The sequence below is a fragment of the Carcharodon carcharias genome, chromosome 12, assembly GCF_017639515.1.
Source record: "Carcharodon carcharias isolate sCarCar2 chromosome 12, sCarCar2.pri, whole genome shotgun sequence".
Classification (NCBI taxonomy): Eukaryota; Metazoa; Chordata; class Chondrichthyes; order Lamniformes; family Lamnidae; genus Carcharodon; species Carcharodon carcharias.
The window spans coordinates 55,221,136-55,293,224 of NC_054478.1; the positions used below are offsets into that span (position 1 = coordinate 55,221,136).

Below are 72,089 nucleotides of genomic sequence, written 5' to 3' on the forward strand. Positions count from 1 at the left end.
GGCTTTGCATTTTTTATCAAACCTCATCCAAAGATGGGATGAGATTCCCAATGCGAAATAAAATAAAAATAAAAATCTGTGGACAGCATTTTTATCAGTTATATTTTCATGTGCTTGAGTGTGATGTGTGGACATTTTTTTCAGCTTTCTAAATATTTATTTAATCATTTGCAGGTCTGCAGCTCCCAAAGCTATCTGCCTTCAGGGAGCTCTCTCACAGCGCTCAACCGTGCCCATGTTGATGTCATACCCGCCCTCTTGCTACCCCCACCCTGGCAATGCTGAGCTCTCCAGCACAGGGGCCAATCGGTGTCAGCAGTCCATTTTCCGACCGTTCCCAAGCCCACCAATCCCGCCCGCCCGCCAAAGGTAAAATTCAGGCCCAAGTTTCATAAAATTCGCAAATTTTGAATTGTGCAAGGTCTAGGTCATTAAGATACATCAGGAAAACCATTGGTCCTAACACTGACCCCTGTGAAACTTGACTGCAAACCTCCCACCAGTCCAAAAAATATCCATTAACTGTGCTCTGTTTCCTGTCAATGGGTCAATTTCATAAGCAGTTGCTACTGTCCTTTTTATTCCATGAGCTATAAGCTTCCTCACAAGGCTGTTGTGTGGCACTGTCTCAAGTGGCTATTGGAAGTCCATGGACACCACACCAACCCTCTCTGTTACTTCATCAAAAAAACTCCTGCAAGTTAGTTAAACACAATTTTCCCTTAAGAAATCCATGCTGGTTTTCCTTAATTGACCTATTTTTGCCCAAGTGACAATTAATTTGCATTATTGTTTCGAGAAGTTTCCCCATCTCTGAAGTTAAACTGAGTTTAAACTGTAGTTGCTGGGCTTATCTTTTAACATTTGAAATTTTCCAGTCTTCTGGCACTATCTGAGAGTCTAAGAAAGACTGGACAATTATGGCCAGTGCCTCCACAATTTCTTCTCACTTTCCCCAGTATCCTCGGATGCATCTCATCAGGTCCTGGTACCTTATCAACTTTAAGTATAGACAACCTGTCCAATACTTCCTTCTTATCAATTTTGAACCTTTCAAATTACCTCCTCTTTCACCAAGACCTGACCAGCATCTTCTTCCTTGGTAAAGACAGATACAAAGCATTCATTTAATACCACAGCCATGCCCTTGCCTCCATGCATAAATCCCCTTTATGGTCCCTAATCAGTCCCAAACCTCTGCTTAGCGCTTGAGATGAGACTTTGGGACTCCCCTTTATGTCAGCTGCAGTCTCTTTTCATACTCTCTCTTAGTTTCTATTACTTGCTTTCTCACTTTCCCTCTGAATCTTCTATATTCAGTCTGGTTCTCATTGTATTATCCATCTGACATCTGTCATAAGCACACTTTTTCTAAATCATCTTAATCATTATCTCTTTCATCAGCCCAAGAGCTCTGGATTTGTTTGCCCTACATTTCCCCATTCATTGGAATATACCTTGATTTTGCCTGAACAATCTCTTCTTTAAAGGTAGCCCCTTGTTCAGTCATCACTCTTCCTGCTAATCTTGGATTCCAATCTAACTGGCCCAGATCCATTCTCATCTTATTGAAATTGGCTTTCCCTCAGTTACCTATTCTTACTCTGGATTGCTCCTTGTCCTTTTCCATAGCTAAACTGTTTTCATTGCCCCCTAAATGTTCACCCACTGACACTTAATCCATTTGGCCTGCCTCATTGCCAAGAGCCAGGTCTAGCAGTGCCTCCTTTCATGTTGGACTGGAAACATACTGCTGTAGAAAATTTTGCTGAACACACCAGGAAACCTTGGCCCTCACTGCCCTTTTCACTACTACTATCCCAGTCTATCTTCAGATAATTGAAGTCCCTCTTAGTAACTACTCTATAATTCCTGCACCTGTCTGTAATTTCTTTACAAATTCGTTTCTCTAGATCTTTCCCACTGGTTGGTGGTCTATAGGCTACACTGAGCAATGTAATTACACCATTTTTGTTCCTTAGCGCTAGCCAAATAGATCCTGTCTTTGGCCCCTCTGGAACATCCTCTCTCTCCAGCACTGCAATCAATACTGCCACCCTTCCCCTTTTCCTTCCTTTTCTATCTTTCCTGAACACCCTGTTTCCAGGAATATTTAATACCTAATTCTGCCCTTCATTGAGCCAGGTCTCTGTTACAGCAACAACATTGTATTTCCACATGGCAAATTGTGCCTGTAACTGACCAATCTTATTTACTACACTTTGTGCATTCACATTCATGCACAGTAACCCTGATTTAGACTTTATTACTTTCTTCCTTACTCTGAACCCACCTAATAACTTATTATTTCCTAAGCTAGAGTTTTCTATCTCTCCCAATATATTGTGCACCTTGGTATTCTTCTTCTGGTTCTCAAACCCCTACCAAGTTAGTTTAAACCCTCCCCAGTAACATTAACAAATCATCCCACAAGGAACTCAGTCCCGACTCTGGAAATTTTAAAAATACATCCTTTCATGGAATGTGAGTGTTGCTGGCAAGGCCATATTTTGTTGGTCACCCTAATAGCCCTTGAGAAGATGGTGAAGAGCCTTGTTCTTGAACCGTTGCTTTGTCTGAAGTTGAACCAGGCTGCCTGCAATGCTAGTGTCATATATGACCCAAGATTAACTTTTGACCACATATCTGCGCATTCACATGTTAGGGGAAAATTAAAAATGCTAAAAGAGAACACCAAGAATTTACTGAAAAACCATAAATTCTCCAGGTAGACATGGATGCTGAACATATTGACTGCTGAGGGTAACCAGATGGACATTGCACACAAAGGAACTGTGATTTACAAAGTTTCAAGAGATGAGCTAATATCTAGGCACAGACGGAACCATTCAAGTGGTGCAATGGTGCGTTCAAGCCTTGAGAGCTGGACTGGAGATAAAACATAACATAAAGTTAGTTCAGATATACTCCTTTCTCAGGTAGGGAAAGGGCAGATGGTTTTAGCTTAGATATGGGAAAACATACAATGGAGAGAGGGGTCTTTGATGAAACACCAGCAGTCTTGAGTTGTGAGAACCAAGGCCTTGCATTGGTGCTTTAATTCTGATTGGATAATATAATTATGTATTTACCCTTTAGAATAATTGGTTAGCAGAATCACATGTTTATGCACTCAATAGGATAGTTTTAACATGGCACCTGTGTGTCGGTTACCAAATGGATATATTCAGATGTATTCAAATGTATTGTGATAAGAAAAAGTATATAGTTACGAATCTTTGTAATTACGGCAGTGTGCTCCTTGATGGATGAAGAGGCTGCTCTCCCTGCATATGCTTGTACAAGCTTGAATAAACCGTCTTGTTCAAGAACCCAAACAACGGACGTCCTGTGTTATTTGTCCCGACCTGAGACCTGGTCTGAGCCGTACCTAAGACGGCAGCTGCCCCATGCTAAAGCCAGATCAACCCAGGGTCTCGGGGAAGGAGGTTGAATCCTGCCTACACACTAAAACTGCCTATCTCCACCTCTATAACATTCCCCTACTCTGTCCTGCCACAGTTCTTCAGCGACTGACACCATCATCCATGCTTTTGTTACCTCTAGATTTGACAATTCCAATATACTCTTGGTCACCTCCTACATTCCAACCTCCATAATTTTGAGGTCATCCAAAAATCTGCTGCCTATGGCCTAACTCATAATAGGTCATCCCTCCCCTCACTGCCCTACATTGGCTCACAGTTAAGCAGCATATTAATTAGTTATAAAATTCTCATTCTTGTTTTCAAATTCCTCCATGGCCTTGCCCCTCTGTGTCTTTTAATCTCCTCCAGTCCCACAGCCCTCTGAGGTATTTGTGCTCCTCTAATTCTGGTCTCTTGAGCATTTGTGATTTTAATTACTCCACTACAGGTCAAGAATCCTTTATCCGTAGGGCAGAATTTTCTGCCTGTCGGGCGTGTCGGTTGGGAGTGGGCAGGCACAGGTGGGCGCAGAGCCGATCGCCGCCTGCAATTAGCTGTGCGCAGCCATTTTATGTGGGTGTGCCAACTAAGGCCTGCCCAGTGTGATGATCAATTGGTAGTGCTCAGCGCTACCTATGCAGGCAGTAAGAGGAGGGACAGTCATGCATGCGCTCGAAAGAGCGCGGAAATCTCCCTGAGGCATGAAGCTGCCTCTGGGAGATCAAGTACATTAGAGTTCAGAAATAATAAAGTTAAAAATTATTTAGACATGTCCCCTCATGTGACAGTGTCACATGAGTTGGGACATGTTAATGAATTGTGCAAAAAATATTTATTTATTTAATAAAACCTTCAGGAAACATCATCCCGCCCACGGATGAGGTTTCCTGAAAAACGCAAAGGCCACTTGGGCTCTTTGCCTGCCAGCCAGCCTTAAGGCAGCCCTGTTAATTATCTAAATGAGTTTTCTAATGGCCTTAACAGGCCTTTGACAGTTCAGCGGGTGTGCAGCCACTTCCAGCACCCGCCCACTGAACGAAAGATCTAAATGACGCATGGTGACGTCGGGATGCACGCCCAACGTAAACGAGTCCACCCCTGCACGCCGACGTCAAAATTTTGGCCATAGATCAGAGGACCAAAGACATTTAAAAACTGCACTTTTTTTAACCTCATCAACTTTTAGTGCGGGAAGTCTGTGACCTGAGCCGTCATGACCCAAGCTGACATGAGTCTCACCAACTGCACCCTGTATTTATTATTTAGTGGTATGTCTTATTTTTCTAGCCATTTTATTTACTTCAGATTAGATAGCCTATGCTTCAGCCATTGTAATGTAAGTAGGTCTAGACCTATATACAGTATCCAAAAATCAAAATTATCTGAAATCTGAAACGCAAATGGCCCTGAGGGTTTCAGGTAAAGGATACATGGCCTGTATTGGTGGCCATGCCTTCAACAACCAAGGCCCTAAGCTCTAGAATTTAAGGTTTCTCCACCCCTCCACCTCTCTACCTCCTTTATGATGGCTCCTTAAAACCTACCTTTTTGACCAAACTCTGGGCCATCTGCCCTAATATCTCCTTCTGTGGCCCAGTGTCAAATTTTGTTTTATAATACTCCTGTGAGCATCTTGGGATGTTACGTTATATTAAAAGTGCTATATAAATATAAGTTGTTGCTAAGTAATTCTTGGTTCACCTTCTTAGGTTTGCTGTTATCAGGTTGGGTGGGCTATGATTGCTGCATATTGCAGGAATTAGCTGGCAGTTTTAGGGGTAGGGGGATGCAGGGCATTGAAAACCGGAAAGTCCTTAGTCAGCATGTAGAGCCAAGAAACGTACAACATTCAGAAAGAAATGCCCTTATCCAGAAGGTTGTCATCAAAGGTCGTGCAGCTCTGTACCAGTGTATATAAAACAGAAGTGTTAAAGCTATAATGCCATAATACCTGATGCTCACATAAAATTCTGACAGTCGTAGCATTTCAGTAAGTCATGTTCATTTCTTTTCATCCGTAATTTGAAGGTTTGACATTCTCAGAAATAACACATAATCCAACATCCAGGTCAATGAGCACATTTTAGCTGTCTTGAACTCTAGCTGTTTGTTAAAGTGACATTTTCAGTGCATATTTATATTCTCTTTCAATTTGGCAATATACCCTCGAGGTAATGTATCTTCATTCTTCTAGAAGACATACTGGTCACTTAGCAACATGAAATAATCATTATTACAACATCTAACATTGGACATATATTGTTTTAATTAGAACTATTGTTTAAGTGAACATGTGCTTGTTTTATTAAGATTCTGACCCATTGTATGATATTTAAAATTAGTTATTTTTCTTTTATTCCTTTATAAAAATAACTGCAATAGAGGAAATAGTTCTGTAATGTTCTAACATTGCTAGCAGAATGCTTCATTGATATCTTAATGCAAAAACAGGAATATAGTTGTTAATCAGAATACTAATTAACGGATTTTAAATTTATGATGCTGTAATTGCATAACATGACCGATGTATTTATGAAGTAACCAAAGGTCTAGGAGTTAAATTTTCCTCCATTTTTTTCATTTTTGGGAAAAAGATAGATAAAAAAGAGTCACAATGAGGTTGATTTTATTCTGTTTAATACCCAACAAACACTTGGGGCAGAAGTTTGACCTTGATGGTCGAGTGGGCCCCAAAGGCTCGGTGGCGGGCGGGCAGCCGATTGCTGCTGCCGACCAGGCCCCGCTGCCATTTTGAATGGGTGGGCCACCTAACAGGAAGCACTATGCACTTGCTGTTTAGGGGGAGAGGGATTCCCCAACTGTCAAAGTGCGCTCTTTCACACATGCGCGCAAAAGAGCGCACATTTCCCTGAGACAGTGTCACATGAGATGGGACATGTTAATAAATATCACATAAAGTTTATTGAAGTTTTTGACCATTAACAGGTCGGCAGGTGGACAGCTGATTTTGCTGTGCCCCTGCCTTCCTGAAGATTTAAATGGGGTGGGATGATGTTGGGGATTCCCCCCAACATCATCCTGTGTCATTTTCGTGTCAGCAAGCGGGCCCCGAGCCCAACTCGCCAATAGAAAATTTCTGGCCTTGGTTCCAATTCTGGTTCTGGAGAGTTAGGCAAAGAAGTGAAGAACCAGTACCCCAGCTTCTGCCCTCTTTGCACTTGACAACTTAGAAGCATTTACATTTTATGGGAAAAACATATATTATTATACTTTTGCACAGGTCATTTGCGTGGATATTTACTGTATCAGACGCATCATAGAACATCTGAATAATACAGTCCAGACCAGATTCTCCACTTGCTTTTAAGTTTTGGTGCCTTCCAAGCATTCACTCCCAAATAATTCAACAAGCTCCCTTGTGTACAGTGAATTGCTTTTGTAAAACTTACCTAGGTGTCTGATACATATCAACAAGCATTGCCATACTTAAAGGTGATTTACATTGCACAAGATCTATGTCAGTGTGCCTGTTCCAGAGTACAGATTTTGTACCTCCAGCTGCTAGCCAAATGTAAACCTACCTAAGGAAATACATTTGTATTGGGTATGAGCACAAAACAGACAATAACGAATCAGTAGTCCATTTTGCACTCAGCCTAATTTTATTTTCCATTTATTTTCAAAGAGTGATAGTCTAAAATATCCCCAAAAAACTGGCTTCTGAGTTTGGTACCAATCTATTTCTCACAAAACTGTTTTTTTTTTTATCAGGGGAACCCACACACAGTACATGTGTTCACTCACAGCACAATGAATAAACTTTTAACATGTAAACTGACTCACCAACTACTTTAGCAATGATATTTTTTTCTTTTTGTAGCTAATGAAACCATTTTCTCAGAAATTACACATCTTCAAACGGTACGTTCCTGCAATTTTATTAGTGGGCCAGAGAAAAAAGCAGTTCACCACTTTTTCATTTATGTAGAAAGTTTTGGCCTTACATTGTTTAAAGCTAATTTTACAAAGCAATCACCATATCATTTTAATTCCACTACTAGTTATAAATCATGGAAATCTAATACATGGATTTGAAGCTGTGTTCATCAAATCTACCAATCATAAATCAACATTAATTACTTATTCATCAGTGTAGCTGCTCCAATGAAAGCTGATAAAGTAAACTGAGTTATTTCTTTAAGTTTAATTAATGTTCTAAGGTTAATGTTAATGCCGCGGGCTTCTCCTTTCTACAGACTGAAAAGTCTCGAGATTGCAGTCAATCAATTGGATGTATTGATTGAAAAACCCTGACAACTCTTCAAATACATTTTACATATAATTAATGGTACAGATGCTGCAATTTAATGTTTTAATGTTGTAACTATGAGAAAGAATGTGAAACATTAACCTCCGGTAAACCATATTTTAAATTGATTCATCTCGTTTTTTTTGCCGATTGTGTCTGGTGTCATTGTCACCAGCAATATGTCTTTGTGAATGTTATCCGACGTGATAATTAGCAACATGACAGCAAGTAAAAAGTGGGGCGCTCGGCAAGCTTTCCTAAATCCCCGGCATGACATTGATAATGTGAGGATACATACATCACTGTCAGGGCTAACTGTCACGCAACTCTTCTCTTTCACAAGCCTCATCAATCCATCATCCTTTTAGCTCTTGACACCCCAGCAGACACATATGCAGCGGTGAATGAGAATTGGAGGAAGCCGCCTGTAGCAGGGAATACAGATTTAAGAAGCTCAGGCTGAAATTTGTATTTTTAATGTGAACACCAATTCCCTTGCAATGAATCTTCATTGGCCTTTCACCACAGGGAATGCTCAGGCCTTTGTTAAAAGTACAAACAGTTTTCCTTTGCACCAGAATAAAGCACAATGATATCTCCTTAGATTTCTAAACTGCCCCAGAAAAGACCTCGTATGTCAATATTCATTTTTGAACATTGAAGAAGAGTTAGTGCTTTAGTTTTCACTCTCCCTCTCTCTCTGTCTCCCTAGATATATTGGATTTTTTAAATCAAAATTGAGAACTGAATGAAACTGATGCTGGTACAGTTCATTTTAGCTGAACCAGCTTTAAGATAAATTCCTATTCTCTGTTAAAGCTGATATATTGGGAAGATTTATCATTATATAAAACGTACAACTTTATTAAAATCCTCACAATATGGATGCTATTTTCAGATCACTTCTGTCATGGGCAGACTACTGGCCTGATGAAGCTTTAACGTGAATGCCAGTGAAACTAAAGCTTTCTTTCTGCTTGTATAGGTATCAAATGTACAATCCTACAACTAATAACACAAGTTGCTGCATAGATTTGCTTTCTTTATATCTAAAATAAGTGGAAGAGAATTGTAAAATAAAACAAGAGCATTAGTAATACTCATTTCTGTGAAAATAAACAGCTGTAAGATATCACCATGTTCAATGTAACTCTTTTGAGTACAAACCCGTTTCCATCTGTTTCAGATGAAGTTACATTGTTTCATAGTTTGCCATTGTGAGATTTGAACTCTTGATCTTGTGATTACAAACCCAGTACCATAACCACTTGGCTATTTAGGCCAAGCACCATGTTCAATGTATGGGGATATTTTTCTGAAAAACTCTCAATGGCTAGGGTTGAACAGCCTTGTTATTGATAATAACGAGTTGCAAGCTTTTAATCATTCTGGACACATGAACATACGAATTAGGAGCAGGAGGAAGCGATTTGATAAGATCATGGTTGCTCTGATTGTGGCCTCAGCACTGTATTCCTGCCCACCCCCTATACACTTTGACTCCTTTGTCAATAAAGAGTCCGTCTAACTTGGCCTTAAACATTGGTGACATGGCCATGTTAACCTTTAGTCATAATTTAAAATGCCACTTGATTAATAAAGCACGTGGTTAGAATTTCACAATAAGACCATCTTCAGAAATTACACTTATACATCAGAGGTGAAGCCGCTGTTGAGGTGTGTGATAAACATTTGTAAAAACATATTGCCGGCCTAAGGAAGACAAGAGATACAATTATCAAAGTAGTCCATGAGACCAGTTCTCTGCATTACTTATATGCCAGAAAATCCTGGCTGAACACTGAAAACTAAATGTTGCAACTTAAATAGCAGCAATCTGCAATTTATTCAGCTACTTTCAGTACATATAAAGGACCAGAGCAAAGTACTGTAGAAAATAGCATTTAATGTTGTACCAATACATCAAAAGCTTGGATTGTAATATGATAGGTTCTTCATGTGCAACAGCGGCAGTATGTTCCCAATAGTGTGTGTCATCACACAAAACTCAGGACTTGCAGTATGTCCACCAGAGATGGACAAACCCTAAATAAAAACAGAAATACGTTGGAAATACTCAGCAGGTCGGGCAGCATCTGAGGAGAGAGAAACAAGAGTTAACGTTTGGGCTGGTTGACCTTTCATCAGGCTCCTGAGTTTTTCCAACGTTTTCTGTTTTTATTTCAGGTTTCCAGCATTCGCAGTATTTTGCTTTTGGATGAGTAAATCCAAGTTTGCAGCACATCCTATTCTTCCCAAGAGCTGCCCTTGCAGAAGTTGTCGGATGTATTGCACTTTTACTAAGCCTTGCGCCATGTGCCAAGCACGCTTCATTGACGGATATGCCCTACACGAACAAGCACACGTTCGCATTCAGAACAAAAACAGTCTGAAGGAGAATGTAAATAACCATAGACAAACTGACATTGACATGTAAACGCCGTTACATAATATCTCATTTATATTCCGAATATCTAATCCATGTCACTTAATCGGGATATAGAATGAAACCGGAGAAAGTGCTGTATTTGTTATTGTTGCCGCCGTGTGCTTTTCCGCCGTCTAGTTTAATATAAATTTCATCTCCAGAGTCCAGGTGAAGAACCACACTGTTGCTGGCGTAATCATAATTCTGGTCGGCGTCCTGGGCTATCGCACTGGCACGAACCTAAACAACAACAACAAAAGGTCGAAAAATTATTACTTCAAGTGGCCGAAATTTGGCTGATTTATTCAGTCAGATCCGCCACCTCCAACACTCATCTGAAAGTTGGTGCAGGGTGCTGCAAGCTGGTGAAACTTTCATTCGCCATCTGACATGGAGAGGCGGGTTAGTTGGGACTGAAAGGAGCAGCAAGTTGAACTGGTTAAAAAATATTGTCATGGCATTCTGCAAACCAACATGAAAGGTAAATATGGAATACACGATGAGTTCACGAACTTTCTTCATAAACACCTTCTCAGGTGCAGTGAAATGAGTTGACTCCAAATTAATTTCATTCTGAACTGTTTAAATATAGCTCTTTCTAGTAAGCGCTCTTACTCGGTTATTTATGGCTGCTCGGCACATCGCTCAGTACAAGTACAGAAAGTCGCTGCCCGCCGGTTTGGAGAACCAAGCTCTGACTCACTCACCTGGCCGTTTTTGCACAGGTCAGCCCACATGCTGGTCCCATCCCCTCCTCTCATGAGGACGTGATACGTGAAGAAGTAGATCCCGGGCACAGCACATGTAAACTTTCCAGTGGTGGAGTCATAGTAGTTTCCTAAATTTGTGACCACATCATCAAACTTAAGCACTTCATATCCTTCATGGGGGCTTTTTAACCCGACATAAAACGCGATCTTAGGGCTACTGAACGCGGTACTGCTCAGTGCTCCTGTGACCGGCCCTCCTGAAGCAGTCAGCCCCGGAAAACCAGCCTTCACTAGGTCACCCCTTTCCCCCGGTGGCCCCCTTGGACCCGGGGGACCGGCCTCTCCTGGAGGACCCCTTGGTCCGGGCTTTCCTATTCGCCCAGGTTCTCCTTTCGGTCCTTGGATGAAGGGTGGTGGAGCGATGGCACTAAAATCCCGCATAACCTCCACAGCCGGGCTGCTGGCTTTGGGGTTGTAAGGGTCGCAGATCATCCTGCATGTTCCCAGCATCTCATAGTGAGCGGCAACTCTCGCACTGTGGACCAGAACTGGGATAACCACAAGGAGGAAGAGCACCATGACGATGCACAGCAATGCCGCGATTAGACGCTTTCTTCGGAATATCCGAGAAGCAGAATCCAGTAATGCTTGACTTTTAGAAGTAATGGTGGAATATTATGTAAATATTATCTATATATATATATATATAGACAGGATAATACGAAATAGCAGTCGATACAATGCCTAAAATAAATACTAGAAAAAAAGACTTTCCTTCAGCTCGGATCTCCTCAGGCGCTGACTGTAGTGCCAGCCTTACTTAGCTTCAGCCCTCTGTGTTCACCATGGCTCGACAGGAGCAAACGCTTTGAACAGACACCTGCAGCAATCGCTGATCATGGACTGCAACAAAATCCACTGACGTAACGAGTCCAGGGCAAAGCCAAATGCGATGTGGATTAATCACAGATCAATTTTCACACTTTTTTCTCTCTCTCTTTCTCTCTCTCTCTCTAAAACAAAGCAAAAGATTTATGAATAAATTGAAGAGCCCGAACCGAAGGAGATGTTGTCGATCAAAAAGTTTCAGATGTGTCCTTGCGAAGTTTCCAGCCAGCCTGGTCAGAGAATACCATAATCGGCACTTTCAAACCCTTAACAAAAACAAAAATACCTGGAAAAACTCAGCAGGTCTGGCAGCATCTGTGAAGAGGAGCACAGTTAAGGTTTCGAGTTTGCATGACTCTTCAACAGAACTAAGGTAAAATAGAAAAGGGGTGAAATATAAGCTGGTTTAAGGGGCGAGGGGGTTGGGACAAGAAGAGCTGGATAGAGGGCCAGTGGTAGGTGGAGATAACCAAAAGATGTCACAGACAAAAGGACAAAGAGGTGTTGAAGGTGGTGATATTATCTAAAGGAATGTGCTAATTAAGGGTAGAAAGCAAGAGGAGCAAGGTACAGATAGCCCTAGTGGATGTGGGGTGGGGTGAAGGAATCGAACAATCTAAAAGGTAGAGATAAAACGATGGATGGAAATACATTTAAAAATAATGGAAATAGGTGGGAAAAGAAAAATCTATATAAATTATTGGAAAAAACAAAGAGGGGTAAAATCGGAAAGGGGGTGGGGATGGAGGAGAGGGTTCATGAACTAAAATTGTTGAACTCAATATTCAGTCCGGAAGGCTGTAAAGTGCCTAGCTGGAAGATGAGGTGATGTTCCTCCAGTTTGTGTTGAGCTTCACTGGAACAATGCAGCAAGCCAAGGACGGACATGTGGGCATGAGAGCAGGGTGGAGTGTTGAAATGGCAAGCAACAGGGAGGTCTGGGTGATGCTTGCGGACAGACCAAAGGTCTACATTTGGTTTCTCCCATGTAGAGGAAACCGCATTGGGAGCAACGAATGCAGTAGACTAAATTGAGGGAAGTGCAAGTGAAGTGCTGCTTCACTTGAAATGAGTGTTTGGGCCCTTGGACGGTGAGGAGAGAGGAAATGAAGGGGCAGGTGTTGCATCTTCTGCAGTTGCATGGGAAGGTGCCGTGGGAGGGGCTTGATTTCTAGGGGATGATGGAGGAGTGGACCAGGGTGTCACGGAGTGAGCAATCCCTACAGAGTGCCACTGGGGGGCTGAAAGGAAGATGTGTTTGGTGGTAACATCATGCTGGAGTTGGGGGAAATGGCAGAGGATGATGCCTTGAATGCGGAAGCTGGTGGAATGATAAGTGAGGACAAAGGGGACCCTATCATGTTTCTGGGAGGGAGAAGAAATCGTGAGGGCGGATGCACAGGAAATGGGCCGGACACAGTTGAGGGCCCTGTCAACCACCGTGGGTGGAAAACCTCAGTTAAGGAAGAAGGAGGACATGTCAGAGGAACTGTTTTTGAAAGTGGCATCATCAGAACAGATGTGACGGAGGCGAAGGAACTGAGAGAATGGGATGGAGTCCTTATAGGAAGCGGGATATGAGGAACTGTAGTCGAGGTAGCTGTGTAAGTAACTTTCTGCCAACTCCAGCATGATGCTACCACCAAACACATCTTCCTCTCACACCCCCCCCCCCCCCCCCCCCCCCCCAGTGGCATTCCATAGGGATCATTCCCTCCTTGACACCCTGATTCACTCCTCTATCACCCCCTAAACCTCAACCCTCTCCCATGGCACCTTGCCATGCAACCGCAGAAGATGCAACGCCTGCCCCTTCACTTCCCCTCTCCTCACCATCCAAGAGCCCAAACACTGATTTCAAGTGAAGCAGCATTTCACTTGCACTTCCCTCAACTTAGTCTACTGCATTCGTTGCTCCCAATGCGGTTTCTTCTACATTGGAGAGACCAAATGCAGACTGGGTGACCACTTTGCAGAACACCTTTGGCCTGTCCACACGCATTACCCAGACCTTGCTGTTGATGGCCATTTCAACACTCCACCCTGCTGTCATGCCCACATGTTCATCCTTGGCTTGCTGCATTGTCCCAGTGAAGCTCAACGCAGACTGGAGGAACAGCATCTCATCTTCCAACTAGGCACTTTACAGCCTTCTGGACTGAATATTGAGTTCAACAATTTTAGATCATGAACTCTCTCTTCCATCCCCACCCCCTTTCCAATTTTCCCCCTCCTTTTTGTTTTTTCCAAAAATTTATATAGATTTTTCTTTTCCCACCTATTTCTATTATTTTTAAATGTATTTCCATCTAGTACTTTATCTCTACCTTTTAGCCTTTATCAATTCCTTCACCCCACCCCACCCACACTAGGGCTATCTGTACCTTGCTCGTCCTGCTTTCTACCCTTAATTAGCACATTCCTTTAGATAATTTCACCACCTTCAACACCTCTTTGTCCTTTTGTCTGTGACATCTTTTGGTTATCTCCACCTATCACTGGCCCTCTATCCAGCTCTTCTTGTCCCAACCGCCCCCCCACCCCCCTTTAACCAGTTTATATTTCACCACTCATCTATTTTTCCTTAGTTCTGTTGAAGAGTCAAACGTTAACTGTGCTCCTCGCAAGACCTGCTGAGTTTTTCCAGCTATTGTTGTTTTTGTTTTGGATTTCCAGCAGCCGCAGGTTTTTGCTTTTAACTTTCAAACCCTTGGCTGGTGGTTACCTTCCAGACACACGGTACACCTTTCAATGAGACTTAGTAAGTGATCGCTTCACCATAAAAAAAATATGGGCATTAGTAAAATCATTAAAACATTCAGCAGTTTTTAATGCAATTCTAATTAGATAACATGTCTGGGAGAGGGGCTAAATAGGCAGGACTGACAGACCAGAAAGTGTAGCTGAAGAAGAAATATATACTCAAAGGTGTTGGTTAAAGGTGGCATTCCTTGCTGAGTTTAAGTTACTCCTGTTATAATGGGTTGCAAGTTTAGCAACAGGGTACTGTGTTCTCTTAACTGCCTATTCCCAATAATATATTAATCCAGTGATTTACAAACCGGTGGGTATAAGGTTCAAGAGAATTTGGAAAACCGGGTCTATATGCAGACAGCACAGTTCAACTTCACTTTTAAATATACTGAAATTGAATTCGGCCACTCTCGACTGCACTGCCATTACAATTATTTTGTGCAATGTCCATCATTGAATTGATAACCAGCTGAATGCTGACATGATGGAGCGTATCAAAATGCGAAAGTAGCCTGTGTAAAGCAGATCAGCTCCACTTGCATAATAAAAACAGAAAACGCTGATAATGCTGGGCAGGTCAAACACAATCCGTGGAGAGAGAAACAGAGTTCTCAAACTGAAATGTTAACTCGGTTTCTGCTTGTATTTCACATATCCAGCATCGCAGTACTTAGCTTTTGTATTATTTAGTCCTGCACCGGAGGAACTTATCAGTTCTGTAGTATCGTCAAATCATTCAGGATTAAATGCCCCAAATATTGGACAGTCATAGTATTCATGTAAGTATATTCTGTGGTTAGGATTTAAGATACCCCACTTATTTTTCTAATATTCCTATGGTATCAGTCTCACCTGCAGATCATTATTCTTACCTCTTTATCAGTGTTAGGATTTTGACAGTTGATGCGAAGCTGGCATTTAAACCTGAACTGAATTGCATAACCCACACTGGGCTCGCCTCCATTTCGATACTGCTTCAGGGGTCTGAGGGCCCCACTCCACTGTGCATCCTCCCAGCCAGAGCAAAAATCCAGCATTTCGGGGCAGTTTCTCCTTATTCAGGTTGGCAGAGTCGGGAGATTTCCCTGAATCGGGAGTGAAAATCCAGGCATAGCAGCCTACCCGCAGTCATCACCGATGCTCTTGCATTGCCTACTGGTGTGAACATCTTGCACCTTCTTCCCAATAAACCAACCCTTCAACCTTTAACAACCAAACCACCCAAGTCCGTTGTTGGATGGAATTCGGAACAGGTCACATGATCCCATTCATTCCTCCATTTTAGCCTAAATTTAAGAGACAGTCCCAAAACATAACAATCCTATTTTGTATCTGTAACATATGTTTCAATTATATCACCTCATTTTTTAAACTCCAGAGAATATAGGCTTATTCTACTCGATCTCTCCTCCTAGGACAGTCCTCTCATGTCAGAATCAATTTAATTAACTTTTGGCGCACCCCCTCTAAGACAAATATATCCTTCCTTGGAGACCAAAACTGTACACGGTACTCCAGGTGTGAACTCACCGAAGAACTATACAATTGCACAAGATTCCCTTACACATATACTCCAACTCTCTTGTGATAAAGCTAACAAAGCATTGGCCTTCCTGATCGCTTGCTGAACCTTCATGTTAACTTGTTGTCATTCAATGTACAAGGACATCCAAATCCCCTCGTATACCAACACTTACTGGTTTCTCACCTTTTAAAAATATTCTATTTTCCCATGCCTCCTGCCAAAGCAGATCATTTTATACTTCCCCACATTTTATTCCTTCTGTCACCTTATCTAAACTTCTTATCTAGGGCTATCTAATCAATGGGTCTGTCTATACTTGTTTGCACTTTCAATCTCCTCACAGTTTATTTTCACACCTAGCTTTGTATCATCAGCAAACTTAGATACATTACATTTGGTTCCTTCATCTAAATCATTGATATAAAATGAAAATTGCAAGTATTAATCTCTGTGGCATTCCACTAGTTACACTCTGTCATCCTGAAAATGACATGTTTATTCCTACTCTCTGTTTTCTGTCCATTAAACAAACCTCAAGCCATGTGAATATATTATCCCAACCTTGCGAACCATAATCTTCTGTGACAACATTTTGTGTGGCACCTTATTAAAGCCTTCCGGGATTATAAACATTCACTGAAACAAGAACAGAAATTGCTGGAAAAACTCAGCAGGTCTGACAACATCTGTGGAGAGAATGATAGGGTTAACATTTCGAGTCCATATGACTCTTCTTCAGAACTAAAGAGAAATAAAAATGTGGTGAAATATATACTGTTTAAGGGGGGTGGGACAGGTGAAGCTGGATAGAAGGCCAGTGATAGGTGGAGGCAAAGGAGAGATTGCAAAATATGTCATAAACAGAAGGTCGAAGGGGTGTTGATGGTGGTGATACTAGCTAAAGGAGGTGCTACCTTCATATTTACCTTCACATTTACCTTTAATGTTATGAAACATCCCAAGCTGCTTCATAGAGGTATTATAAAAATAAGTATGACACTGAGGCACTTAAGGAGATATGAGGTCAGATGACCAAAAACTTTGTCAAAGAGGTAGTTTTAAGGGAAGTCTTAAAGGAAAGTGAGGTAGAGAGATGGAAAGGTGTAGGGAAAGAATGCCAAAGCTTGGACTGAAGACACAGCCACCAAGGGTGGAGCAATTATAATTTGGAATACACTAGAGGCCAGAATTAGAGAAGCACTCAGAGAATTTTGGGTTGGAGGAGATTACATAGAGAATGATGGACAAGGCCATGGGAGGAATTGAAAACACCCTCACAAAGCTCTAACAGATTTGTCAAGTGCAAAGATCCTTTCCTAAAACCATGTGGATTCCTTCTAATCATGGCGTGATTTTCCAAATGCCCAGTTACCACATTCTCAATAATAGATTTAACAATTTCCCTACGTCTAATGCCAGGCTGACTGCCCTATAATTTCCAGCTTTCACTCACTCTCCTTTCTTCAACAGGGAGGTTATATTTGCTACCTTCCACTCTATGGAGATCATTCTAGAATTTGGGGGTCCTGGCAGATCAAAGCCACTGTATCCACTATTTCTGCAATCATCTTTTTTAAGACCTTGGGGCAGAGACCAACAAGTCCACAGCGGTTTATTAACTTTAAGTCCCATTAATTTCTCCAATACTTTTTCTTTGCTAATAATAATTACTGTAAATTAAGAAAAAAAGGAAAGTTTTATGATTAATTATCAAAAGGGATGATGGTTCAAGGAGAAAGTTGGTAGTAATGGGACAAGTAAAGAGACAAAGGATGGTTTCAGAGGAGATGCAAATTTTTACTGCATTAATGTTCATAAAACAATTACCAACAGCTGCTGCCTGAGGAAATTGTAGCAGTGGTCATGATCTAAAGTTTTTAAATTCTAGAGGCTAAAGGACTAAAAAGTATCTAATCAAAAGGTCAGATGCTGATCCTTGAACTTGCACTCAGCTTCATGAAACAAGCAAGCAAGAACAGGGAAATCAAAATGGGAATGGGATAAAGATAACCCAGGGTCACATATGCAAACTGAAGAGGTATTAAGCAAGTTGCTCACCAAATCTGTGTTTGGTCTCCCCAGTGGAGGGAAAATCACATATTGCAAGTAGTGAATACAGTATACTAAAGAGAAGAATTCTCCCCCTATCGGGGGGAAGTGCAGGAGCGGGCACGTGCAGGCACATCTCCGTTTGGGGACGTGCCGTCATTTTACATGGGCAGGCCAATTAAGGCCCACCCAGCGTGATGTCCGTCAGGAAACACTATGTGCTCCCAGTGTGGGGGGGGGGAGGGGTTTGGGGGAGGGTTTCCCTAAGCCGGGAGTGCGCACTTTCGCGTACGCGCACGAAAGAACACATTCCATCTCCCTGAAGCTAAGTGCTGCCTCAGGGAGATTGGCACCAAATTTAAAAATGGTCAATGGACAAAAATAAAATTTCCCTGATATGTCCCCTCGTGTGACACTGTCATGTGAGTTGGGACATGTCCATCACTTTTATTCAAATTTTTATTAAATTTTTTAAAATCCTCATGAAACCTCATCCCCCTATGGGTGAGGTTTCATGCTTTTTCTAAAGCCTACCAGTGTTCCCGGCCTGTCCACCAACCTTAAGATTGGATGGGCAGGTCTATTAATTACTTGAATTACTTTTTAAGTGGCCTCAGTTGGCTGTTGACAGGTCAGCAAGTACACAGCTGATGCGGCTGTGACCCGCCGGCCTGAAAATTGAAATAACGCGGGGTTCCGCCCGAAATCATCCCGCGTCATTTTACGCAACAGCGAGCGGGCCCAGCTCACCTCAATATCCTGGTCAATAAAAAGGAAAGATTTGCATTTCTACAGCAACTTTTATCACCACCGGACATTTCCATGTGACTTCTAGCTAATGAAGTACTTTTAAAGTCTGGTTGCCATTGTAATGTTGGAAATATGGTAGCCAATAGCCAATCTGCAGATAACAAGATCTCACAAAGAGCATATGATAATGACTGGATAATCTGCCTCCAACAATGCGTCACTCCTTCAGCATTACACTGGAATGTCAGCCTTGATTTTTGCTCTGAAATGGGACTTGGACCCACCACCTTCTTACACAAAGACAAGAGTACTATCAATTGAGCAAGAACCAAGTTGGAAGAGATACAAGAAAATCGCTGTTTTACATGGAAGGAATGTTTGGGACCCTGTAATGGGAAAAGAGGGGCTAAAGGTCAAGTGTTGCATCAGTCCACTTGCATGAGAAGGTGCCACTGGATGGGGAGCTGGTGTATGAAATGGGATGGATACAGTCAAGGGACCTGTCAATCGCAATGGAGGGAACCCTCAGTAGAGGAAAAAGGAACATGGATTAAAGGTAGAGAAATTGGTAGAATGGAATAGGGTGCTCATGGAAATTAGGATCTGAGGATTGCATTCATTTTAACAACAGGTTAGTCTGTGCTTTGAATGTATTGCAGATGGAGATGCAGAAGTGCTGATTAGGGCCATGTGTGATTTAAACTTAGAAGTTGGTAATCTGCTTGTGGTAATTTTGACACTGCAAATTTCTTGTGGATAATAGTTGATGTAGTGTAAAAAAGCTGCTGAACAGTTCCCATTTCCCTACACGTGTTTAACAGTTTCATTGTTAGTGGCTCAAAACAATTTTAATTGGTGTATTCTTGGATTGATCAATCTTAATAAATCCAGGCCTTTATGAATTGCTGATCATGGAGAAACGATTGTGATTTTTGATTCTCGGTGACAAGAATTAATTTTGCTCAACTGATGCATGGACCATGTTTTCAAACACTTCTGCTTTGAACTCAATTTGCATTGCATTACAGTATATTATTTCTGAGTGCTCTAACTGAACATTGCATATGCAAAAAATATATTGCAACAAAATAGGGTACCTTACACGAACAATAGTGTTGCAGGGACAGAGACCTGGGAATTCACATACACAATTCTTTGAAAGTGGGAGGAAAAGTTAACAAGGCTGTAAAAAGAGCACAACGATCCTTGGCTTTAAAAACAGAAGTACAAAAGCAAGCAAGTTACATAAACTTTTGCAACTCTTTGGTTAGTCCTCAGCTGGAGTATTGTCTCCCACGTTGAGCACTACAATTTAAGAAGGATGTCAAGATTTTGGAGAGAGTACAGAAGAAATTTACTAGATTGCTGCCAGGGTGAGGAACATCTGTCATGTGGCGGGGGAAGAAAGGTGTTCACAATTATGAGGGTTTTGTTAGAGTCGATAAGAAGAAACTGTTTCCACTGGCAGAAGGGTCAGTACCCAAAAGACACAGGTTTAAGATTATTGACAAAAGTACAAGAGCAGAAATGAGAAGTATTTTTCCTGCTGCAAGTTGCTATGATCTGGAATATACTGCCTGAACTGGTGGTGGAAGGAGATTCAATAGTAATTTTAAAACTGGAATTGGATATATACTTGAAAGGGGAGAAAATGCAGGACTATGAGGAAAAAGCAGGAGAATGGATATCGGATATCTCTTTCAAAGGGCATGCTGGAATAATTTTTGATCATGTTATATATACCATGAGAGAGAAAGAAAGAGAAAGAGAGTCAGGGGTGGGGGGGAGGGGGGTAGGTTTGCACTTTAGTAAAAAAATAATGGCAATATAAAATTAGGAGGTTTGAAAAACATTGAAGAGGATTTCAGGTTAGTAGAATGTGCAGACCAGTGGCAGATGCAATTTAATAGGGATTAGGGTGCGCAAATACATTTTGAGAGGAAAAATAAACAAGAAATGGGAGCATACACTTAATGGAAATATACTGACAGTTGTTGCTGAATGTAGAGACCTAGGGGTTCAAATATATAATTCCCTGAAAATGAGTCTGTAATAAAGGCCTAAAAATGTACCTGTGAATAGAATTTTGGGCTGTATAAATACAAAACATCAGTTAGACCACAGGTAGGGTGCTGAGAACAATTTTGAGTGTCGCATTTTAGAAAGGACACTACAAAACATTCAGTGAAACTATGGTTATGAACAGAGATTTGAAATTGAGACTATTTCCACTGCATTTAAAGTAGAGGAAGATTAAAAGTTATTGAGAGTGTGGTAGTGGGATTATTTTTCGATTACTGAAACTGGATTCAATGGGAATCATGGGGAAAATTCTCCGCCAGTTGGAGTCATATCTAGAACAAAGGAAGATGTTTGTGGTTTTTGGAGGTCAGTCATCTCAGCTCCAGGATATCACTGCAGGAGTTCCTAGATGTTCCAACCATCTTCAGCTGCTTCATCAATAACCTGCCCTCCATCATAAGGTCAGAATTGGGGATGTTCACTGATGACTGCACAATGTTCAGCACCATTTGCGACTGCTCAGATACTGAAGCAGTCCATGTTCAAATGCAGCAAGACCTAGACAATATCCAGGCTTGGGCTGACAGGTGGCAGGTAACATTCGTGCCACACAAGTGTCAGGCAATGGCCATCTCCAACAAGAGAGTATCTAACCATTGCACCCTGATGTTCACTGGCATTACCATCACTGAATCCCCCATTATCAGCAACCTGGAGGTTACCATTGACCAAAAACAGAACTGGACTAACCATATAAATACTGTGGCTACAAGAGCAGGTCAGAGGCTAGGAATCATGTGACGCATAACCCACCTCCTGACTTGCCAAAGCCTGTCCACCATCTACAAGGCACAAGTCAGGAGTGTGATGGAATACTCCCCACTCACCTGGATGAGCGCAGCCCCCACAACACTCAAGAAGCTTGACACTGTCCAGGACAAAGCAGCCCACTTGATTGGCACCTCATCCACAAACATTCACTCCCTCCACCACTGACGCACAGTAGCAGCAGTGTGTATCATCTACAAGATGCACTGCAAGAATTCACCAAGGCTCCTTCGACAGCACCTTCCAAACTCAAGACCACTACCATTAGAAGGACAAAGGCAGCAGATAGATGGGAACACCACCACCTGGAAGTTCCCCTCCAAGTCACTCACCATCCTGACTTGGAAATATATCGCCGTTCCTTCACTGTTGCTGGGTCAAAATCCTGGAACTCCCTTCCTAACAGCACTGTGGGAGTACCTACACCACATGGACTAAGCGATTCAACATGACAGCTCACCACCACCTTCTCAAGGGCAATTAGGGATGAGCAATAAATGATGGTCCAGCCAGCGAAGCCCACATCCCATGAATGAATTAAAAAAAAACAAAGAGCCAATACAAACACAATGGATTGAATGTTCTCTTATTGTCACTTGGCAACAAATTATGAATCCCCTCTTTGTGGGCATTTTTTCAAAGCTGTATACAACAATATTCTCCAATATTCTTGGCCCATGATCCATCATTAATGTCCTCTGAAGTGGGTATAGTTTCTCCAATGAATGGAATGGAGCAAGATCATCTTGTCCATTTATGTAAGGAGCTAAATGTGAACAATGTGCATATTTAATAATACTCTTAGTATAGGACAAATAAAATAACATCAATATTTTTATATTAATCAATGCAAGCATAACAAATATATTCATAACTGCAAGCTTTTACTGTTTCTGTCTGCTACAAAACTGTGATTAGCCCAAGTTATTACTAACCTAGCAATCACATAATGCAAAATTACATTTGATCTCTCAGGGAATTAAGGGATATGAGGAGCAGGCAGGAAAATGGAGTTGAAGTCAGGATAAGTTATGGTCATACTGAACAGCAGAGCAGGCTTGACGGGCCATATGGTCTACTGCTCATATTTCTTTTGTGCTTATATATGTAGTAGTAAAATTATCTTGTCGAGGAATACACTTCAAAATGATCAGGTCTTGGTGTGATATTACTTAATTTAAAATTTTACTCAAAAAATGCATGACTATAATTTGAATATTAAATTGCAGAAGACGGAAGCTGGATTGTGCATATCATAAGGAGATATACAGAATTCAGTAAAAATACAGAACAGCTTTATGTTGAATTTTATCCCTTACACAAGTCAAATAAAAGAGTAGTTCAGTGGCCAGAGTTTCTCTTTAACTATAATTATAAACTTTGAACAAGCTGAGCATGAACTATTCACTGGCTCTTTAATCTTAATGGATAATTTAAAAAGTGAATTCAGAGATTCAATTATGTTAATTTGAATGCATTTTGACCTCCATACTGTATACTCTTTTAGTGGAATCATCCCAGAATTGCACTAAGTGTAGTAGCAGACATGAAAAGAGACATTTTATCCACTGGCCGTAATGGCGGCTTTTCGCACCATATGATCTTCTTCCCGCCTCATTATTTATGCAGCCACAGGAAACACGCTGTCTTGCTGGTGGGCAACTGTTACTTCACTGTTTTCCCACTCCGGGGACCATATCCAAACTGCAGCTGCACACACAGTTCTTAATGCTTGCTGCCCAGGACTGCTCCAGTGAAGACATGGCCCTGAAAGCCAAGAAGAGTTCAGTGACCGCAGGAGGTGCAGCAATCTCACCACTCCAGCTTGGGAGGCAGTGGTATTGGTGCTCAGTACACAGTAGAGGTTGGCCATCCAGTGCAGAAAGAGAATGAGCTCATCCATGCTGTCAGGGTAAGGCAACCGTCTCATCACTCTGAATTTACACTCACAAGGCCATCACACATTCACTGGCAACTCATTCACTGCCAGCTCAAGGGATGCTTGGCTAATTTTGATCTGATTGAGCATAGTCAGCATGGATTTGCAAATGGGAAATTATGTTTGACAAACTTGTTTGAGTTTTTTGAGGATGTTACTAACAAAATGGGTAAAAGACAGTCGATGGATGTAGTACTTAGGTTTTCAGAAGATTTTTGATAAAGTGCCTCACAGGAGGTTGATTAGCAAAATAAATGCACACATGCGTTAGGAGGCAATATACTGGCATGAATTAAGGATTGGCTAACAAGCAGAAAACAGAGAGTCGGAATAAATGGGTCATTCTCGCATTAACAGACTGTGACTAGTGGGGAACCGCAAGGATCAATACTTGGACCCCAGCTGTGCATAATGTATATCAATGATTTGGATGTGGGGACCAAATGTAATATTTCCAAGTTTGCAGATGACAAAAAGCTAGACAGGAATGTGTGCTGTGAGGAAGATGTAATGCGGCTACAGGAGGATTTGGACAGACTTAGTGAGTGGGCAAGAACATGGCAGATGGAATATAATGTAGCAAAATGTGAGGTTATCCACTTTGGTAGAAAGAACAGATGTGCAGAATATTTCCTAAATGGTAAGAGATTAGAAAGTGTAGATGTACAAAGGGACCTGGGTGTCCTTGTCCATAAGTCACTGAAATCTAACATGCAGGTGCAGCAAGCAATTAGGAAGGCTAATAGAATGTTAGCCTTTATTGCAAGAGGAGTTAAGTACAGGAGTAATGAAGTCTTGCTTCAATTGTATAGAAGCTTGGTTAGACCGTACCTGGAGTACTGTGTGCAGTTTTGGTCCCCTTACTTCAGAAAGGATTTTATTGCCATAGATGGAGTGCAGACTTGTTCCAGGGATGGCGGGACTGTCTTATGAAGAGAGATTGGGCAAACTGGGCCTGTATTCTCTAGAGTTTTGAAGAATGAGAGATGATCTCATCGAAACCTACAAAATAATCAAAGGAATAGACAGGGTAGATTCAGGTATGATGTTTCTCCTGGTTAAGGAGTCTAGAACCAGGGGACACAATTTCAAAATAAGGGGGAAGCCACTTAGGACCGAGATGAGGAGAAATGTCTTTACTCAGAGGGTTGTGAATCTTTGGAATTCTCTACCCCAGAGGACTGTGGAAGCTCAGTCATTGAGTATGTTTAAAGCAGAGATTGATAGATTTCTGATTAACAATAACATAAAGGGTTATGGGGATAGTGTGGATAAAAGTGTTCGATCATCCATAATCATATTGAATGGCAGAGAGGCTCAACGGGCTGAATGGCCTTCTGTTCCTATGTTCCTATCACCACTCAATCTCTCACACACCCTCACATCTCCATCTGGCCTCATCCCCTCTGGAGACAGCCTCTGCAGCCCTCACCATCTTGAAACCACTTGCATAGATCAACATGTGCCCCTGCACACACCCTGGGATGCCCCCTTCTCTTGCCTGACACCACTTCTCCCTCTTCCCCAAGCCCTGCAGCTGCTGAAAAGCCATTCCTGCCTTATGGCTGGTCTGGTAGGTGGGGGCCTGCCTGTGAGCCCCCCTAACAGTGATGTGGTGCCCCCTGCGAAGAGTGGTGCTGATGACCTTAAGTGCTGCCTGAAGCAAGGTAGGGAAACAACCCTCAAAGTCCTGAATGAAGCCAGCCCACCAGGTGCAAACCACTTATATAGAGTTGTGAAATGCATAGGCATGCAATCACGCAGGAGGTTAGTAAACAAAATTAGAGCACATGGTTTAGGGGAAATAAACTCGCATTAATTGAGAATGGGTTATCAGACAGAAAACAGAGAGTAGGAATAAACGGATCATTCTCAGGTTGGCAGGCTCTGACTAGTGAGATACCACAAGGATCAACTATTCACAATCTAAATAGACGATTTGGATATGGGGACCAAATGTAATATTCCAAGTTTATTGACGACACAAAACTAGTTGGGAATGTGAGTTCTGAGGAGGATGCTAAAAGGCTTCAAGGAAATTTAGACAGGCTAAGTGAATGGGAAAGTATATGGCAGATGGAATATATTGTGGAAAAATGTGAAGTTATTGATTTTGGTAGGAAAATCAGAAATGCAGAGTATTTCTTTAATGGTGAGAGATTGATAAATGTTGATGTCCAAAGGGACCTGGGTGTCCTTGTTCATAAGTCAAAGAAATGATGCACTAGGGAAGAAAGAGAGAAGAAAGAGAATGATCCGTTTCTTCCTACCCTCTGTTTTCTGCCTGATAAGTGGTTCACAGATGAGGCAGTGGAGGTCATGGAGGGCGATTGGAGGAGAGATGTCATGATTCCAGGGGGCCAATAGGCCTCAAGCTCTGCCCTCTAAAGGGAATGGGAGCAGATGGCCAGGGTATGAACTTCCAGAATCTGGCCCTGAGGAACTGGCAGCAGTGTCAGAAGTTTAATCACCTCATATGGGTGATCAAGTCTGTCAATGTAGCTTCAAAGGACATCTCATACCTACTGCACCACCTCACATTGATCAATGCATCATGTCCCTATTATTCACCCATCAGCAATCCCTGGCACTCAGGGCTCACCCATATTACACCTCAACCCACACATCTTCCAGCGTTACCACCCTCACACCCACCTCTCACTGTCTCTACATAGCTCCAGCTTCCAGTTATTTCAAGCACATCACCTAAACACAATACAACACAATCACTGTGATTAGGCCACACTTGGAATATTGTGTGCAATTCTGGTCACCACATTACCAGAAGGATATGGAGGCATTGGAGAGGGTGCAGAGGAGGTTTACCAGGATGCTGCCTGGTCTGGAGGTTATTAGCTATGAGGAGAGGTTGGAGAAACTCGGATTGTTCTCACTAGAGCAACGGAGATTGAGGGGCGACTTGATAGAAGTTTACAAAATTATGAGTGGCATGGACAAAGTAGATAGTCAGAAGCTTTTTGCTAGAGTGGAAGAGTCAATTACTAGAAGACATAGATTTAAGGTGAGAGGAGAAAACTATAGAGGAGATGTGCGGTGCAAGTTTTTTACGCAGAGGGTAGTGAGTGTCTGGAATTCGCTGCCAGAGGAGGTGGTGGAAGCAGGTATGATAGTGGTGTTTAAGAGGCAGCTTGATAAATACATGAATAGGATGTGAATAGAGGGATACGGACCCCGGAAGTGCAAAATGTTTTAGTTGACGGGCAATATGATCCGCGCAGGCTTGGAGGGCCGAAGTTCCTGTTCCTGTGCTGTACTTTTCTTTGTTCTTTGACCATCTGCCCTGTCTTCTGCAGATGAAGTTCCAGCACAGTAGTTAGCCAAACTGATTGGGCCTGAGCCTGATGGAGGAAATGGTGCTGCACATCACGGGGCCAGCTGCAATAGAGCGCGTAGCATCTGGCATCATCGATGCCATTCAGGATAATGGAATGTTACTGCCTTAAGCCCCTTCTCAGTTACCACCTAGGACTTGTGCTGCTATCTCATTCTGCAAATGGTGTGGCCATAAGCCATTTGTTTCACAGTCCATTCCTCCCTCACTGACCCCAACTCTTGCCTTCTGATTTCATGCTTTCAGATACACAAAACTGCCAGCTGCCCAGTCTGCCTAGGAGGAAGGTCAAGAACAACACACCATTGATGAGGAAGCACTGTCACGCGATCTGATACCCACAGCTATCAGCTCAAATACTGGCACTGTGTGAACTTTAGAGACTAGTATAGTCAAGATCCTCATGTGGTGAGTCACCAGGCATGAGTGGGCTGTAACCAGTTGAGGGAAAGAATAGTTCATGTACCAGCTCAGCTGAGGACGCAGGGTCACAGTCAAGTTCTGTTAACAGGATTCAGATGAAAATTTCGATGGGGCAGCATACAGGAGAATCCTGATGAACTTGCAGGCTAAGATGCTTGCTTCATTGGCAGGTCTGTCAGACTGGATCCTGTCACTGTCAAGGAGGATGGAGGATTCCAGCTCCAATGTGGTATATATCATCATGCTGAGCTTGGAGCACATCCTTTCCAACATGAAAGTGGTGGCTAACTCTATGGCAGCACCTGTGGACTCACTCATGATGCAGTGTCTGGTTGTCACTATCTCAGCTTCCATTAAACCTCAGGCAGAACCCATCCAATGTTTCAGTGCTGCAGTAAAGATCATGTGATCCATTCTTGTTGCCATGCAGGCTCAGGCTACTGTGGTCATGGCTGTAGATCTCATTGACCAAAGGAGCTTGTATGCTCTCATGGCAGTCCAGTAATCTGTCCTCCAGCAGATTATGAGGATTGCTGTAGGGGGAGTAGTGGCTCCGTGAAGCACAAACCTGTTCTCCTCTCTCAGGATGACAGCATTCATGCTTCAACCATTCCAACACTACTGCCCTTTCGGTTGTCTCTCAGCCAGCAAGTCAAGACTGTTGCTGCTTTCAGGCCCCAGAGCTGCTCGAGGGCATCTGGTAAGGCCATCCCCAGTCATGCTGCAATCACTGGCAGAGCACTGCTTAAGAACATTTAGACAGGCAAAGGCACTCGCAAGATGAGCATTAGGGAATGCAAGAGGTTAATAGTTAATTTCTGTTTGTATATGTGGATGTGTTTTTGGATAAAAATGTTAATGGTACTGTTAATGCTGATGGCTTTTATTGCAGCATCTTGGCTAAGGGAACGCTGCAATACGATATCCCATAAGGATTGTGAGGTGGAGAAGAATGGAGTCATGGTGGGAAAGGGAAGTTTTCCTATGTAAAGACGAGTCTGAGCAGGCACTTTCAGACAACCTGTCTAGAGCAAAGGTGCCCTGGGTGCCTCCTCCATGCCTCTTTTTTTCTCTTCTTTCTTCTCCTTTTATGGTGGCCTCCAGATTATTGGTGGCAATGGCTGCACCGTCATGATGGTGATGTTGTGGAGGACTCAACAGACCAGCATAAATTAGGCAAGTAATGCAGGGCTATTCCAAATGGTTCAGGTATCAGAAGCATTGCCTCAGCTTGGCAATTGTCTGTTCCAGTAGTAGAAAATGAAGAGGCAAAAGGGAGGGAAGGACTTAAAACAATCACAAACACTAGAAAAAAGTACTAGGATAGCTAATGGGACTAAAGGCAAATAATTAAAGACTTGATGGCCAGCAGCCTAGGGTCCTAAAGAGAGTTTCTGCAGAGATAATAGATGCATTGGCTGTAAACTTTCAAAAATCCATGGAATTTGGAAAGATCCTAGTGGATTGGAAAACCACAAATGTAACACCACTATTCAAGGAAGGAGGGAGACAGAAAACAAGTAACCATAGGCCAGTTAGCCTAACATCTATCATTGGAAAAATGCTAGAATTATTATTAAGGAGGTAGCAGCAGGATACTTAAAATCAAACTACAAACAGGCAGAGTCAACATGGTTTTGTGAAAGAGAAATCATGTTTGACAGATTTGTTACAGTCCTTTATGGATGTAACAAGCAATGTGGATAAAGGGGAACTAGCAGATGTAGTATATTTGATAAGGTGCCACATAAAAGACAAGAGCTCATAGTATTGGGGTTGTTGGGGATGTTTTATTAGCATGGATAGAAGATTAGCTAATCAATAGGAAGCAGAGGGTCAGGATAAATGGATCATGCTCAGGTGACAAACTGTCACTAGTGGAGTGCCGCAGTGGCTTCAACAATTTACCATCTATATTAATGACTTCTATGAAGGGACAGAATGTATTGAAGTCAAATTTTCCAATGATACAAAAATAGATAGGAAAGCAAGTTATGAAGTGGGTACAAAGAGTCTACAAAGGGATATAGATAAGTTGAGTGAGTGGGCAAAAATTTGGCAGAAGGGGTATAATGTGAGAAAATGTGAAGTTGTCCACTTTGGCAGAAAGAACAGAAAAGCAGTGCATTATCTGAATGAAGAGAGACTCTATGGTACATAGGGATCGGGATGTCCTGATACACGAATCATAAAATTTGGCATGCAGGTACAGCAAGTGATTAGGAAGGTAAATGGAATGTTGTCATTTATTGCAAGGGGAATCAAGTATAAAAGTAGGTAAGTATTGCTGCAGTGGTACAGTTAGTTAGACCACATCTGAAGGGCTGCATACAGTTTTGGTCTCCTTACTTAAGAAAGGATATAATTGGAGTTCAGAGAATGTTCACTCAACTAACCCATGGGATGAAGGGGTTGTGTCATAAGGAAAGGTTGAACAGGTTGGGCTTATACTCATTGGAGTTTTGAAGAATGAGAAGTGATCTTATTGAAATATATAAGATTCTGAGGGGGCTTGACAGGATAGATGCTAAGAGGATGGTTCCTCTTGTAAGGGAATCTAGAACTAGGCAGCACATTTTAAAAATAAGGTATTTTAAGATAAAGATGAGGAAGAAGTTATTTTTCAGAGGGCCATTAGCCTTTGGAATTCTATTCCATAAAGAGCAGTGGAAACTGGATCATTGAATATATTCATGGCTGAGTTAGATAGAGTTTTGATTGACAAGAGAGTTAAGGGTTTAGGGAGTTGTGGGGGGTGGACAGGAAAGTGGAGTTAAGGCCATCAGCCATGATCTTATCAAACGGTGGAGAAACCTCAATGGGTCAATAGTCTTTTCCAGTTCTTATTTCTTATGATCTTATGATCCATGATGGCTTCATGCGTATCATTTGTACCCACTGTCCTAAGAACATAAGAAATAGGTACAGAAGTAGACCATTCGGCCCCTGAAGCCTGCTCTGCTATTCAATAAGATCATGGCTGATCTTCTTGTGTTTCGATTTCCACATTCCCATCTAACCCCGATAACCTTTGATTCCCTTACCTAACAAGAATCTATCTACCTCTACCTTAAAAGTATTAAATGACCCCGCCTCCACCACTTTCTGAGGCAGAGAGTTCCAAAATCACACAATCCTCTGAGAGAAAAAATTTCTCCTCAGCTCCACCCTAAAAGGGCGACCCCTAATTTTAAAATTAGGTGCCCCCTAGTTCTGGACTCACCCACACAAGGAAACATCTTTTCAACGACTATCTCGTCAAGGCCATTCAGGATCTTGTATACTTCAATCAAATCACCCCTCACTCATCTAAACTCCAGTGGAAACAAGCTCAGTCTGTCCAACCTTTTCTCATAAGACAACCCACTCATTCCAGGTATCAATCTAGTAAATCTCCTTTGAACCGCCTCCAATGCATTTACATCCTTCCTTAAATAAGGAGACCAAAACTGCACACAGTATTTGAGGTGTGGTCTCACCAATGCCCTGTATAACTAAAGCATAACATCCTTATTTTTATGTTCAATTCCTCTCATAATAAAGGTAACATCCATTAGCCTTCATAATTACTTGCTGTATCTGCATACTAACTTTTTGTGACTCATGTACTAGAACACCTAGATCCCTCTGCAACACTGAATTATGCAGCCATTCTCCATTTAAGTAATACTCTACTTTTTGTTCTTCCTGCCAAAGTGAACAACTTCACATTTTCCCACATTAACTCCATTAGCCAGATCTTTGCCCACTCACTCAACCTATTTCCATCTGCAACCTCCTCATGTCCTCTTCACAACATACTTTCCTACCTATCTTTGTGTCATCTGCAAACTTAGCTACCATGTCTTCACTCCCCTCATCTAAGTCATTGATATAAATCGTAAAAAGCTGAGGCCCCAGTAGAGACCTCTGTGAGACTCCACTCGTCACATCCTGCTAATCAGAAAAAGACCCATTTATGCATACTCTCTGTTTTCTGCCAGCCAGCCAATCTTTTATCCATGCTAGTATGTTACCTCCTACATCATGCGCTTTTATTTTCTGTAATAACCTTTGATGCACCTTATCAAATACCTTCTGGAAATCCGAGTACAACATGTCTATAGACTCCCCTTTATCCATTGCAGATGTTACCCCTTCAAAAAACTCCAATAAATTGAACATGATTTTTCTTTCACAAAACCATACTGACTCTTCCCGATTGCCTTGAGCTCTTCTGAGTGCCCAGCCAAAACTCCTCAATAATTGATTATAACAACTTCCCCACGACAGACCTCAAGCTAACTAGCCTATAATTTCCTGTTTTCTACCTCCCTTCCTTCTTGAATAGAAGGGTTATGTTTGCTACATTCCAATCTAATGGAACCTTTCCAGAATCTAGCGAATTTTGGAAAATTAACACCAGCACATTGACTACCTCTTTTAAGACACTAAGATGTAATCCATTGGGACCCGGAGACTTTCCAGCCTGCAGCTCCATCAATTTGCTCGGTACTATTTCCCTGGTGATTTCAATTTCACCAAGTTCCTTTCTCCCATTCACCTCCTGATTTGCAGCTATTACTGGTATGTTTTTGTATTCTCTATAGTAAACACAGAAGCAGAATATTTGTTAATTTCTTCCACCATTTCCTTATTGTCTACTATTAATTCCCCACTGTCACTCTCTAGAGGACTAACTCACTTTACTTACTATTTTCCTTTTTAACTACCTGTAGAAACTCTTGCTATCGATTTTTACATTTCTAGCTAGCTTCCTCTCATACTCTAATTTCTTTCTCCTGATTAACCTTTTAGCCATTCTCTGCAGTTCTTTATATTCTGTCCAATCATCTGTCCCACCACTCATCTTTGTGGATTTGTATGCTTTTGCCTTTCATTTGATGTTTTCCTTAACTTCTTTAGTTAACCATGGATGGTGGGTCCTCCCCTTAGAATTTTTCTTTATGGTAGGAATGTACTTATTCTGAATACTCTGAAATATCCCCTTAAATGTCTGCCACTGCTTCTCTATCCTCTGGCCTTGTTTCCCAATTCACTTCAGCTAGCTCAGCTTTCATACCCACATAGTTGCCCTTATTTAAGTTTAAGATACTAGTCTAAGACCCACACTTCACCCTTTCAAACTAGATGTAAAATTCAATCATATTGTAGTCGCTGCTACCTAGCAGTGCATTTACTCTGAGGTCATTAATTAAGCCTGTCACGTTACACTATACCAAGTCTAAAATAACCTGCTCTCTGGTTGGTTCCAGAACATGCTGCTCTAAGAAACTATCTTGAAAGCATTCTAAGAACTCCTCATCCAGGCTACTACTGCTAATCTGATTTTTCCAGTTTATATGTAGATTAAAATCACCCATGATTATTGCTGTCCCTTTATCACAAGCACACAATATTTTCTCTTGAATACTTTGTCCTACACAGTGGCTGCTTTTAGGGGGCCTGTAGACCACTCCCACTAATGACTTTTTCCCCTACTATTCTTTACGTCCACCCAAACTGATTCTATATCCTGCCCTCCTGAACCAATGCCCTCTTTGAAGAATAGTGCTACCCCTCCACCTATACCTAGTTTCCTATTCTTCTTGAAACTTCATGTGGTCACTGGTGAAGGGGGGTCCAAATGGTTAATTAACATTATTATTAGACCTCACCTCAGATTCCTAGCAAACACATGGTATGCCTGTGCTAGCACCCTGCTCAACATGAGCAGGCAGGCATGTAAGATAGGCCAGAAGGGGCCAACAGCATGACCTGCACCATTTATGCCTTCAGGGCTTCTGTGGCACCAGCACTAGAGCCAATTCGACAGGCAATGTGTGTTCCACTTGATTTCGCCAAGTTCAATAAGCTTTTCAAAATGTAAATAAAAGCCATATGAATGTGCCACACAACACATCATTTTGTATTAGCGTTACATAGTCCAGAGTGCACATTGTGAAATTGGGTGGACTGTCTCATGCACCTAATTTTGCAGTACACTGCTTTTCAAGGTCAGGAGGAAGGCTATGCTTTTACAGCTGCATAACTGATCAGCACAAGTACATCAAATCTACTTTTTAAAACGCTTAAATATATTCCATGCTGGACTCGGCAGCTATCTTCACACTTTCTCATTTGATGGTGCTGCTTTCCCATGTGAAATAGATACAGCATTATGAGAGTGACTTAGTTGCAGGAGTTCACTTCTTTAAAATGAAAATCGACAACTTACATCTACGTTGTGCCTTTAACAAATTAAAACATCCCAAGATGCTTCACAGGAGTGTTATCAAATAAAATTTGACACTGAAGCACATGAAGAGCGAAAAAGCCAGATGACTAGAAGCTTGGTCAAAGAAGTAGGTTTTAACAAGTGCCTTACAGAAGGAGAGAGAAGCAGAGAGGTAGAGAGGTTTAGTGTGGTAATTCCAGAACTTAAGACCTAGGCAGCTGAACACCAATGGTGGAGCAATTAAAATAGGGGTTGCACAAAAGGCCAGAATTAGAGGAGTAAAGATCTTGGAGGGTTGTACGGCTGAATGAGATTTCAGAGAAAGGGAGAGCGGAGGCCATGGAGGGCTTTGAAAACAAGGATGAGAATTTTAAAATTGAGGCATTGCTGGACCAGGAACCAATGAAGGTCAGCAGATAAAGGAAAGATAGGTGAATGGGACTTGGTGTGAGTTAGAATATGGGCAGGAGAGTTTTGGATGAGCTCCAGTTTATAGAGGGTGGAAAATGGGAGGTCAGGCAGTAGAATATTGGAATAGTCAAGGCTGGAGGCAGCAAAGACACGGATTAACTTTTCAACAGCAGATAAGATGATGCATAGGCACTGTTGGAGGTGGAGCAGGCAGTCTTTGCAACGGCATAGCTTTGTGGTCGGGGGCTCACCTCAGGGTTAAAGTTTGGTAGATAATTATTATTTTTTGTTTGGTTTATCATTTTACCTGCATTTTAATTGTCTCATTAACTTCAGTAATTGTTTAGGCCAGATGGTTTGCATTCCACAACTCTTTTGCAATTTTTCTTACAGCAATGAGTGAATCACTAATTTATCACCTTTCATTATTGTCATTTTGATTAAATCTTCAGATATTATTAACATGTCATGTATTCATCAATCATGAAGATTTTTTCCCCTCAATACAATTCCAATGTTCTTGTGTCTAGTTTTCAATCCTCTAAATTCTTCAGCTCATCCACAACTCTGCTATCTATATTCTAACCCAGTTATTCATCATTCTTGGCATCATTGACCCATATTGGCTTCGTCTCCTAACGCTTCAAACATAAAATTTTCTTCCTTGTGCTTTAATGCCCTTGCTATCTCGGTGATCTCCTCCAACACCCAGCTCCCGTTCCTGCCCCTGAACTCTCCATTCCTCTAATTTAGGCCTTGTGTACATCACCCTGGCCTTGTAAACTGCACTCTGAAACTCACTCTCAATCCATCCACTTCTTTGTCATCCATTAACATGCGTCTAATATGCTCCTTGTTTGGTGTGGCATCCATTATTTTCTGATTATATTTCTGTGACGTGCTTTGAGACATTTTCTATACTAAAAGCCACAATGTAAATACCGTTATAGTTTTACTTCCATTCATTTTTTCACCTTATGGGCTACCATGGATGTGTTTCTCCCTTTTAGGCAAGACCATAAATTTTTCAAAGGCAGCATCAGTGCTTTTCATAGCTCAACCAATGGCCAACAACAGTTACTCTTCTGGGGGTCATATGGAATAAATCTCAAAGTAACATGTTTGCAAAGCAGCATTGTTACATTTGGTCGGCTTGGTAGGGAGATCCAGACACAAGCATGGCACCAAAATCTATACTGACTATGATCATTATTACAGCTTAAGAATCAGTTATAATTCCTTATTTTATATTATGTAAGTTAACATATATTTTTAGATATCAAATGTAACAAAGCAAATTCTACCATTTTCAAAGCAAAAAAATATAATTGGTTTAACAAAAGATGAAATGATATTTTATTTTCTCATTTAACAGATCACTGGTTGTACCATATGGAAGCAGCACAAGACTTTGCTTGAAGCAAAGTTACCAATGTTGTAATTTACGTAGACTTGCATTAGTTAAGTTAAACCCCAGTTTGTGTGCCTAAAGGAAAAGCACAGACGGAATTTGCTGGATTGTTGTTGGTTTAAACAGTCTTTTATGTTAGATGTTAGCAACTTGTGAAAAATATCACTGCCTACAATGAAGCATATCGTCACCATTCATAGCAGTGGTGCATCTATTTCCGGGGCCACAGAGAAGGTAAGATTCTCTAATCATTAAACTGACAATACAGAAGAAAAAAAATGTATTGAGCAAAGGATCATTTAAAAATGTCAAAAAAGTTTGAAAGGTATGAATTAGAACAATGTACTTGACTTTCAAACGACAATAGTAAACTATAGTGTTGTCATTAAGCACAGATAAATGAGAAAGGGAAGAATCAGAAATGAGAGTCACATGTTTCCACTGACACCCAGTTATAGATTAGCATGAAGAAAGAGTTTGAATTTATACAGGTTAGCATTGACTGCTGTGTTAGAAGTGGATGCATTTAAGCTTACAACTTTATAGATATTTTAGTCACATCAGCAATGTTAGTTGGAAATGCTGCATTTGGGATCTAGTTTAGCCAAATGTACCTCCTTCCACTCCACATCAACAATCTGACTTAATCCCTAATGACAGGAGACCATTCCCTCCTGTAGTAATTTACACACTTTTTCATTTTCTTCACCAAACCATCCTAACAGCAGTTAACACAGAATTAGGAGCAGCCTTTTCATATTCTGGGGCCGTGCCTACTAATTTGAGCCTCACAAAGTAGTAGATGAGGTTAACCTCACAGTTTGTGGTGTCGTAACATGTTACCACACAAAAACAGGACAAGGTATATTGATCAAATTCTGGAGTATGATGTTGGGTTTTGCACACACTCCTTACAAAAGATACAGATATCTTAGATAGTTTTACAAATGTTGGGTCTGCCCTAAATAGTCGATCAGATCAAATATCACCTGCCTCTCCCATAAACAAGCTTATCCTCAGTTTACTTTGAGTACCCAATACCTAGATGTATGATAGCCAAATGGTATAATAATGAGATCCCCTTGCTATATACACTGGTTACCAAAGCCCCACAGAAATGTTCTCACATGTGCTTCTCCAATCTTCCAAAAGAGCAAGGGTAGTAAAACAATGCCAGATGCATATCATTAAGCTACTTTACAGACATGAAGTAAGCATGCAGTTATCATTAGAGCAAATCTCATCCTTCTTTATCTTCATGTTAGTCCCTCCCCATAACAACAATATTTTTAAAACACACCACACTATCTTTACAAATAAGCACAATAACAGTTTGTCTTTTCACTGACTTAAGCAAAACCTGGTTGGCTCTCTTACTAAGGTACATTGGTCAAAGTCTTACCTACCTACCTCTCTCAGCAGATCTTACCAACTGAATCCAAATATGTAATAAAAACATAAAATGCTGGAAAAACTTAGCAGGTCTGGCAGCATCTGTGGAGAGAGAAAAACAGTTAGGCCAGAATTTTACGTTCGTCGGTCGGGCAGACCCAACCAACTCGGCAGTAGGCGGGCAGCCGATTGCCGCTGGCGAAATGGGCCGTGCCGCCATTTTCCGCGGGCAAGCCAATTAAGGCCAGCACTGTGGGTTTGTGACTCCCATAGAGAACGGGAAAATAATCGCAGGGGCGGGCAGCCTCAGACTGCCTGTTCCAATGGGGAACCAGCAGCCTGTATAAAGAGTGGCCAGGCAGCCTGCTTGAACCAGTGCACCGTGGCCACTCAGAGATCAAGAAATGTTGCATGGAGGGCAGAAGAGGAGGTGGAGGAGGAGGGGGGCAGGCTGCAGGAGAGGCCAGCGGGGGGCCACTGTGCCCCCAGATTTTCGGATGCATGCCTTGCTGTCCTCCTGCAAGAGGTGGGAAAGCAGCATCAGATTCTGTATCCTGAGGATAGGAGGAGGAGGGCCCCCCCATGTCACCAGCCAAGCGTGGGAGAATGTGGGTGAGGCTGTAAGTGCCCATGATGATGTGCGGTGCACTAGCACACAGTGCAGAAAACGATTCAATGATTTGCTGCACTCCGGACAGGTGAGTAACATGTCTGTCTTGGCCATTTGACCCAGAAGGCAGCCTTAGGCTTTGACCCCCACCCCACCATGTCTTGCTATTGTTACTGCAGAGGGCATCTGTTGCACACTGGGTGGGCAAATGGGCACTGACAATGCTTACATCAGCCTTAGTGGTTGAGGAGAAGAAGGGCTTTCCCCGCAGCATATGTTGGTTTCTGTGGCATTTGAGTAGATTGGGGGCAAACTGCAGAGGAGGCCGGTAGACACATACTCAGAATTCCAACACATGTCATATTGATGGTAATGAGACAGTCCAAGGGATGCCTCAAGGTCTTTGGGCAAGTCCCATCTGCTGGCATCGGTGCTGCACCTATTTGCTCCTCCTTGCCATGGGCGCTAGGACCCGTGTGCTATTCAAAGTGATGGACGCTGAATGTGTCCAAGACGACCGTTGGGGGAGGGGGTTGGGACCAGCCGTACTATCTTCTGGGGACTGGTCACCAGTAGTGTGGACAGGAGCTGCTGGAGGCCTCAGATGGGCCACTGTGGTTGGGGTGCGGCGTGCGGGTGCAGAGTATATGAGTGATCAGCCCCAATAAATCCTTTTCTTTGTTTTGCAAGCAAAAAGTAACCACAAAGCCAAGGAGCACCTGAAGACTGGAGGTGGGCGCGCCCTCCTCCGGCGCCTCAAACCCTTCGAGCAGCAGGCCATGGAGCTGGGCAGGAGGCAGGAGGCCAGGGCAGCCATGGGTGGCGAGGCTGAGGTCCAGCAGGCAGGTATTTGAGGTCCACAGTCCCATCCACTCTGTCAGCCCACCATCTAAACCACTGATGGTTGCTGTAATCGTTAATGCTGCAACAATGCTCATTCACAAACTGAGACATTCTGATGGGTGGGCCATACAGAAGGAACCCTCGTCCCCTTGAGGAATAGGGTCTCCACCACATTCTAAAGTCATCTTATCCCATTTGTGACCACTATCACCATGCTCTAACATACCATTGGATCGCTGTTGCACAGCCAAAGACTTATTCCATTTTGGGGAGTTTGGGACCTCCTGCACCCTTTCAGCCAGTGCGCCCCACATTACTCTGTCCAAAAGGTCCTCAGCACCTCAGCTGTGAACCTCATGGTGTTCAACTTAGATGAACGCTACTCATCCCTGCGTCAACAGGAAATGTTGCCTTCTGGCCACCCGATCTATGTCCCTCCTTATGGGATGAAGGGCAATAATATAACCTCTCAATCTCCTGTGTTCGGCGGAAAATGTCACAACTGTTTGAGATGTTTCCTCAGCCCCGCAACTATCCAGGCCACAATGCACACAGGTCAGGTACCTCTGCACTCTCCCCTCTCCTATAGTTCATAACAAGCCATGTAGCATTCCTGAGGCCATCTGACCAGCCTGTCTGCATGTGCGTTTAATGGTTGGGGCCAGTCTTGACCCATTTCCACCTCACCAATGTTCGTCCCCGTAGGGTCTTTAAGGGTGAGTGACTTATGAGGCTGGGGGGGAAAGGGATGAAAGGTTGAAGTGAATGCACGCTAACTGATGCACTGTCCTTGTTGTTAATTTCAGCATCACCACCAGAGTGACCCACACCTCGACCCCGTGGTCCCCCCTCCACACCTGAGGGGCAACATGTGCAACTTGCGGCACATCATTTCAGCCAGCCAGGCACCAGCGCAGACACACACATCTCGGTGGGGATATTACCATTTGCTAGTGTCCCGGGTCATAGTGGAGAGGGCACATCACAATCGCTGGAGGAGATGGTAGGGGGAGAGAGTGCCAATGGCGCCAGCAGCCAGAGGGCTGCAGGGGACGAGGTACATGCTGAGTCCAGCACTGATGACGTCCCTCTGGAGTTGTCCCCATCGCAGCAGCTGCAGGACAGGCGGCAGAAAGTGCGTTTGCATCTGGCAGGGTTGCATGAGGGAGTGGTTCAGTTGCTCTCTGTGACGGAGGAGTCTAGGCAGAGCTTCCATGAAGATTCCGCCTTCAGGGCAGAGCTTCAGGCTTCCTTCAGTGAGAGATTGACAACTCTAATGGAGAGGGGCTTTAACTGAATGGATCAAAATATGATTGTGATATGCTCTGACCTGCAAGCCCTCACAGCGGTACTGGCCACGGGTGGTAATTCCCAATGTGGGAGACGTTGTGCACACCAAGCATCGGCACTCGGTGCCCATGCATCTGCGCTGAGCAGAGAGGTTGAAAGGCACCTCACGTCGGTGCAGCAGCTGCCTTTCGTCGCTGCGATCTACTCTCATGGTGCTCCGAATGAGGGCAGCAGCTCCTCTGCCCCTCTGCCAGTCAACATTTCTTCCGTTGAGGCTGCAACAACTGGGGAGGTGCCAGTTCAGGAGCTGGCCACTCCCTCCCAGGTGGGGCCATCACAGGCTAGACCGGTCAGAGGACGCCAGCCAAGATCATCGAGGCCAACAGGACAGCAGCGTCAGCAGGCTGTCTCACAAGCCACTCTGAGCGATGGGGCAGCACATAGACGTAGCACCCGCAAACATAAGCAAAAGGTACATTAGGCTCTCCCCGGGTATGTCACTGGTGATTTTGTGTTGGCCTTAGAATAGGGACCCATTTTTCTGTCATTGTGAAATAATCATGTGTGCTTTAATTTTGGACACAATAAAGTCCACCTTTTTTACCCTGGCTGAGGGTCTTTTCATTGTGGTGCTTTTTTCTTTTTCACATAATTATCATGAGTGTTAGAGTGGACATTGATGTTTCTGTACTAAGGTCTTATTTACAGCTGATAAGGTGGAAGATGGAGCACCTAAGTGCCATGTGTGTAAGTTCCAGGCAATGCTGTTCCCGCTGATCCATGTGTGTGGAGATAGCTGAAGATTCTTTGGATTAAATTTTCCCCAGCTGTCCCTGCCTCCTTGGTGTAAACGTGGGTTGTCGCTTTGCCCCTCATCATTGCCCTGTGCTTCCTCATCCTCTGAGGCACTGCTGGATTCATCATGTGCAGCTTCATCCAGGGCGTCAAGGTCTTCATTGTCAACTGCATCCCCCCTTTCCAGCGCAAGATTGTGCAGGGCGCAGCATGCTACCACTATCAGAGAGACGTGATCTGGGGGGTACTGGAGTGTGGCCCTTGAGTAGTCAAAGCGACGGAAGCACATCTTGAGGAGAGCAATGTCTCTCTCCACCACAGCCCTTGTGGTGCCCTGGCTCCTTTTGTACTGCTGCTCAGCTTCTGTTCTTGGATGGCGGAGAGGCATCATGAGCCACCTTCACAGGAGATAGCCCTTGTCACCCAGCAGCCAACCATCCAGCCGAGCCGGAGCACTGAAGAGCCCTGGCACCTGGGAGTGTCTGAGGATGTGGGCATCGTGGGAGCTGCCTGGGAACCTTGCACAGTCTTGTAAAATCTGCATCCAGTGATCACACACTATCTGCACGTTCATGGAGTGGAAGCCCTTCCTGTTGACAAAGGCACCAGGCTCACCTGCTGGCGCCTTGATGGCCACATGTGTGCAGTCTATTGCACCCTGGACACGGGGGAAGCCAGCAATGGCCGCGAAGCCTCTGGCTCACTGTGTCTGGCTGGCCTGGTCACAGCGGAAGTGGATGAAGGTGGATACCCATCTGAACAGAACGTCTGTAACCTGCTTGACACAAGTGAGGGCAGCTGATTGGGAGACACCGCAAAGATCACCCACCGAGCCCTGTAAGGAGCCAGATGCATAGAAGTGGAGGGCAACTGTGGGCTTCAGAGCTGCTGGCATAGGGTGTCCTCCCACACAGTTAGGGGAGATCTCAGGGCCAATCATCTGCCAGATATAGTTGACTGTCTCCCTTGAGAGTTGGAGCCTCCTTCAGCACTGCACCTCAGTCATACTGAGGTAGCTGCTTCGCCACCTGTATACCCTAGCAGCAGGATAGTGGCGTCGTCTTGGCCCCTTGCACCTTGGACAATCTCTTGGCCCTGCGCCCCTTGTGCCTGCGCCTGGACACTCAAAGGAGGCTCCCCCGGAGGCTGATTGTTTAGTCCTGGCCTCCTCCTTATTCTATCCCTCCCTTCCTCAGGGGAGCTGCCTCCACTGGACAGGTCAGAACTCATAGCCCCAGGCTAAATGGAGGCCTCCGGAAAGCTGCACGGCCGAAAAAGAATGCTGTCTGCAAACTGGTTTCAAATTACACAAAAACCTCTTGGAAATCCATGAGCACTACCAGCAATCACACAGGCAAGTTTTAAACACTTTCATCAATTATAACTTCATGTAAAACATGAACAACCCCCCTGAGTCCACATATCCCGACATTGCAAAAGTTTTCTTAAATTATCTCCTACCCGCCTGCCCGTTGGGCCCGTGCGCCGACCCAAAGTTCGCACGGGCCCCTCAAAATCCTGGACAATTGGCAAGTTAAGGGCCTTAACGAGCCCTTCAATTAATGGCGGGCGAACTGAGAGCGCCCGCCCACTGAAATATTGCGATGGCTCCGCCACCCGCACTTCAGCCGGAAAATTCCGCCCTTAATGTTTCGAGTCCACATGACTCTTCTTCAGAGAGAAATAGATGTAGAACTGTGATGTGATGGATTTTATACTGTTTAAGAGGGAGGGGAGCAGGTGAAGCAAGATAGAAGGTCCGTGGTAGATCACTGCTAAGGAGAGGTTGACAAAGATGCCATGGACCATGGGCCAAAGATGTCCTGATAGCCTTAGCTGTTACCTATCCCTGACCTTCTATCCTGCTCCACCTGCTCCACCCTCTCTTAAACAGTATAAAGTCCATCACACTTCTGCTCTTTAGTTCTGTAGAGGAGCCATATGAACTCGAAATGTTAACTCTGTTTCTCTCTCCACAGATGCTGCCAAACCTGCTGAGATTTTCCAGCATTTTCTGTTCTTATTTTCAGATTTCCAGCATCTGCAGTATTTTGCTTTTATCTTGGAATCCAAATATGTGCCCATCTGGATTTTTGCTTCCCCACTAGGTGGGAAGCTGACAGCTTGACCTCCAGCCTTTTGTCTGTAAAGGGGTTTTCCTTCAGGGCTGCCAATTAATCTTACCACAGCAACATTTCTCTCCTACAGTAATTCTAGTTATGTCCAGAAAAGAGTCATGAGGTTAATCCCTAACAAATGTTGAGATAACCAGAAAGACTGGAGAAACTATGGCTCTTCAGCCTTGAAAGGAATTAAGAGATGGCCTTGTATAAGATAAGAAAATCATTAAGATTAAGACAGGGGGACATTGGTTCAAATTAGTAAAGGGCAAATTTAAGAGTGCTGCCAGGAAGTCCTTGACAGAAAATAATCCCCACATGACCGCAACTCCCAAGTGGAATAGTGGAGGCAAAATTTATAAGAAATAATTGGATCCCATAATGGGAGGATTGTAGAGTTTTTTTCTGGATGGATGAGCTAAAGTATGCTGAGAATACCTTTTTTCATCTCTATTCATCTTGTGAGACCATCATTGCCACCAGACACTTGCATTCCATTATTCTGGTTTGAATCTAAATTGGTTTTCCATTGGTGAATGGCCATATAACATGTTCTTCTGTGATCATTTATTAACCTGACCCAGATTGGGGGCGTACTGCTCTACAACTGGAGCTTCTGAACAAAATAAAGCTAAAATGTAGAAAACATAGTAATGTAATTCATACATTCTGGTTCTTCAATGCATAATTTATTTCATTATAAGTTGCTAAGTAAATCAATTTGCAACATAGCCACAATGAGACAAAGAGGCATTTCAAATTGTCTGAATAATTCATAATTAGCAGGGGAAGGTGAGGTACTTTAAGGAATGCTGGCAAAGTAAAACTACTGAATATTATCTGGTACACTGCATTCTACTAAATATTTCTTGCCAGTGCTATGACCTCACACATCCTTAGAGCTCTTTCATTGCACCTCACGAATACTTATACGTCAGCAAGGCAACTGGGGACAGTTGCCCTTGGACATTGACAGCTGTGCCTAAGTCAGCAGATATAAATGGTGAAATAATGGCAGGTGTGTCTGACTGGCTCTGGATGTCTGGTTCCTGGCATGCCATATTTCATCTTGTATCACTTTGTACACACCAAAAAAGTGCTCTATTTGGAGTGCTGTATATCTAAGTTCTGCCTCCCTCATTATAAATTGTATCTAAGCATTCTGACCAGCACTGGGCTCTGTAGGTTGTAATCCTGGAGCTGCTGAAACAGTTCCTTTTCCACAAGCCCTGTTGCTGTAAAAATAAGATACCGTGGATGCTAGAAATCTGAAATAAAAACACAAAATGCTGGAAAAACTCAGCAAGTCTGTCAGCATCTGTGGAGTGAGAAACAGAGTTAACATTTCAAGTCGGTTGCGCCTCTTCTTTGGAACAGCCCTTTTTTCATGATTTCCTTTTCCGTTGAATTTGTAAATATTTTGATTCCAGTCTACCATCTGGTTACATAATGAACAGTAATTGACTTTTTTTAGAAATTCTAAAAAGATCATATTTACAAATCATAAATATATTCACCAGCCAAAAGTCTAAAATAACATATTTTTAATAATTTTATCACTGAAAATATTTCTAATAAAAATAACACTGTTTTAAATATATACAAAGGCCGCAATTTTCTGTGCCTGCTGGCACCGGGTGTGTTCGGCGGCATGAGTGGACAATATGGCGCGACCGGTTTCACGACGGTGAGAAACCAGTTCACGATGGTCCGTTCAGCCAGCGAAAGGTGGGCCATGTACTCCGCCTTCTGACGTTGGGAACCTCATTGTAATACATTAGCATATCATTATTAGGCTGGCCCACCAGAATCATCCCCGCCCCCACCCCCCTGCTGGATCATCCACCTACATCGGTGGGAAAACACGCCGGTGTAGAACACACCTTGCCAACAGTGATGTGCAGAAATCGGGTCTTACCCACCAGCGCCTTGCTCACATTGTGGACATCCAAGGAGCAGAAGATGCTGGACCCTGACAGCAATAGGCGTCCATGGCGTGTTGGGTGGATTTTCATGGACATGAATCCGACATGAAGCAGCTGATGGAAGTTGGAAAGTCACTGTTGTTGCTGATAACGGATGATGGTCAAGGGGGCGGGAGAGGAAGGTCTAGGATCAGCTGGGAGAGGAAAAGGTGTTGGTGGGGGGTGAGGTTGGGACGGGGGGTATGAAGGTGTCGGGGGAGAGGTTGAGTGTAGGGAAAATGGGGGGGAAGGGGAGTTAATGGGGGAGAAGGTGGTAATTGGGGAGATAGGTGTAAGGGAGGTGGACTGTGTAAGGGAAGGATTGCAGAGAGGGGAGAGTGTCCAGGGGGAAGAAGGGGTGCGGAGAGGGGAGCGTGTCCAGGGGAGGAAGGGGCGCAGAGAAGGGATAGTGTCCGGGGGGAGGAAAAGGTGTGGAAGGGGAGGGAATAAGGGTGGAGAAAGAAGTAAGGGTGGCTCAAGGAGTCAGGGAGTGGGTAGGAGTAAGGCTGGAGGAAGAAGTGAGGCTGGAGGAATAGGTAAGCCTGAAGGAAGGAGTAGGAACAGGGTATCTAAGTGGGACGTTCAGTCCAGGGGATGGGGGGAACTGGGAGGGAGAAGGGGTTTTGGGAGGAAGCGGTTCCAGGAGGGGCAGAGTTCCAGGCAGGGAAGGGGCGTGAAAGGGGAAAGGGTTTCCAGGAGGAAGGGGCTCCAGTGGGGAAGGGGTTCTGGGGTCAAGGTGTTCCGGGAAAGGGGTGAGAAGGGGGAAAGGGTGAAAAGGGGGCTGGAGTGCAGTGGGGGGGATGTGCAGGTGAAAATACAAAAGACAGGTCGGATAGGTCCGTGTCTCCTCTTCATTTAATTAAAAGTCTAATGATGACCATGAAACCATTGTCGATTGTTATAAAAACCCCACCTGGTTCACTAATCTCCTTTTGGAGAGGAAATCTGCCATCCTTACCCAGTCTGGCCTACATGTGACTCTAGACCCACAGCCATGTGGTTGACTCCTAAAATGCCCTCTGAAATGGCCCAGCAAGCCATTCAGTTCTGAAGGGCAATTAGGGATGGGCAATAAATGCTGGCCTAGACTGCGACACCCCCATCCCATGAACGAAAAAGAAAAAAGCTAGGCCATGCTTGCTAAATCAAGAGTTGTGGTGGACAAGAGCAGGTGCTGCATGGGAGTGTGATCAGTGGGTGGGCGGAGATGCAGGTCAGCTCAGATGGACAACTAAAAATGAAACCCAGCAGGCAGCATTCAAATTGCTCAGGACATTGGGGTGAGTGTGAAATGTGAAGGATCTGTGTGCGTGGGAGAGTGCTTGCACAAGGCTCTGAAAGGCCCTGCCACACACACACCTTTCCCTCCAGAATCACTCGTGGGCTGGCTGCTCCCTCTGCAGTGACAGAGGATGAGGTTAAGGGGCTCACAGGCAAAGAGGACTTGGATGGAGAGGACAGCCTCTGAGATTTCTCAGCAGATGACCCAAGTGTGTTCAGTGTTGCTCCTCCTCCCTTGGGTGCCCAAGGGCCCTGGCCTGACTCTTTGAGGGGAAGGAGCACCCAGAGGGATGTCGAGATGTCCCGTTTCCCTCTTGCATTTGCACTGCAGGAACTCGCCCCTGGTTACCACAATGAAGTGCAGGTCTGCGTGCATCTCCATGTTCTGCTGGGCCATGGCCCTGTGGTGTCCGTCATCCTCCCCTTGGAGACCTCCATATGTGCACATGTGCGCAACGCTGCATCAGAGAGCAGCCAGACACAATCCCCAACTCGAATGCCACTCTGTTGAGGACTTTCAACAGCTTTGTGATATTCCCCCACTTTCTGCTGACTCTCCAGGATGAGTTGGAAAGCCAAATCCAGAAATTCATCATCTGACTCAGACATCACAGATGCCTCTTTTCCAGCAGTCCCCCAAGTGCCAGAGAGCTCAGCTCAGCCTGCCTCCTTCTGCTAAGGACACATGTCCATGCAGTGACCACCAGATTATGAACCCAAGCCTGCTCTAGATTTAGGTCCCACCGAGGTGTGCGTCTCTGCGCTGGTCGAGGGTGCTGGTAAGCGCTGTAATGGGTCTTCTGGGCTGCTTATTTCCACATCTTCACTGGAAGAGGTGCCTTCTTGGCTGCAAATGAGGACATGGATGGAGCTGAGGGGCTGGCTCACTCAGGGTAGAGCTTCCTGTGTACCAATGTAGAGATAATTAGTGCATGACCAGAGTCAAAAGCAGGAGAGAGAGCACTCACTGTTGCGTTGGGCAAGGGATAATGTGGTGCAGGATCCACACGAGGATGTTCACTGCCGACATCACTGTTGCTGCAGGCAGGGTCCACATCCTCACTAGTCAGCATAATGGCACATTCCTCAAAGTGAGTGAGAGGCCTAATATGGGCCACTCTACCCCCCAGGTCTGGGACCTCTCCCTGCTGATGTGAGCACGCTTCTCCTGCATGGAAACAGATGAAGAGAGTGTGAGCAGGACACATGGCACTGCTTGGAATTTTTGTGTGGTGAGTGGTGCCATGCACAGGAATGAGGGCATGAGCTCCAGAGGGTATGAGCCAGATGGAGATGCAAGGGTGTGTGTGAGAGTTAGTGCTGTTGTCCCTTGAGGTGTGAGATCCCTGCGGATGTGTGGTGTGGTAGATTCCTGAGTGTGTGAGTTGAGAGCGATGAGAAGAGTAAGTTACCCTGGCAGAATGGATGAGACCATTCATCCTGTAACAGTACTGGGTGGCTGTCCTCTTTTGCAGGGCATTGGCGCTGACCACCGCTGCCACCGCCTACCATGCTGGATTAATGATGCCGCTGCATGTCCTGTAGCTAGAGCAGGGGTAGAGGACATCACAGTGGGCCTCCACGACATCCAAATGGCATTCCAGTGATGCGTCATTAAACCTGGGGGCTGCAGTCTTTTTGCCTTTCACGGACATCTTCCCTGCAGTAGTCATGGGCTGGAAGCACTGAGATGTGTGTGCACGGCAAGCTGAAGCAGCGAGGTGATGGTGTGGTGGGTGAATGAGAGCCCGCCCGCTATGGAAATGGCTTGTTTCCTAGGAATGCATAAGTAATGCAACAGGTTTGGGATGATAGAGCATGAAAACCTGCCAACGCTGATGGGTAAAACGTCGTTTTACCTGCCCGGTACCGCACTTAGTGCAAATCTGGGACAATTCCACACAAAGCGTTTTTCTCTTTAGGAGCTGAATCACACATTGGACTTCCTTTAAGTTAATTCAGAATGGGTTTAGAAGTACAATGCAATCACAATTCAAAAGCCGAAAAAAGTTGTGCCAGGTATTCATTTAAATATTCTTGCATGAATCTTGATGCCATTGTAAAGCTGACAGGAAATGTGCAAGAACATTCTAGTTCAAAAAGTGTTGGAAAAATTGTTGGCAATAAGTATCCCTGAGGTTTTATTCATTTAATGTTCATATTGCTTAGCCTTTGATTCCTGTCTCTGCCACATTAACAATTTCTTTCAGTATAAGAGCAATGTTGGGACTGTTTCCCTTGGATGTTGATGTCTAGAGCTAAATGAAGAACTAAAAGCATACATTTTCAGGTCGCAGCTCTGAATAAACTGTTTTCATCATAGTAGCTTTGGGTTGAACTTACACAAGGTCAGCCATGTTAATTGTGAATGGCAAACTACCAGCCGAAATTATCAGCAGGAGCTTAATGTTAGCAGGGAACGACCAACAATAGATATACCTCTAGCTCTTACAGGCTGCACCTACTATGATAAAAGACTGCTACATTCCACTTGGGCACAAATCTGGCAATGGCAAACAAACCAGAGAAGCTCCATTTTGTGATACTGTTTTGGAAGTACTTGTACAAGAGATGAAGGAAAGGAAGGTGTCCTTTTTGGGATCCAGTGCACCCTCTCCACAGGCGTTTCAGGTAGTTTCATCTGTTTGGTACGAGGTGAATGATAAGCATAGGCTACAACTTTATTATTGGTTCATAAATGAAATGCATTTTTCCTTCAACTCTTCCATGGTAATGCACCTGAATCCAAAATCATGGCAGCATGGGTAAGAACAAGTTCGGGTAGTCCATATCTGGTGCATTCAAAGTGCATTTGTACCCATCTTTTCACCATTTCCTCCTCTTCTAAAATTCACAAAAATAGAGGGATTCACAATTCAATTTTCATAACCAGAATTTTATTGTAACTGTGATAAATGATAAAACTGAGGTAAAATTTGATCTTAATTTTTCCTGACATGTTTTCAAAATTTTACTTTTGGATTTTACAGCTCACTATTTAATTGACAAACTTCATGTACATCAATTCCTTCCATTTTCGCAGAATCACAGAATTGTTACAGTGTAGAAGGAGGCCATTTGGCCCATCATGTCTGCACCAGCTCCCTGAGTATTTTAACTTAGTGCCAATCTCCTACCTTTTCCCTGTAACCTTGCACATTGTTTCTGTTTAAACAATCATCCAATGCCCTCTTGAATGCCTCATTTGAACTTGCCTCCACCACACTTCCAGGCAGTGCATTCCAAACCCTAACTATGCACTGTGTGAAAAAGCTTTTTCTCACCTCGCATTTGCTTCTTTTGCAAAACACTTTAAAACTGCCTTCTGGTTCTTGATCTGTTTACGAGAGGGAACAGTTTCTCCCCATCTATTACATCTAGACCCCTCATGATTTTGAAAACTTCTATCAAGTCTTCTCTTAGCCTTCCCTTCTCCAAGGAAAACAGTCCCAACTTCTTCAATCTTTCCTCATAATTGAAGAGTCTCATCCCTGGAACCATTCTTGTAAACCTCGTCTGCACTCTCTCCAATGCATTCATAGCCTTCCTATAGTGTGGAGCCCAGAATTGTACACAACACTCCAGCTGAGGTCTAACCAGTGTCTTATATAAGTTCATCATAACCTCCCTGCTCTTGTACTCTATGCCCCTTTTAATGAAGCCTAGAAAACTGTATGCTTTAGAAGCAGCTCTCTCTACCTATCCTGCCATCTTTAATGACTTATGTACATATACACCCAGCTCTTTCTGCTCTTGCACACCCTTTAGAATAGTATTCTTTATTTTATACTCTCTCCAGGTTTTTGTACCAAAGTGTATCATCTCACACTTCTCCACAATGAACTTTATCTGCCATTTATCTGCCCACTCCACCAATGTGTCAATGTCTTTTTGAAGTTCTACAATGTCCTCACAGTTTACAATTCTCCCAAGTTTTCTGTCATCCGCAAACTTTGAAATTGTCCCCTGCACACCAAAATCTAGATCATTTATATATGTCAGGAAAAGCAAGGGTCCATGGGGAACTCAACTACAAACCTTCTTTAAGCATGAAGAATACCCATTGAACATTAGTCCGTTTCCTATCCCTCAGCAAATTTTGTATCCACGTTGCTACTGTCCCTTTTATTCCATGGCCTGGAGCTTTCCTCACAAGCCTGTTGTGTGGCACTGTATCGGATGCCTTTTGGAAGTCCATATACACCACATCAATGCCCTTGCCTTCATCAACCATCTCTGTTACCTCTTCAAAAAACTCCAGCAAGTTAGACATAATTTTCCTTTAACAAATCCATGCTGACTCTTCTGAATTAATCTGCATTTTTTCAGGTGACTATTAATTCTATCCTGAATAATTGTTTCTTGAAGTTTCCCCACCACTGAAATTAAACTGGTCTGTAATTGCAGGACAGATCTTTACAAGCTTTTTAGAACAAGGATGCAATGTTTGCAATTCTCCAATCCTCCAGCACCTCCCCCGAATCTAGGGAACATTGAAAGATTATTGCCAGTGCGTCTGCAATTTGCACTCTCACTTCCTTCAATATTCTTGGATGCATCTCATTCGGTCCCGGTGCCTGATCAACTTTAAGTACCAACAGCTTATCCAATACCTCCTCCATACCAATTTTAAACTCTCCTCCTCTGTCACTGTAGCCTGCACAGCATCTGCCTCATAGGTAAAGACAGATGTAAATCATTCATTTAACACCTCAGCCATGCCAGTTGCCTCTATGTGTAAATCCCCTTTTTGGTCCCAAATCGGCTCTCCTCCTCCTTTTACCACCCTTTTACTATTGATGTGCTCATAGAATACTTTGGGATTTCCTTTTATGTTAGCAGCCAGTCTTTTTCATAATACCTCTTTGCTTCTCGCATTTGCTTTTTCACATCCCTTTTGAACCTTATGTATTCAGCTTGATTCTCAATTATATTTGCTACCTGACACCTGTCATAAGCACACTTTTTATTCTTTAGCTTGATTTCTATCACCTTTGTCATCCTGGGAACTCTGGATTTGTTTATCCTACCCTTCCCTTTTGAGGGAAAATACCTTGGGTGTGCCCAAACCATTTCCTCTTTGAAAGTAGCCCATTGTTCAGCTACGGTTTTTCCCGCCAAACTTTGGTTCCAGGCTATCCAGTCCAGCTCTGTTCTTGCCCCATTGAAGCCGGCTCTACCCCAGTTAATTATTCTTACTCTGGATTAGCCAATGTCATTTTCCACTGTCACCCTAAACCTTATGATACAAAGATCACTGTACCCTAAATGTTTCCCCACTGTCAATTGATCTAATTGGCCCATTTCATTCCCAAGAACCAGGTCTAGCAGTGCCTCCTTTCTTGTTGGAATGGATACATATTGCCGGAGGAAATTCTCCAAACACAACCCAGTCCCTCACTGCCCCTTACACTACCACCATCGTAGTCTACATACAGGTAATTAAAGACCCCCATTATAACTACTCTATGATTTTTACACCTCTCTGTAGTTTCCTTGCAGGTTTCTTCCTCTATATCCTTCCCACTAGCTGGTGGTCTATATATTACACCTAGCAATGTATTTGCACCCTTCTTACTCCTTAGCTCTAGCCAAATAAATTCTGTCCTTGAATCCTCTGACACATCCTCTTTTTCCAGTACTGCAATAAACCTCCTTAACTAAAAACATCACCCTTCCTCCTTTCTTCCCTTTCCTATCTTTCCTGAACACCTTGTAACCAGGAATATGTAACATCCAGATCTCTGTTATCGCCTTGGCATCATAGTCCCACAAGGCCTGTAACTCCCCAATTTTATTAACTTCTGTGCATTCACATAAATGCAGTGCAACCCTGATATGGACTTCATTACTTCCTCCCTTACTCCAACTCCATCTATTAACTTATTATTCTCTATTTTAGTGCTATCTGCCTCTCCAAGCATTACTTGCACCCTGGTATTACTTTATAATATTCTCTCCTGGTTCCCATGCCCCTGCTGAGTTATTTTAAATGTTTAAATGCTCCCCAACAGCACTAGCAAAACATCCTGCAAGGAACTCTGTCCCAGCTCTGTTCAGATGCAACCTGTCCAGCTTGTACAGGTGCCATCTTCCCCTGAACCAGTCCCAGTGTCCCAGGAATCTAAAGCCCTCCCTCCTGCACCATCTTTCCAGCCACACATTTATCTGTGTTATCTTTCTATTTCTGTACTCACTTGCACATGGCACTGGGAGTAATCCGGAGATTACTACTTTTGAGGTCCTGCTTGATCATTTTCTACTTAGCTCCCTAAATTCTAATTACAAAACCACATCCCCCTTCCTACCTATGTCGTTAGTACCAATGTGGACAACAACCTCTGGCTGTTCGCCCTCCCCCACAAGAATGTCCTGCAGCCGTTCTGCGACATCCTTGACCCTAGCACCAGGGAGGCAACAAACTATCCTAGAGTCACGTTGATGGCTGCTGAAACACCTGCCTGCTCCCCTAACAAAAGAATCCCTTATCAGTACTGCCCTTCCTCTCTTCTTCCTGCCCTCCTGTACAGCTGGATCACCTGTGGCGCTACAGGCTTGGCTCTTGCTGCACTGCTCCAAGGATTCATCACCCTCACTGATATCCAGAACGGAAAACCGGTTGGTGAGCTGGGCCTCTGGGCACTCCTAGACTACCTGCCTGTTTCTCTTGGACTGCCTGGTGGTCACCCATTCCCTATCTGTCTGCTTGGCCCTAACTTGCGGTGTGACCACCTCTCTGCATGTGCTATCCACGTAGTACTCCGCCTCACGGATGCACCTCAATTACTCCAGCCGCTGCTCAAGCTCTGAAACGTGGAGCTCAAGCTTGTGCAGCCAGTGATACTTCCTGCACATGGGCTTGTCTGGGTCATGAGAAGTGTCCATGACTCCCCACATGCCACATGATGAGCATTCCGCTTGGCTGAGCTGTCCTGCCATGCCTTAACCTTAAACTTTTAAACCACTTTATTTACTTTAACTTTAGTTATTTTTACTTACTTTAACTTACTTTAACCTTACTCTTGTACTACTAACTATAAACTGGAGATTCGTAGAAAGTAGAAATTCTTCGCCCTTACTCACAAATCAGCTTCCTCACCTGTGCCTATAAATTCTTACTTTCCTTGTGCTTGCTTTTCAAAATTACTGGGGTTGAAACACAGTTCCTAATAGCAGCTGCTCAAGAACCAATCAACTCATGACTTTTCTGTGATGTCACTCTCACACTTTTTTCAAATCCACCAAGCAGCTCAGGAATGGGTGCTCCCACGTAAGTCCGACACCTCTCGCCCCATCACACTGTTTTCAATCTCCCGACTGCCTCTCCTCTCGCACTGTTTTCAAATTCCCAACTGCCTCTCCTCTCACACTGTCTTTAATCTCCCAGCTGCCTCTTGTCTCACGCTGTTTTCAATCACCAAATGAAAATGAGCCAAATAATGTCTTGTTTATTTTTTCCACTAGCACTACACAGCTCCTGGCTCAGGCCCTGGAACGCACAACATATTTCAATTCAGGCTTTCTTCAGCTCCTGGTCTTTTCCAGTTCTATTTAAATTTTTCCACACCAATTGGTAAATAGCAAAAGAGTCAGGTAAATAGCAACTTCTAGTGCAATCACATTGATTTGACATGTATGTGAATTGAGTGCAAATTTTATTTTGTGTGTGATTAGATCTTCCCTTGCAGCCCCTATTGCTGAAGAAATGAAAGCAAGATGCAGTACTATATTTGTATACAGCCATTAAATTATTGAACATTTTAGATAATCCCTTAGTGTGAGTGAAGTATGAACAGGATGTCTCCTTTTGTTATAAATATATATTATTTTAGTGTAAGTAGTTGGTCACAAGTTGCTGCACTGATCCATTTGAGAAAAAGCTTGATGTTGAAGGTAATTCATCTTTTATTTTATTGCCAATAGAAATTGTCACTATTGTAGTTTTACTACTAACCATTGAGAATGGAGAGATATTGCCCACTGAAGGTTAATTGCAGAGTAGCCCTGATGGATTCTGCTGAAAGGGTCAATGTTTTCCAACTTGCTCACCAATCCTGGGTGCAGGTGAAGAAGAAATGCATTGGTCCATAAAAGATTGCTACTTAAAAGTCCTCTGGCTTTGCTTAATTTTACAATGACAGTTAACAGCATTTCATTGTAATCTTAGTAAGGTGTTACATAGGGAGATTGCACAGAACTCTAGCAATTGTTCATTTAATTGTCAAATGTACATATGCCTATGTTTTTGCAGGGCACTCTACACTGCTGCCATGGCAATGTATTTAACCTGTGATCCATTTTGTCTTAAGCTACCAGCAATATCAGTATCATATTTGCGATATGTTCAGAAACTCAAACAGCTGGCTGCAAATCTGATAGTTGTGTTACATGTATCTCTATCATTCCTTATTCCAACATACATCTACTTTCTATCTGCTTGAAGAGGTTACACTTGTCACACAGACCTGATGGAGGTTTACAGGCACCATAATCCTCTGTAATGCCAAATGCAAATCGCTATATACATATTCATAAAGCACTACATTATAGATTCCTATGTTTCCAATCTTGGTGCCATTTGGAAACAACCTCATCAATCATTAGTCATAGGTGAGCATTTTAATTTATTTTGCCTAGAGAAACTGGGCCTAACACCTGTGGCTGGAAGGACTGTAGATTAGCCTGGAATAAAGATGTACCAGGTTCTGGTTTAGTATTGAAGTCCTCAGAGGCTTAGTTAGTCATGGGGTCTCCACTTGCTGCCAACAATGTCATCAAAGGTCACCACTCTATTTCCATTGACACAATAAACAGTGGGTAATCCAGGCTTGAATTTTCATACAGATCTGTACTTGCCTACGCTGTATCAGTCAGAAACATCAACGAGGAAGAGAAATTGTTCACAAGAAGTTTACCTGCAAGCAAAATGTTATTCAAGATCAGCAAGGTATTTTGGTCAGTCGAAGAGGTTAACATTAAACACGAGGTTTTCTCTTCTTTTGTGAAAAAGGCACCATCAGTCATATGTCCAAGTAACATTTGTGCCACACAAGTGCCAGACAATGGCTATCTCCAACAGGGACGAATCTAACCATTTCCCCTTGACATTCAATGGCATCACCATTACTGGATTCCTGATCATCAACATCCTGGAGGTTACCATTAATCATAAATTTAGCTGGAATAGCCATGGTAAACACTGTGGCTACAACAGCAGGTGAGATGCTGGGAACAATGAGGCAAGTGACTCATCTGCCTCCCGAAAGCCTGTCCAGCATCTACAAGGCACGAGTCAGGAATGTGATGGAATACTCTCCACTTGCCTGGATGAGTGTGGCTCCAACACTCAAGAAGCTTGACATTATCCAAGACAAAGCAACCTGTTTGATCAACTCCTCACCCACACTTTAAATATTCATTCCCTCCACCACCAACACTCAGTAGTAGCAGTGTATATCATCTACAAGATGCCCTGCAGCAACTCACAAAGCCTCTTCAACAGCCCCTTACAAACCCGTGAACTCTATCACCTAGAAGAAGGACAGCAAACACCACCACCTGCAAGTTTCCCTCCAAGTCTCACACCATCCTGACATGGAAATATATCATGATTCCTTCACTGTTACTGGGTCAAAACCCTGGAACTCCCTTTCTTATGCACTGTAAGTGTACCTACACCAGATGGAATGCGATAGTTCAAGAAAGTGGTTGTAGGGATTTAGACTCTATACCAAACCCCAAGTAAGAAAATTCTTCTGAAGAAGAGTAATACAGACTAGAAACATTAACTGTTTCTCCAAGGATGCTGCCAGACTTGCTGAGTTTTTCCAGTATTTCCTGTTTTTATTTCAGATTTCCACCATCTGCAGTATTTTGCTTTTGTATTTATGTAAGAAAATTCTTGTCGAGGAATAACCATATTGGCAAAAGGGACAATCGCAAATTTAGAAAGCAAACTAACAAGGTTTATTGGACAATAAAGATTGATATTTAATGTTCCACTAGTTGAGGCAAGGCATGTTACAAAAGTTCAATGCCTGTCGGTCTGCCATTCCCATCGATCCCGGGACTTCTGGGGTCTTCTCTTCTTGATTCCATGAACCTGGTCTCTTGATTCATGATGTCTTTCAAGATTTTAGCTTAATCAACTTAACTGTAACATACATACAAATCCCTTTGCAGCTTAAAGACTTCAGCTCCAGTCAATCCTTCTCCAACCCACAACTTCCCAGTCTACCTTAACTCCTGAAGCCACGCACTTCACAGCGGCCTGCTGAATGTTCTGTCCCTCACTTTTAAAGCAATTACTTTAGCCCTGGCAAACCTGTCTATGCTGGATCCAGTGACCTCAATTACTGGATTCTTGTAGCAATCGTCATCCTGTTACTTTAGCCACTAGCTAATCCTAATTCTTGGTTCTTATGGCAACCCCTCAGCCCTGTGACAAATTCTCTTCAACTGGCAATGTCCTATACAAATGCTAACTTCCTAGCAACTGCCCACTCCATTCTCTCTCCCAAAAACTGCTCCCTCTCCTCACCCACACCCCACCATCACTGTAGATTTAGCTTCTATTTACGGTTAAGCTAGACTTGCTAAAGCCCAAATGTGCAAAAGTGTCCTAGCTACAACTTCAGTTCACTCCACATGTACTTTCTTAAAACTACATTACAGTATTTGGCTCTTAAAGAATTGCCAATTTTAAGACTTCTTAACAACACCCCAATAATACATACAAATTAAAGCTTTTCATCACTAAGCACAATATAATTTACAATATAATTTGATAATTTAAGCATTATTAATTACACAAATGTGCCAATGAGGTGAAATCTAACATGGGGTACACCACCTTCTTAAGGTCAATCAGGGATGAGTAATAAATGCTGGTTTTGCTAGCAACATACATCCCTTGAAAGAATTTTTTTAAACTGCCATTTGGTTATATTTTTAAATCTCTAATTACACCATGGAGCGAATTTTACTGGGGGAAAGATTACCTGCCACCCTGAGATAAAAATTAATTAGCACCACGCTGACTTTAAACCCGGCTGCCCCGCAGTGATATTTGACCTTAATTACTTGAGAGTGGGACTTCTGCCCATAAGGGACAGGGAGTCGCACCCTTAAGTTGGGTGGCAGCTCTGTAGACCCAGCAGTGCCACAAAACAGTAGTGTCCACAGTAGTAGTCAGGATAGGAGGTGGGTGTGGCGGGGGATGGTTTGGAGGCCAGTGGGGAGGGTGGGTGGGTATGAACTTTGAGGGAAGGTTGCCCCCAATGGGCACAGGGGTCCCCTCAGCCCTCAAAGGAGGCACTCCTCTTCCTTCCCGACAGCAACCTGTGCTGTCATAGCTGCTGGGCTGGCCACGTTCCTTCCGTCGTCCCCTTCAGACTGAAAAGTTGCAGTCCTTAAGTGACAGTTAATTATCCATCCATAACCTGGGGGACTGTTTGAGCATGCAGGAAGGCGATACACTGGCTCCTGCTTTACTTTATGTGACCCATCAAATACACTAGCGGGATACTATAAAATCCACTCCCATGTTAATAATTTAGTGTTTAGCTGAGCAATGGTTCACATCAATTAATATGATCCGAGGTATTCTATCACCTGAATCATTGATTTAAGAACTTTCCAGACAAGACTGCCTGTGTGGCTTAATTTATTGAAATAAATAATTCCTCCTTGCTTTGTCAATCAAGCAACTGACCCTGCTCCTAATTTTCTTTACACCAGTCCCACTGGTCATATTAGCATTCAGCTTGTGTCTTGTGACATATTGTCCTAATGCTTCAATTCACATAGGACCTCACTTATGACTTCTCTAAAGGAAATGGTTCCACTATATTAGGTAAATTTCAGGCAAGCTCTGTGTTGTTCCAAAAATTGCATGTTGATAAATATTTGCTACTTTTATTGACCAATTATTCAGTTCTGGAGGGACCAGATCGCTGTATATGTAAAATTGTGATTTTGCACTGGAGGCTTGAATAATCTTGTGAGGTCAAATTGTTATAATAATTTGCACGTGTACCTGTTCACATTAATCCAGGCTCAGGGAGCATGCTATTATGGCAGCAACTCTTAAAGAACTACTGCTCATATTAAATGGTATTTTGTATTGATGATTCTCTTTTATTATTTTTTTCTCAGATGTGAGCAATGCTGGCAATAGTACAGACACTGCCCATTCTTAGGTGTTCTGAGGAGGTGAGTCAGAAGGCCCTTTTTCTTGAACTTCTGTAATCCTTGTGGTGATTGTTCTTCCAAAATGAGGTTAAATGGGAAATTACAAGTTATTGACCAAATATCAATGAAGGAATTGCTGCATGTGTCCAACTCAGGATGATGTATGTTCCGGAGAAGAATGTGGAGATGATTGAGCTCCATGATGTTGCTACTTTGCTGCATTTGTCCTTAACAATTGTAGAGATCTAGGACCAAAGAAATGCCAGTATGTTTATGATGTGGGAAGCAGCATTGGTGTAGTAATTATAGTTTTGATAAATGTAGGACTTTAGCTTTAAGAATAAACCTATGTTGTAAGATCAAATGATCTGTGTAAACCAATGAGTTAGCAGTCTGGGGAACGTCTTAGAAGGTGTTCAAATTTTGTTGTGGAGTTACATGCACACATTTGGCTGCTGCTGCTGTCTTGTAAGTTGCCTGGAAAATCACCTGAGTGGAGCTATTCATGGGCAGTTTCATGGTGTTTGGCTCTATTCACATCTGCTTTGATAAAGAAGTAGCCCACACTAACCTACAATAGAACCTGGATAACACCCTGGCTTCAGCTGACAAGTAAGCATTCCAGGCACATAACAGCCTTTCACTGACCACCTGCAACAACAAAAATACCCAACAACCACCCTCGACTTTTAACAGCACCATCATCTCTCTATGTGCCCCATCATCAACATTTTGGGAACGGGGTAGGATTACCAATCAGCAAAAGCTTATCTAAGCTATTCAGCATTATTGATGTTGCCTTCGTCATTTTGCAGTAGAAGCTGATAATTGAGAGATTTGATTAATTACATCTTTTGTGGAAATGAAATATTTGGTCAATCTTTCACATTGTTAGGTAGGTGCCAGAAACATAACTGCACTGCAATAGCTTGGTTTCAAAAAGGTGGCTAACTCTGGTGTGCAGGTATACAAAAGCATGACAGTGCTGAGTAAACTGACACACTTTCTCAGCCTATAGACTTTATCCACCACCTATGAGGAATACTCACCACTTAACCAGATGCATTGGAAGCCTGAAGTTAAACACATTGACCACATATGGTCTTTAAAACTTTGGATGAATAAAATACTTTTCATTCATTTAATTTGTTTCTTGAGCTCAATTTGAATGGGACTCCAGTAGAAGAATGAATTGACCTCCATGGTAATTGAATAGAGCAGAAGATAATGGTGAGCCTAATGAGTTTGGCTAATTTATTATGTGCATGTGGACAGGACTGCTTCTGCTTTGTGTAAAATCAGCACTTAAGGGAAATGGAACAAGAGGTAAAGTTTGTATTGCTTCTCCATTTCAATTATATCAATATGCAGCCCAGTGCCAAACACATTACTGACTGAACATTCAATGGGGGCCAAGCAAAATTGTGACTCATGCTTGTTTCAGCTTATCTGCATGTCTTAAAGGCACCCTGCCCTTTGAAAGGGGAGCTGCATTACAGCAAAACTGTTGCAAACTGTCTGTAGAGGAATTGGCAACAAGGAGAAGAACAAAAAATGGAGTACAAGGCAAGAGAGAGATGGCCAGATTTCCTGGTGCAGTGCTGGAGAATAGGAGGTGGAAAGGAAGTAATAGGCAATGGTTTCACAGGGGGCCAGTAGGCCCCCCAGGGCATGCTTTGAGTAGGGATTGGGTAAAGGTGGACTCTGGCTCCAAGAACCTGGCAACAGTGCTGCAAGAAAGTCAATAATATCAAGGTTAGTAAATGCATCTTCAAAGGATATCTCCTACCCATTGCACCAGAAACATCACAAACTGTTCAATGCACCACATGCCCAACACTCAATGAACAGCAATCTGAATTCAGGCCTAATATTCAGGTACTCCACCTGACCCTCACACACCTTCCAATGCTGCCAATCTCATACCCATCTCTCACTGCTTTCACACATCTACAGCTATTATTCCATGACAGGAGCATCAACCAAACACATTACCATACAATCTGTGGCGTTCTTCCCTCTCCCTTGAGGGACATGGTGGCTCATAACAGGGGGACAAAGGGGAACCAGTGAGGGACATTCACATATGCATCTCCTGAGCCCTTTGGAGGACATTGTGCGGCTAGTAGTGACTGAAGCTGGTGCGTTCAGCATCACCGAGAACATTCAGGATAATGGCCTGTTTCTGCCTGATGCATATTCCCAAATCCCATTTCAACCTCATTCGGCTGTATGGTATAGTCAAAACTGAAGATGGTGTGACCATGGACATCTGTTTTTCAGCCCACCTACCTATCCTTGCTCCAACCTTTTCCTTATGGATTTAATCTTTCAGAGAACCCAAAACCATCATCTGATCAGCCTCTGAAGCCTCATGAAGAATTGTGAGAGCAGCAACAGACCTGTGATGAAAAAGAACTGTCACTTGATCTGATACTTTCAGCCACCAGCTCAGATATTGGCACAGCATGTGCTTTAGAGAGTATTATAATATCATGATCTGCATGCGTTGACTCACTAGGCACAAGTGGGTTGCAGCAAGGCAGGAGGAAAGAATAGGGGGTGTGTCAGATCACCAGACAGCAAGGTCACAGACATTGTACAGGACTCATAAGGACTTCAATGGGCAGTGTACAGCAGAACATCGATGTCTGTACACAGAGAAATTCTGGGTGCATTAGCAAGCCTGCCGCAGAACTTATTGTCACTGTCAAAGAACATGGAGGAGTCCAGCTTGAACTTGGCACTGGAATTCATGCAGAGCTTGGAGCCCATCTTTTCCACTATGGAAGTGGTGGCCAACTCCATAACAACATTTGCAGATTCAATCATGATGCAAGCTCTGATGTCTCAGCTTCCATTACAGCAAAGGCAGAAGCCACCCAACATCTCAGTGCTGCAGTGGAAACTCAGTCTGAGCTCATGAGAATCATGCTTGTTGCCATGCAAACCCAGCTTGGTGCCATGCAGACTCAGACTGCTATCACCATGACTGCGGGTAGTAGTGTCCAAAGGGACATGTACTTTCTCATAACAGTTTAGCAATCGCCTACCTCATCTGAGATAACCTACGGCCTATCGGTATCAGCTGGACGGGAAGCTCTTCAGCCTTGGTTGCTTCCAGCCAAAAACAAAACTCACCACCATGGACATCCACCACCTCCGGTTTGCGGATGACTGAGTGATGGCTCACTCTGTACAGGACATGGAAAGGACACTTGACCTCTTCAACACCTCATATATAAGAGGCTTGGCCTGTCCTTAAATGTTGCCAAGGCGCAGGTCCTTCAACCTTCCCCGGGCCAGTTGAATATCCCCCGTGTTATTCACATAGATGGGGTGACTCTGGAGTATATGTAGCACTTCCCTTATCTCGGCAGCCACCTCTCCCAAGGGACTACCATTGATGAGAAAGCCCAACACTGAGTCAACTGTTGTAAGCGCTGCCTCCTTCAAGCTGCGCCAGTGTGTCTTTGACAACAGGGATCTTTGCAAGTCAAAAGAGGTTCTGGTTTCTAAGGCCGTTGTGTTGATCCCCCTCCTCTAAGGCAGCGAAACATGAACTATCTACTGAAGCCACATTAAGATCCTTGAGGGCTTCCATCAGCAGTCCTTGGGGATCCTGGGGATCAAATGGAAGGACCACCGAACTAACGTGAGCGTCCTCCATGAAGTTGCGTCTACCAGCATTGAAGCCCTGCTCCTGCAGAACCAACTCTGATGGATGGCCCATTGCATCTGAATGCCTGAAAACTACGTCCCTCAGCAGGTTCTCTTCTCACAGCTCTCCAACAGCCAACGTTCAAAGGGCGGCCAAAGGAAAATGTATAAGGATATGCTCAAGGTCGCCCTAAAGCACTGAGGCATTAACACCACTGACTGAGAAGAGAATGCTGCCAATCACTCGGCATGGCATCACTTGGTCCATCAAGGCACAAGCCACTTCAAATCTCAGCGACTTGACAGCAAGGCAGAATGGCAGAGGCGGGGAAGGGAGAAGGAAGCCAACTTGGGCTGGGATTTCCACTCCCCTGCACAACAACGTGTCCCCACTGTGGAAGAACATGTGGATCCAGAATTGGACTCCTCAGTCATCTGAAGTCTCAACAAGCTGGCGGACATCATCCTCGATTCTGAGGGACTGCTGATGATAGTAGGGCGAGGCCAAAGAGGTCAGAGTGGGAGTGGGTCGGAAAAGTAAAATGACAGGCAACTGGAAGCTTGGGCCACAATTGCATACTGAGTCGTGATGTAAGTTGATAGCTGCCAGCATGGTAGACAGGTATACCATCTGGCCCACAACCTTTGTTGGTTTTCATTTGTTGGATGGCCTGCTTAAACTCATTGATGGTTGGTGGGTCGCCGAGGAATCCTCCACAGGGTGTTGTGGGACGGTCTGGAGGGTCTCCTCTGATATGGTGGAGTCCCAACTGAGGAGCAGTTATAAGTACTCCTTCCAACGCTGGCGAATGACATCATTGTCCTTGAGGAGCTGGGAACTATCCTGTCATCGGAGAGGGTTTGTCCGGTCAAGCCGGGTCCATAGATTGTCTTGGTAGCCTGGAAGAAGTTGCACATGTCATGCTGGTTGGCGTAGGCCTGAATCATGTGCACCTTCTCCACCCACTAGCTGCTCTTCATGTCTCAAATGTGTTGCTGGACCTCAGCCTTCAGTTGGTGGGACACTGCCATCATTCACCAGGTACATGGAAGCCTTTGCCAGGTGATGAATGCTGCTCACTTCCATTTGAGATTGCAGATCAATCACTGTGTCATTGGCGTCAAACCAGTCCTGGCTCCATCGTGGTGCAAACCCAATAGTCTGTGCGCAGGTGTCTAGGACAATGGGCTTGAGCTGCTCCCAGTTTGCCTGGATGGAAATGGCAATAGTGGCAGGCACTTGCTCTAGTGCATTGTGCAACTGGGCCTGGAGCTCTTCCTGCAGTCCCATGTCCTTCATTGCTGCAACATTCAGCTGTCTCCAGGCAGCTTTTTGGACCCGCCAATGCCCGGACCTCGGGTGCTTCCACATGTTCTTGAGCTGGTTCTTCTGTCGAAAGACTGCGTTCGTCATGATTAGACCGTATTGAGCGCACTTGGTCAAGAGTAGGATGCTGTTGGCATTGGCCTTCCCCATTGGCCCTCTTGCCAATAGTTCCACTCTACATTTTGTGGTGCGTCTAATTCGAGCATTAAAATTACCTAGGAAGATGACCTTGTCGTTCCTGGGGATGGAAGCAAGGATGCCATTGAGATTGGAGTAGAACCTTTCCTTTACTTCATGGTCAGAGTCTAAAGTCAGGGCTGATGACAGTGGTGCATAATTTATGACTAAGAAACAGGCATAGGGTCATCAGCATCTCATTGACCTCCCATCTGGAGGTCGGAGAGCACGACAGCTATCCTGTGCCTCATGGCGAAACCAACTCTGCGGATGCAGGGTTCACGGTCTGACTTCCCTTTCCAGGAGGAGGTGTACCCTCCACTGGCCTGCCTCAGCTGCCCCTCCCCAGCGAGCCGGGTTTCACTAAGAACAGCATGTTAAGTTAGCTCTCAAGCCACAATGGCAACTTGTCTTTCTGGGTGATCATGCTTTGGATTGTCAAAAAGTGTTCTTACATTCCAGGTTCTGAAGATTAGCTTTTTTTCTCAAGTTCAGTGTAAGCTCAAGGAACTGCTCCTCAACTTTCAATGAGCCACTTTATAGCCGTCCAGACTCAATGCTGAGTTCAACAATTTCCGGTTATAACTTCTGCCCCTATTTGTTTTGGATGGCAGCTGTCGGTTTTACTTTTCCATTTAAACCACCTCTAGACCCATCTCTTGTTTCTTCACTTGTCTCCTTATCATCGCTCTTTGCCTTGCACCATCATCCCTCTTGTCATTTAATCCTTCCTACCTTCCACCCTTCCACAGACCTTCCCTTTTGTTCTTTCCATCTCACTTTTTCACTGCCTCTATACTTGTCTGAAACCTGTGACATTGCTGACTTTTTCCAGTTCTTACCTGAAATATTAACTGTCTCTCTTTCTCTCTCCACAGATGCTGTCAGACCTGCTGTGTGTTTCCAGCATTTTCTGTTTGTGTTTTAAAGCAGAAGACGGTGGGAGTCTAACAGAACGTTGATTGTGGCAATTTTAAGTGCCCACTCAACCAGTTTCTGCCAGGCAAGACGAGCCAAAATTATTTCTTACATATTCCTCAACTTTCTTACCAACATGGATTGTAGTGAAACATTTGATGGATATTTCCCACCCTAGTCCTAGTCACCATGAATTTTACTCTTCAGATCTTGCTGAAGGTGTCATAGTCCAGAAATTTCTGAGGAATCATTTGTCTAATATTGCTAATGTTTCAAATTATTTTGGCACAAGAGATTGACATCAAATGAAGTTATCATGACTGGCATAAGGGAGTAAGCAACCAGATGCATAATTTTGTGCATATGATTACAGAGCAGCTGCACATTAATGGAACAGAACACACGAGGGTAGGACAGACAGTTATGGGCCCACACATTTGCATGCTTGTCATCAATGATGCCCTGAAATTTTGGAGAATTTGTCATACGAAAGAAGTCATTGTTTCTCATGCTACTTTCTGGGGAAAAAGATGATGAAGGAGTTAGCCCTGGTTACCTATCTCCAGGTCACCTGTCTTAAACAGCAGTGGAGTGCTGTGAACCAAGCAGCATCAGGAGTCACAGTTTAGGTAACTCCCTTTGCCTTCATTCTCTTGAAATAATAGCCAAAATTTTCCACTCGCATTTGTGGCGGGCATGTTTGGCAGCATGAGTGGAAAATATCACAAGATGCCCCTAGTCGGGTTTCCCGGCAATATAAACCCAGTCCAACATTGGGAAATCAATTTTAATGTATTTGCATCTTATTATTTTACCCACACGCCGGAATCATCCCCCATGTCAAATTTAATTCCCACAATAGTGTGACTTCAGAACGGCGTGACTTACAACTGCATTTAAAAGACGTGAGCTGAAGTTCAAGAGGAATGTGAAGGTGAGTGCACACAACCTTGCACTGTGTTCACGAGGATTGCCTGTAGGACACCAAGGAAGAGGCAGCGCACATTTGGAGGGGGTGGGGCGGGGGTGGGGGGTGGTGCGGTGCAGGTTGGTGAGCACAGGCAAGTCACTTTCTCCTGGCTGGCTTTCAGTGCAGTGCTGGGGCAAGGTCTCCAGTGTGGGTGGTGCCGGGGAGAGGGGGGTGGTGCAAGGCAGTACAAACTGATGGAAGTGCATGCCAGAGGGGTGGGGGGAGAGTTGAGGAAGCAGGTGAGGGAAGCAGCCATGCACATGGAATAGGCTGTCAGAGGAAAATGAGCAGTCTTCCGCAGCTGAGACCATTCAGCTGCAGCTCCATCGAAAAGCTTGGAGTCGGGCCTCTGAAGCATTTCTGCCCACTCAAGTAACACATGTGCCACCAAATGCTCCAGAAATTTTCACCCCTCGGACGCAGACTGCAAGTTAATGTGAGTTTCAAGGGACTGCAAAACAACTGGATGACTAGGCGAGTTGTAGAATCCCCTTGCGAATGATGGGCATGGAACAGTCACTGATGGAAGTGCTCAGAGCATCTTGCAATGTCTTTATTCAGGTTTGGATCAGTATCCCCCATGGTTCAAGCTAACAGCACAGCCTTGCAGTGCAGGTTAGGATAATGTCTGTGGCTGAACTGAGAGCACAGCATGCAGTGCAGTGGCCAAAGTGGCTGCCAATCGGTCAAGTGGAGTGGGGCGGAAGCGGGTGAGGTTTTGGGCAGTCATGAAGTGCACTAAAAATTCGCCATCGAAGTAGTGGCCAGTACTCTCCGACATATGTGAAGGGGCCTTGAGACGCAGCTGGAGCCGGAGACTTAGCAAAGAGAGGTCCTTAGCCATATGCTAACTCTCGAATCTCTCTCTTTGATAATGCAGGCGGAGAAGATCAGGATCATGGAGCCTGGTGATCTAGCTGTAAGCCTCATGGCTTACAGGGAGCAGAGAAGAAGAAGATTACAATGGAGGCACCTTGCTGGGCAAAGGGAGGAGCACCATCCTCAAATTGAAGGGATGGCAGGGCCTCCCCTGGATGCAGTTGAAGATCCACAGTAAACCATTGCTCATAGGCACCTCGCTAGACCCAGGGTCTACAGACGGTGCTTGTCATTCCTGCAGATGAGCGAGAACCAGTGTTGTTAAAGACAGCGCACGTCTAGGGAACTGGCCACTCACATGTGCCACCTTCTGCACGATTAGGCACCATGGGAACTTGGAGGGCACCCACTGCCAGTGGCCATGAAAGTGACCATAGTGGTCAATTTTTAAGCCAGTGGCTCCTTCCAGGGCTCCAAATGTGACCTGTGTGGGATCTCACAAGTCTCCACACAAAGTGTATCCAGGAAGTCATGGATACCATCTTTGCAAAGGCACAGGACTTTATGCATTTCGACCAAGGTCAGGAAAGCCAGGAAGCAAGAGCACTGGCATCTGCAGCGATCTTTGGTTTTCCACAGATGCTTAGAGCTCCATGGCAACCAGCGGACCTTGCTTGTAAGTGAATTGCAAGGGCTTCCACTCGCTGAATGTTCAGCTGGTCTGTGACCACAACAAATGCATCGTGTAGGTCTGAGCACGGTACCATGGGAACATCCATGACTCCTAAATCCTCAGAAGATCTTAGATCCCTGACAACTTCCAGGGTCCACAGAGGATGCTGGGTTGGCTCCCCAGGGACAAGAACTACCCATCAACGGCGCGACTGATGACGCCTGTACAGCGGCCTCAGACTGCAGCAGAAAGATAATATAATGAGGTGCATGCAACAACCTGGACTTTGTTGAGGCACATGATAGGTATCTTAAAAATGAGGTTCTGGTGCCTCAACAGGTCTGGTGGAGCACTGCAATATAGTCCCCAGAGGGTGTTACGCTTCATCGTAGCTTACTGCGTGCAACACACCCTGGCACTGCAACAGCGGGGGTGGGAACTGCCTGAGGAGGAAATGGAAGAACCTATCTCTGTACCTCCAACACATCACACAAATGACACAGGTATTTACGCTTACCTTTTGGTATTAATTTAGCTCTGGAGGTGTTTTATGGAACAGTGTAGCAGACGTTTGAAGGGTTAGAGGGCGTGGAAACCTATATCGATGATGTGCTGGTCTGGGGAGCCTCACAAGAAGAACACGACCACAGACTGAGGCAGGTGCTGGCCAGAGCTAGAGAAAGGAACCTCGAGTTGAAGAAGGAAAAGTGCAAAATAGGTCTTCATGAAATCAAGTACTTGGAACGTGTGCTAACAAGTGAAGGACTGAGTAAAATCAAAGCAGTCATGAAAATGCCACCCCCAGAATGTGGGAAAGACTCGGAGAAGTTTTTGAGAACGGTGACCTATCTTGGGAAATTCATTCTGATATCAGATCATATCAGAACTGACAGCACCTCTCAGAGAACTCCTACAAAATGATGTGGAATGGCAGTGGTAACAAATTTACCAGGAAGCTTTGACGAGTCTGAAGAGAACACTAACCCAGGCACCAGTGTTAAAGTATTATAATGTCAGTCAGCTGGTCAAGATCTCAGTGGACGCATCAAAAACTGGCCTGGGAGCTGTCCTTTTGCAAAATGAGGCACCAGTGGCATACGCTTCAAAGGCAATGAATGAAACACAGCAGCGGTATGCCCAAATAGAGAAAGAAATGCTAGCAATTGTGTTTGGCCTAGAATGCTTCAATCAGTTTGCCTATGGCAAAGACATGGAGCTGGGGTCTGATCATAAGCTTTTGGAAGCTATACTTAAAAAACCCCTGAACTGTGCACCACCAAGAATCCAAAGGTTACGAATGGCTCTATAGTTCTATGGAGTCAACACCTTCAGGAGAGGAGAGTGGAACCAGCGAGTGCAGAGCGGAACCCAGATTACTAATGCATCTGCAGAAGTACCACGTCAGAGTTAAATACAAACCGGGCAAGGAAATGTACATCGCAGACACTCTGTCACGTACATACCTACCCATTGTGGAGGAAGAGGATAAAGAAATGGAAGCACAGGTCCACATGCTAACAAAGAGCTTACCTGTGGCTGTAACCAAACTGGATGAGATCAGGGAAGCGACCAAGAATGATGCCAACCTGAGAAAACTGCAGCAGATTGTGCAAACTGGCTGGCCCACACATCGGAGCGGAGCCCCTTCTGCTGTACAAGAGTACTGGAACTTTCGTGAGGAACTTCATGTAGTAGAAGGAATACTTTTCAAGGGAGAAAAGATCATAATTCCTGCAACACTGAGGAAGGAATTGTTGCATCGCAGACATGAAAGTCACCTCGGCATAGAAACATGCAGGAGGCAAGCTCGAGATGAAATGTATAGGCCTGGAATGGGAGCACAACTTGGGGAAATGGTGAATGCATGTGCAGTGTGCCAAAAGTGTTCCAGAGAGGCCCTGGCAGAAAATTGGATTGGACTTGTTCATATTTGACAATAGTGAGTACTTATTAGCAGTACAAAAACAGAATTACCTGGAAAAACTCAGCAGGTCTGGCAGCATCGGCGGAGAAGAAAAGAGTTGACGTTTCGAGTCCTCATGACCCTTCGACAGAACTAGGCGAATCCCAGGAAGGGGTGAAATATAAGCTGGTTTAAGGTGGTGAGGGGGTGGGGTTGGGTGGGGGGAGAGAAGTGGAGGGGGGTGGTGTGGTTGTAGGCAAAAGCAGTGATAGAAGCAGATCATCAAAAGGTGTCACAGACAGCAGAACAAAAGAACACATAGGTGTCGAAGTTGGTGATATTATCTAAACGAATGTGCTAATTAAGAATGGATGGTAGGGCACTCAAGGTATAGCTCTAGTGGGGGTGGGGGGAGCATAAAAGATTTAAAAATATTTTAAAATAATGGAAATAGGTGGGAAAAAGAAAAATCTATATAATTTATTGGAAAAAAACAAAAGGAAGGGGGAAGAAACAAAAAGGGGGTGGGGATGGAGGGGAGAGGTCAAGACCTAAAGTTGTTGAATTCAGTATTCAGTCCGGAAGGCTGTAAAGTGCCTAGTCGGAAGATGAGGTGTTGTTCCTCCAGTTTGCGTTGGGCTTCACTGGAACAATGCAGCAAGCCAAGGACAGACATGTGGGCAAGAGAGCAGGGTGGAGTGTTGAAATGGCAAGCGACCGGGAGGTTTGGGTCATTCTTGCGGACAGACCACAGGTGTTCTGCAAAGCGGTCGCCCAGTTTACATTTGGTCTCTCCAATATAGAGGAGACGCTTTGCAGAACACCTGCGGTCTGTCCGCAAGAATGACCCAAACCTCCCGGTCGCTTGCCATTTCAACACTCCACCCTGCTCTCTTGCCCACATGTCTGTCCTTGGCTTGCTGCATTGTTCCAGTGAAGCCCAACGCAAACTGGAGGAACAACACCTCATCTTCCGACTAGGCACTTTACAGCCTTCCGGACTGAATACTGAATTCAACAACTTTAGGTCTTGACCTCTCCCCTCCATCCCCACCCCCTTTTTGTTTCTTCCCCCTTCCTTTTGTTTTTTTCCAATAAATTATATAGATTTTTCTTTTTCCCACCTATTTCCATTATTTTAAAATATTTTTAAATCTTTTATGCTCCCCCCACCCCCACTAGAGCTATACCTTGAGTGCCCTACCATCCATTCTTAATTAGCACATTCGTTTAGATAATATCACCAACTTCGACACCTATGTGTTCTTTTGTTCTGCTGTCTGTGACACCTTTTGATGATCTGCTTCTATCACTGCTTTTGCCTACAACCACACCACCCCCCTCCACTTCTCTCCCCCCACCCAACCCCACCCCCTCACCACCTTAAACCAGCTTATATTTCACCCCTTCCTGGGATTCGCCTAGTTCTGTCGAAGGGTCATGAGGACTCGAAACGTCAACTCTTTTCTTCTCCGCCGATGCTGCCAGACCTGCTGAGTTTTTCCAGGTTATTCTGTTTTTGTTTTGTATTTCCAGCATCCGCAGTTTTTTGTTTTTTTTTGTTTTTACTTACTAGCAGTAGATTATTACTCCAAGCTTCTTGAGTTTGTACTGCTGAGAAATGATAGAAAGAGCATCACTGTTATAAATCATTTAAAATCAATTTTTGCTCGCCACGGCATACCTGAAGTCCTCATCTCTGGCAACGGTCCACAATTGTCAGGCACTGAGTTTCGCAAATTTGCACAGGATTGGGAGTTTTGCCATGCCACGTCAAGTCCCAAACATCCACAATACAACGGACCGGTGGAATGTACAGTGCTGACGCTTGTTGGAGAAGGCGGATAGAAGAGACCCCTACCTGGCTCTGCTGGATTTCAGGAATACTCCATTAGAGGGCATTGGGTCATCTCCAGCACAGCTCCTGATGGAAAGAAAACTAAGAACTAAGCTTCCAACTGCACCTCAACTATTATTTCCACAGGCAGTGAGCTACAGTGTACAGGACCTGCTCAAACTGAGACAGCAGAACCAGAAACAGTACTTTGATTGAGGCATCTGACCTCTGCCTGACCTGACCATGGGAGAGACAGTAAGGATTCAGCATGAAGGGATCTGGAATCCTGCTGTTGTTACAGGAATCACAGGAGAACCAAAGTCTTACGTAGGGCAACTCCAAACAGACAATACAGGAGAAACCGGAAATTCTTACAGAAAACAAATTAAACGCAACCCTGCTCTGAACCAGAAAGTGTAGCTAAAGATCAAACACCAGAATACATCAGTGAAACAACAGATAACCAGACAAAGCCTGTGAGAGTCCTGAAAACTATCAAAGGAGTGATAGTGACACAGAACTGGAGATGGCCTCTTTTCCTTCAAAATCACCTCTGTCACCGTTCAGAACATTCAGAGGAAGAATTGTGAAAAAAACCACAGATATAAAGATGAGTAAAAGACAAAGCAAACTGATCAAAAAAAATGAGAAAGAATAGATAAGAGACTTTGGGCAGAATATTGAGCTCATCAGGCGGAAGCACACTTGACCTGATTGAGCATAAAATGACGCACGAGCATCCTGACATCATTGCACAGTCGTGCGATATTTCAGTCAGCGGACAGCACAGGAGTCAGCAGCACGCCTGCCAACAATGAACAGGCCTATTAAGGCCATTAAATCTCTAATTAAATTACATTTTTCACTGCCTGTCCAACCTTACAGATGGGGTGATGTTTCGATTAGTGATTTAAAAAATTTTTAAAATTTCAAAATAATTTCTAATGTGACATGTCATTAACATTTTTAAATTTTTTATTTTCAAAATTCCTCAGCTCCCTGAGGCAGCTCTGTGCCTCAGGGAGGTTTTACTATGCGCACTCCCGCCCATGCGCACACTTCTGCACTCACGGTCTTCCTGCCCCACCCCAGCTGTGCTGAGCACTGCCGCATGCTTTTCACACTGGCTGCCCATTAATTGGCCAGCCCGCGTGAAATCAATATCGGGGCCCCATTGTGCGCAATGGGTGGCTTCACGACCACTCCCAAGCCTGCTCGCCAAGGGTAAAATTCTGCCCTTTGTGTACTTAAGTTGTATGAAAAATTTTTTTTAAAGGGAAATGTCATGATAATTGTTGATTGTGGTAGTGGGCTCCAGTATAGTGGTACTCTGTATGACAGATGGTGCTGCCTGACCTGGGAATTGAAGGTCAGATAGAGAATGTTGGAGCCTGTCTTGATAGAGTTCAGTTACTGCAGATATGTGTTTATATTACAAAAATATGTTATCAATAAAGTTAGTTCAGCTACAATGTCAACAGCCGGTGTGCATCATTGAAAAAAAGACAAGACATCATCTTGTCCAGGAACCAAGGTTCTGAGTGACACGAACACTGCTCATCATAACAAGGAGCCATTGACAAGGAGACATTCTTGGGAGTTTATTTACAATTGTGAGCATTATGTAGAAGTGATTAACACCCGTGCCCACGCTCTGCAACTATATCTTCTCAGCCATCCTAACCCTGCCGTGTCTTGGTGCTCCCCTGACATCCACAGCAGAGGTGGAGACAGCCTGCTGATGACATCTTGATGACAAGATGCCCCAGCAATGGAGTGCAGCTCCTGCAGCAGTGCAGAACCGATGTCCTGGACCAAGGTCTCCATGGTGGACACCATCCTACCAGTGTTGACCTCGATGCATTGGCATGCCAATACTATCACCTCAGACTGAAGGCGCATGGACTCCTCCA

General features: G+C 43.9%; 1 protein-coding gene across 1 annotated transcript; it reads right to left on the bottom strand.

The window, feature by feature from the left end:
- Positions 1 to 10,186: 10,186 nt before the first annotated feature.
- c1ql2 (complement component 1, q subcomponent-like 2) lies at positions 10,187 to 11,436 on the bottom strand. The gene is made up of 2 exons (XM_041201398.1): positions 10,834 to 11,436; positions 10,187 to 10,366 (listed from the first exon to the last, which is right to left on the bottom strand). Exons 1-2 carry the CDS (start codon positions 11,413 to 11,415, stop codon positions 10,187 to 10,189), a joined length of 762 nt encoding a protein of 253 aa, XP_041057332.1. The 5' UTR covers positions 11,416 to 11,436.
- Between the last annotated feature and the right edge of the window lie 60,653 nt (positions 11,437 to 72,089).

Bases quoted from the DNA above. Each gene is read 5' to 3' on its own strand.
- c1ql2 (XM_041201398.1), bottom strand. From the start codon at position 11,415: ATGGTGCTCTTCCTCCTTGTGGTTATCCCAGTTCTGGTCCACAGTGCG. The intron at 10,367-10,833 runs GTGAGTGAGTCA...GTTGTTGTTTAG, and splicing joins ACCTGTGCAAAAACGGCCAG to GTTCGTGCCAGTGCGATAGC.